This window comes from Musa acuminata, chromosome BXJ3-8 (assembly GCF_036884655.1).
Source record: "Musa acuminata AAA Group cultivar baxijiao chromosome BXJ3-8, Cavendish_Baxijiao_AAA, whole genome shotgun sequence".
NCBI classification, from domain to species: Eukaryota; Viridiplantae; Streptophyta; class Magnoliopsida; order Zingiberales; family Musaceae; genus Musa; species Musa acuminata.
The window spans coordinates 12,318,116-12,389,440 of NC_088356.1; the positions used below are offsets into that span (position 1 = coordinate 12,318,116).

The 71,325-nt window shown below is 36.4% G+C and overlaps 7 protein-coding genes across 11 annotated transcripts in view; 5 read left to right on the top strand and 2 right to left on the bottom strand.

The window, feature by feature from the left end:
- The window catches only part of LOC135645025 (uncharacterized), a 3,505-nt gene extending 1,194 nt beyond the window's left edge, over positions 1 to 2,311 (top strand). Inside the window, exons 5-6 of one of the 2 annotated variants that reach the window (XM_065163055.1) lie at positions 1,414 to 1,581; positions 1,733 to 2,311. In XM_065163055.1, coding sequence (XP_065019127.1) covers positions 1,414 to 1,581; positions 1,733 to 1,831 — 267 coding nt within the window. In that variant the 3' untranslated portion in view covers positions 1,832 to 2,311. Of the gene's footprint in view, positions 1 to 1,413 lie in introns of both variants that reach the window. The other variant, XM_065163054.1, reaches the window with a different exon arrangement.
- An 11,668-nt stretch (positions 2,312 to 13,979) lies between these two features.
- Positions 13,980 to 23,877, bottom strand: LOC135644455 (GTP-binding protein YPTM2-like). 2 transcript variants are annotated; one of them, XM_065162024.1, is made up of 8 exons: positions 23,607 to 23,877; positions 16,051 to 16,123; positions 15,374 to 15,421; positions 15,241 to 15,288; positions 14,733 to 14,804; positions 14,493 to 14,648; positions 14,259 to 14,362; positions 13,980 to 14,174 (listed from the first exon to the last, which is right to left on the bottom strand). In XM_065162024.1, exons 1-8 carry the CDS (start codon positions 23,618 to 23,620, stop codon positions 14,078 to 14,080), a joined length of 612 nt encoding a protein of 203 aa, XP_065018096.1. In that variant the 5' UTR covers positions 23,621 to 23,877; the 3' UTR covers positions 13,980 to 14,077. The 2 variants fall into 2 exon arrangements, with proteins under 2 accessions (XP_065018096.1, XP_065018095.1); XM_065162023.1 differs by having other exon boundaries at positions 14,493 to 14,804.
- A 2,288-nt stretch (positions 23,878 to 26,165) lies between these two features.
- Positions 26,166 to 28,924, top strand: LOC103994608 (large ribosomal subunit protein bL19c). Its single transcript, XM_009415000.2, has 4 exons — positions 26,166 to 26,582; positions 26,706 to 26,792; positions 26,874 to 27,007; positions 28,535 to 28,924. Exons 1-4 carry the CDS (start codon positions 26,232 to 26,234, stop codon positions 28,641 to 28,643), a joined length of 681 nt encoding a protein of 226 aa, XP_009413275.2. The 5' UTR covers positions 26,166 to 26,231; the 3' UTR covers positions 28,644 to 28,924.
- Positions 28,925 to 29,659: 735 nt separating this feature from the next.
- Positions 29,660 to 31,804, bottom strand: LOC103994607 (nucleoside diphosphate kinase 1). Its single transcript, XM_009414998.3, has 5 exons — positions 31,704 to 31,804; positions 31,487 to 31,613; positions 31,348 to 31,396; positions 31,009 to 31,240; positions 29,660 to 29,963 (listed from the first exon to the last, which is right to left on the bottom strand). Exons 2-5 carry the CDS (start codon positions 31,535 to 31,537, stop codon positions 29,849 to 29,851), a joined length of 447 nt encoding a protein of 148 aa, XP_009413273.1. The 5' UTR covers positions 31,538 to 31,613; positions 31,704 to 31,804; the 3' UTR covers positions 29,660 to 29,848.
- Positions 31,805 to 37,614: 5,810 nt separating this feature from the next.
- Positions 37,615 to 45,048, top strand: LOC103994606 (GATA transcription factor 27). 3 transcript variants are annotated; one of them, XM_009414997.3, is made up of 9 exons: positions 37,615 to 38,210; positions 40,263 to 40,628; positions 42,735 to 43,043; positions 43,128 to 43,152; positions 43,268 to 43,340; positions 43,449 to 43,552; positions 43,642 to 43,828; positions 43,947 to 44,067; positions 44,359 to 45,048. In XM_009414997.3, exons 1-9 carry the CDS (start codon positions 38,171 to 38,173, stop codon positions 44,733 to 44,735), a joined length of 1,602 nt encoding a protein of 533 aa, XP_009413272.1. In that variant the 5' UTR covers positions 37,615 to 38,170; the 3' UTR covers positions 44,736 to 45,048. The 3 variants fall into 3 exon arrangements, with proteins under 3 accessions (XP_009413272.1, XP_009413269.1, XP_009413271.1); XM_009414994.3 differs by having other exon boundaries at positions 42,735 to 43,152; XM_009414996.3 differs by having other exon boundaries at positions 40,263 to 40,577; positions 42,735 to 43,152.
- A 15,525-nt stretch (positions 45,049 to 60,573) lies between these two features.
- On the top strand, positions 60,574 to 67,475 carry LOC103994605 (protein ORANGE, chloroplastic). Its single transcript, XM_009414993.3, has 8 exons — positions 60,574 to 60,900; positions 61,348 to 61,462; positions 62,369 to 62,485; positions 62,574 to 62,660; positions 63,923 to 63,999; positions 65,785 to 65,912; positions 66,609 to 66,745; positions 66,998 to 67,475. The coding sequence occupies exons 1-8, from the start codon at positions 60,680 to 60,682 to the stop codon at positions 67,073 to 67,075; spliced, it is 960 nt and encodes a 319-aa protein (XP_009413268.1). The 5' UTR covers positions 60,574 to 60,679; the 3' UTR covers positions 67,076 to 67,475.
- A 502-nt stretch (positions 67,476 to 67,977) lies between these two features.
- Positions 67,978 to 71,325, top strand: part of LOC135644412 (RNA-binding KH domain-containing protein PEPPER-like) — a 5,265-nt gene continuing 1,917 nt past the window's right edge. The window contains exons 1-3 of the mRNA XM_065161956.1: positions 67,978 to 68,500; positions 70,255 to 70,498; positions 71,224 to 71,325. The exon at positions 71,224 to 71,325 is cut by the window's right edge and continues 47 nt beyond it. Coding sequence (XP_065018028.1) covers positions 68,093 to 68,500; positions 70,255 to 70,498; positions 71,224 to 71,325 — 754 coding nt within the window. The 5' untranslated portion in view covers positions 67,978 to 68,092. The remainder of the gene's footprint in view (positions 68,501 to 70,254; positions 70,499 to 71,223) is intronic.

Consider the following 71,325-nt stretch of genomic DNA (forward strand, 5'->3'; position numbering starts at 1 on the left):
CAAGCTACATTCCCTCTTTTTGTGTTTTGTAAAGCTTGTGTACGATGACTTAGTTCTTTGCTCTTTTGGATTTTGTTGGCTCATAAGTTTATTCATTCTCTATTACTTGCCAACTACTCTGGAAATGGAGTTGTTTTGTTTCCTAATTGGGTGTTGAATAATGCATGAAAAAATAATGTGAAAAAAATTTACAGTGGCCTGGAACAAATAGTGTGCTTGGTTGAATTAATGTGTGCTCAGATAAGGGTTTGTCCAACCGATAACAGGCAAGCCTTTTAGCATTCCTATGTTTATGAAGATTAACTGACTCGGATGTTCTTTGGTATAAATCTGCTTATAGAGACGAATGCATGCTCTTGGAACAATTTGTGGCTGTGCTATGTATGCATTTCTTTGGACATGCTCAGAGGAAAGTTATACATGCTATGGTTAGACTATTTGAGATAATTGAAATCAATAGTGCAAGGAACGATAGGGACCTAAGAAAACTCACTAGAAACAATGAAAAAAGATCTAATTTGCCTTGCACAGAGAATTTTGGCTATAAGAGAATTGTTGTAGTTATTATATCATTCCTCATTCTGGTCTATAATAGAAATTTTATGCCGAACCTGAGTCTTGTGCTCATGCATCAACAGGCAAGAGTTGAGATCACTTCCAGAATAACAGTCAGGCTAATTATATTGTTTCCTACTATGTTGTGGCATCTTAGTATTGATAGAGTTGTTCAAAACCATCTAGGAGCTATTTAATGGACAAAACGGATTCCATTCACTATAGAGCAAATTAAGTCCTTATATTCAGGACTGACTGCGGATGCTAGTAACTGTACACATTCAAAATTGGAATTGGCTGCATGAGTTTGAACTAGTAGTAGTCAGGGGTTGATTTCCTTTAAATGAACCATGGTTTAAAATCTTGGTTTGCTACTGGTTTCATAGCTTGTCAGACTTGTGTAGTGTTGACGTATGATAGGTGGTACCAACCTGTACCTCTTGATATCAGTTGAATAAATTTAAAAATTATTACGAATACTGTATCTTGTGGTCCGATAAGATCTATCGTTGGACTGATATATCAGTACATATCGGTTCAATTGTTATTTGAAACAGGAAATTGGGCATCCCTTATAGTCTTATATCTTCTATTACTACAAAGTATTCCATTCCATAAACTAATGAATTATATAAAAATGCAATTTTCTAATCATCTTTGGCAATGTGTATATTTTGTCATATGTGCATTAATCATCAGAACTTTTTTTTTTTTAATTTGTCCTCTAGGTCTGCTATTTATTTGATCTTTCTGAAAATTCTGTTGATGTAGAATATGCTTATAAGCATCCAATTTAACTGGAATAGAAGATTTTTTATGTTGCCTCCTGTTTCCTTTATTTTGGGGTGGTGTAAATAGGCGGTGATATTAGCTGCTGATTGCAACCCACGGTGGTTGACAAAGCATATCCCAAGTTTGGCATCTTCCACACAGGTTCCTATGATCCTTGTGAAGGATAATAAAAGAGGTTCTTTGAGACTGGGTGAACTGGTGAAGTTGAAGACAGCAATGGCTATTGGAATAAAGGTCAACGTCCTTTTTCCCCATACCTTGACTTGTTTAAGACTTATGCTGAATGCCTTATTTTCCCTTCTCTTTCACCATCTTACGTTTTTCCTATCTTTTATTGTGGATTGCACTTTACATACTATGGTTATTGCTTTCTTGTCTTGTCTAGGCCAAAGGAAGCAGAATTAATGAAACTGTTGATGAAGTTCTCGGTGGTGCTACTTCAGCAGAAGATACTCTTGAAATGGCTCAGCAAATTCGCACTTGAGTTTTATGGAAATCTTGCAATTTGTTTGCACGAGGAAGCTTCAATTTATTGGTGTAAAGCTTGGTTAAAGAGCCTGATGCGGCAGAGATCTAGGATGTCATTAACCACAGTGTTGTTCATTTGCAAGGATCTGGTTCATCTGATTTAGCTTCGGAGAATTAACTTTTTCTGAGGTAAAAGACGCTAGACCGCAGATTTTTGGTGCTGATGCACAAGTCATCGAACAACAGTAAATACATCAACAGCTTAAGTACATTTCTGTAGTTTCGTGTCTTTCAACTCTCATCATATACGAGGCTAGTGAAGTTTTAGAGTTCTCCAATTTATTAATTCTTTCCGCCAGCAAAGTTTGTCGCATTTGATAAAGTATTTCTCATGTGGAAGGAAGATATGGATTTGTAGTTAAGGAGGCAATATTGATTTTGGCAAGACCAGGTGGAATTTGTTTAAGCTGGTCTTCTCTAGCTTTGCCTTTTCCTAGTATATGGTTCTCGGATGTGCTGTGCTGTGCCGTGCCGACTTGTATAAATGTTGGTTTAAATTCAAGCAGTGGTTTCTTGCCCAATAGCATCAGGCATTACCCGATCAATTTGTATGGTTGATAAGTTCTGGGCTTGAGTCCGTATAAATATGTATTGTATTCCGATTAATATAATAGAAGATTATAATCATTATGCAATCTTCAGCCGTGGATCGTTTAGTCCCGTGGATACCACGTGCTTTAACAAAGCCGGTGCCAGATATTTCGTGTCCGCTATACATTGGCCAAATGCTACCCACACAGATCCCACGTGCTTTAACAAATTCGGTTTAAGATGTTTCGTGTCCGCTATAAATTGGCTAAACGTGGATGCCACGTGTTTTGAGAGACCCCGGTGTCAGACGCTACGCTTCGTGTCGCGCTTTAAATAGGCCAAATGATGTTCCTTTCGCGAACGCCATTTCGCTACGTCTCCCGCCCGCTCTAATCCCTCTCTCCCCGCTCAAGAACTAGGGTTGTTCTTCGCTTCCGATCCTTTCTTGGATCGATTCGTAATGGTGAGCGTCTATCTCCACCACGACGGTGACAAATTCGACCCCGCTTATTAGAAGAAACCAGGCGCCGGCCGCTCGTTTCAAGAAGGCCCTAGCGGCTACTATGTCCGCTGCCGTTCTTCCGGCCAAGTTCGACTCGAAGCCTCCTTCCACAGCCGAAGCAGGTTCGAGATGTTAATTCCATCCTTCCTTCCAGCTATTTGTGGGATCGACGTAGTTGTTGACATAGTTCTTGACGTAGTTCTTGTTACCGGGTCCTGAAACCTCTCCCAAGAATTAGGGATCTGCTCTCTTCCGATCCTTTCGTCGGTCGATTCGAAACGGCCAGCTTCAAACCCTTCCATCCCTTCACGACAATGATGGTGAACGTCCTGTCTCCCTCCTCGCCGCCCATCAGAAGAAATTGGACAGCGCTTTGCCGGCCGAAGCACGTTGGAGATTCTAAACCTACATTGGTTTCTTTTCTCTCTCTCTTTGCAGCCGGATCGTGGTTGATCCGAGTGCCTCTTGTATATGGTTCTTGGAATGATCGATTGGTCAGTGAAGGGTGATGGCTGGAGATGGGCGTGTAAGCATAGATACGTAATTATGCTATGTCAATAATGCGAAAATAACCTATATGTCAGAATTGAAATCAATGCATAGATCTAATTATACGATGCGTACCTTTTGATGTCATATGTTCAGAGATCAATGGGATCCACGGGATCTCTGAACATATGACATCAAAAGGTACGCATCGTATAATTAGATCTATGCATCGATTTCAATTCTGACATATAGGTTATTTTCGCATTATTGACATAGCATAATTACAGATCTTTATGCTTACAATTGGTATCAGAGCCCGATTTTTGAAATCATGCATTAGATCTGTAAATTAATTTATGATGCATAATTACCTTTATCTTCCAAAAACTGCTAAGCAGTAATGGTCACCGTCGACCTCGCTACAAATCTGCGGTTACGCCGAGTAGCGTGCGTATCACAGAACCCGTCCCATATGCGGACATCACAGAACCCGTCCCATATGCGGACATCATAGAACCCGTCCCATATGTCGACATCACAGAACCTGTCCCATATGCGGGCATTACAGAATCCGTCCCGTACGCGGGCATTACAGAACCCGTCCACGCGACGGCATTACAGAACCCATCCACGCGACGGCATCACAGAACCCGTCCACGCGACCGTGGACGGCATCACAGAACCCGTCCATGCGACGGTCGGCCGCACGCAGGCAGACAGCCCAGGTGGCGGCCATGCGTGAGGAGGCCGTGCACAGGCGGCGGCCGCGTGCTGGTAGCAGCCACCCGCGGGCAGGAATCGCCGCAGCGGCAGCGGCCGCGCGTGAGCAGTAACAGCCCCGCGGCGGTAGCGCCGTGGCGGCAATGGCCGCGCACAGGCTAGAACTGCCGTTGGCAGCCGCGTACAGGCGGCCGGGCCGCAAGCAGCAGCGGCAACGCCGCTCGCGCAGGCGGCGACGGCGATGGCAGATTAGGGTTTTGGCATATTTATGTTTTTTGCCCTCGAGGCTAGGGTTATGAAAAATTACAGTTTTACTCTTTTCAAATATCGTAATTACAGTTTATGTTCTGTCAATATATTTACGGTTTTACCCTCGGGTCTAATTTCTGCCAAATTACAGTTCTGCCATTCATATATTTTCGATTTATATTCTATCAAATATTTTCGGTTTTTATCATTATGAAATTGAGAAATTTAGGTTATATTCTCAATTATAAAATTGATAAATATCATTTATTATAATTATGATTAATTTTAATCATGATTATATTTTTGATTATTTGATCTGATTTAATTTTGATTAAAAAAAATATAAATTATGGTTTATTTTATGGTTTTCTCATATGAATTATTCATTATATATGTGGTAAATAAAATTAAAATCCAATTATTATTTTTAGAATTTTCATTTATTTATTCACATGTATATGTTTGAAATTATCATATGAGTTTTATTAAATGTTCAATAATTATTATGGTTATTTATTATTGAACTGCTTAGCATTAATATTCAATAATTATTATTGTTATTTATTATTGAATTGCTTTGTATTAATGTTCAATTAATGTTCAATAATTGTTATGGTTATTTATTATTGAACTGCTTTACATAAATGTTCAATAATTATTATGGTTATTTATTATTGAACTGCTTAGCATTAATATTTAATAGTTATTATTGTCATTTATTATTGAATTGCTTTGCATTAATGTTCAATAATTGTTATGGTTATTTATTATTGAACTGCTTTACATAAATGTTCAATAATTATTATTGTTATTTTATTATTAAATTGCTTAGCAAAATTAAAGAAATATTGATGAATATTATTTGTAATTTATTTCCCTAAGTTTTATCTGACTAGTAGCTGCCAAAGTGGCCTGGCATGATAAACTTTTGTGATATGAATTACAATAAAAGTTTTATCATTTTATAGGACATTTTTATTTTATATTATTGCATTAGTCTTGTAGCCACCAAAGTGACCTAGACTAATGACTTATAAAATAATATTAAGGAATTAGTCTTAAATGACATTAAGGAAATAATATTCATAATGGCACATATAATTAGGAGATTTAGATAATCCCAAAGGAGAATCTAATTCAAATAATTATGTGATGGGGTAGGATGATACTATTTTAGATATCCTTGCAGTTTAGGGTTGTATACCCAAAGGTAACAATACCTATTCTTCAAGGATGGTATCAGTCCTCCATAAATATTCTTGAGTGAACACTAGATATGTCAATATTTCACCCAAAGGTGTAATATAGATGATATCAATAGTTCATCAATTTTTGACAAACTCAAAGCATTAATGTTGTTATATATTTTTTTGCAGTGGTACTTCCACATATACATTCATATGCTTCTAGTGTCCCTGTACTTTCTGGATCAAATTATTCAGAATGGTTAGAGCATGTGCAATTCACACTGGGTGTATTAGATATTGATCTAGCATTACTTGTTGAAAAGCCTACAGACTTGACTGATGAAAGTACTGCAGAACAAGTTAATGAAATGAAGACTTGGGAAAGATCTGATAGGCTTAGTTTAATGTTCATAAGAATGACAATTGCAAATAACATAAAGACTTCATTATCGATTGCAACTAGCGCAAAGGAATATTTAAAGGTTATTGAAGACATATTTAAATCTGCTGATAAGTCATTGGTTAGCACATTGATGAAAGAACTGACTATGGCTCAGTATGATGGTACTCGAGGAATTCAGGATCATATCCTCAATATGGCTGACAAAGCTGCAAAACTTAAAACATTATGGATGAATGTTGATGAATCTTTCCTCGTGCAATTTATTCTCAATTCTCTTCCTTCTTAGTTTGGCCCATTCAAGATTTACTACAATACAAATAAAGATAAGTGGGACTTGAATGAGTTGACTAGCATGTGTGTTCAGAAGAATTGAGATTAAGGCAGGAAAATTCATATAATGTCATGACGACTACTCAAGGAGGTGGTAATAAGAAAAGAAAGTTGAAGCATATCCATCAAAGAGATTTGTAAGTCTGGAAATGTTAAACAGACTAATGAAAAGAAAGCCTTTACTGTAAAGTGCTTCTTTTGTGGCAAGAAAGGACATGTGAAGAAGGATTGCATTAAACGCAAGACTTGGTTCGAAAAGAAAGGTATTAACTCGACCTTTGTATGTTTCGAATCAAACATTACAGAAGTTCCTTCTAACACTTGGTGGATAGATTCTGGTGCTTCAACTCATGTTACAAATAACATGCAGGGATTTCTTTCAATTCGGAAACCAAATTAACATGAAAGATTCATCATTATGGGAAATCGTCTTAAAGCGAAAGTGATATCAATGGGAACTTATCGTCTACGTTTAGAGACGGGTCACTTGATGGATCTTGTTGACACATGTTATGTCCCTACAATTTCTAGAAATTTGATTTCTCTTTCTAGAATTGATGAGTTAGGATATTGTATTTCTTTTGGTAGTGGCAAACTCAGCATATTTTACGATTCAATAAAAGTTGGTTCTGGAATTCTTTGTGATGGTTTGTACAGAATTAATTTGGATCTTGAGTTTGCAAAGACACTAATGACCCTGCAATCAAGTGTTGGATTGAAACGTAGTTTCAATAATGAAAGATCTTCTATATTGTGGTATAGACGATTGGGGCATATCTCCAAGGAAAGAATTGAAAGATTAGTGAAGGATAATATTTTGGAACATTTAGACTTCACTGATTTTGATATTTGTATAGATTGCATAAAGGGAAAGCAAACTAAACAAATAAAGAAAAATGCCACAAGAAGTAAAGAACTCCTTGAGATCATTCATACTGATATCTGCGGACCACTCCATATTCCTTGTTTTAGTGGAGAAAAATATTTCATCACATTTATAGATGATCTGTCCAGATATGGCAAAGTTTTTCTAATACATGAAAAGTCTCAAGCCGTTGATACTCTTGAAGTATACATAAATGAGATTGAGAGACAATTAGATAGAAAAGTTAAAATTGTCAGATCTGACAGAGGTGGTGAATTTTATGGCAGATATGATGGATCTAGTCAGAATATTGGTCCTTTTGCTAGATTCCTAGAACAACGGGGTATTTGTGCTCAATATGCATTACCAGGTGTGCCATAGCAGAATGGTGTTGCTGAAAGGCGAAATCGTACTCTGATGGATATGGTTAGGAGCATGATGAGTTATTCCTCTGTACCTGAGTCGATATGGGGTGAAGCTCTTAGGATAGCTATGTACATCTTGAACAGGGTTCCTAGTAAGTCAGTTTCATCGACTCCATTTGAGTTACGGACTGGTAGGAAGCCCAGTCTGAGACATTTACATATTTGGGGATGTCCTGCAGAGATAAGAGTATTCAATCCACATGAAAAGAAATTGGAGTCAAGAACTATTTCAGGATATTTTATTGGTTATCCAGAAAAATCCAAGGGATACAGATTTTATTGCCCTAATCATAGTATGAGAATAGTAGAATCTGGTAATGCAAAATTCCTAGAAAATGGCGAAATCAGTGGGAGTGAAAAATCTCGAAGGGTTAATTTTGATATTGAGGAGATTCAGGTTAATTCTCCCATATCATCTCCTGTCCGAGAGATTATTATTCCTCAAATCAATGAGTATTGATGAGGGTGAACAACAAAATAACATCCAAGAACTCTCACATGATGTTGATGTCGCCGCTGATAATCTTGTAGAACAATCACAATTGGCAGATTTGAGAAGATCTCAAAGGAAAAAGAAACATGTCATTTCTGATGATTATGTTGTATATCTACAAGAATCAGATTATGATATAGGAATAAAAAGAGACCCCTTATCGTTTTCACAAGCCATAGAAAGTAACGATTCTGAAAAATGATATGATGCAATGAAAGAAGAGTTAAAATCAATGGTACAGAACGATGTCTGGGATCTCGTTGAATTGCCCAATGATTGTAAAAGAGTCGGTTGTAAATGGGTCTTTAAGACAAAATATGACTCAACGGGCAATATCGAACGATATAAAGCCAGACTTATGGCCAAAGGTTTTACTCAGAAGGAAGGCATCGACTATAATGAGACTTTTTCTCCTGTTTCTAAAAAGGACTCATTGAGAATCGTTATGGCATTAGTAGCTCATTATAATCTTGAGTTGCATCAGATGGATGTGAAAACAACATTTCTGAACGGAGATCTAGATGAGGAAATCTATATGGAATAACCCGAAGGATTCATAGAAAAGGGAAAAGAAAGTTGGGCTTGTAAACTTAAGAAATCCATTTATGGCCTTAAACAAGCTTCCAGACAATGGTATATAAAGTTTCATAATACCATTACTTCCTTCGGATTTAAGGAAAATACTGTTGATCAGTGTATATACCTGAAGGTAAGTGGGAGCAAGTTTATTATATTGGTCTTATATGTGGATGATATTTTACTTGCCAGTAGTGATCTTGGTTTATTGCACGAAACTAAGATATTTCTCAACAAGAACTTTAAGATGGTTGATATGAATGAGGCATCCTATGTTATTGGCATTGAGATATTCAGAGATAGATCTCAAGGATTATTAGGATTGTCTCAGAAAGGATATATTGATCGTATCTTGGAGAGATTTAATATACAGCTTTGCTCAACCAATGATGTACCTATTACTAAAGGTGAAAAATTCAGTCAAAACCAGTGCCCAAGAAATGACTTAGAAAAGAATCAAATGAAGAATATTCCTTATGGATGCGCAGTTGGAAGTCTATTATATGCTCAAACCTGTACAAGACCAGATATTAGCTTTGCAGTTACAATGCTGGGAAGATATCAAAGCAACCCAGGAATGGAACATTGGAAAGCTGCAAAGAAAGTAATGAGATATCTACAAGGGACAAAAGATTATATGCTCACATACAGGAGATATGATCAGCTTGAAGTAACTGGATATTCAGATGCTGATTTTGCAAATTGCCTCGACAGTAGGAAGTCCACTTCAGGATTTGTATTTATGTTAGCTGGTGGGGCAATTTCTTGGAAAAGTGCAAAGCAATCGCTTATTGCATCATCAACAATGGAAGCTGAATTTGTGGCATGCTTTGAGGCCACAAATCAAGCTTTATGGCTGCGAAATTTTATCTCAGGACTTGGTGTGGTCGACTCAATTGCCAAGCCGCTGAAGATATTTTGTGATAACACCGCAGCAGTTTTCTTCTATAAGAATGGCAAGTACTCTAGTGGTTCCAAGCATATTGAGATAAAGTACTTGGTGGTTAGAGAAAGAGTCCAGAAACAGCAAGTGTCAATTGAGAACTTGAGCACCACTATGATGATTGCTGATCCATTAACAAAAGCATTACAGTGCAAAATATTCAAAGAACATGTTCTTAGAATGGGGCTTGTGAGCAAGTCATAAAGGATATGGTGATGCATGTTTATGTGGATGCTATTATTGACATTTTACTTAATTAAAGTTATCTGTTTCTGCTATCCTGTTTACATTTATGTTTATGCATATTATGGTTGAATGTAATAACAGGATTGTCTTGACAAGACAAATTACAGGGGTCATTATGGACTATATTAGGAAAGACTAACAATGTTGTGGTACATAGAAGGGAGTATGACATTGATGAAATACAACCGCTATGACTCGCATTGATAGTTGGACTTAATATAGTATTATTGTGTTTATTGGACTTATTGGCTTATTTTAAAACATGGCCATGTATAAAATGCTTTTCAAAATTTCTTGGAATCCAATTAGGTAAAATTGTTTTTAAACAAATTTTGTTTTGTTTGTTTTGATTTTGTATCTCTTTTATATCTTATCAATTAATGGGTCAAGTGAGAGAATGTTAGAATATGTGACCCTTTTATAATTGAATAAGATATATAATAGAATAACTAATTGGGTTCCGTTCAGATATTTTAGCCAATAGACTAAGTCCACTACGGAACGATTCCTCGGAGATATCCTTGATGGGAGGAAATCTCCTGAGATCTCATCGTAGACCCTCTGCTCTCGCCTATAAAAGGACAGGATCTCTAGGGGTTGAGTGTGTGTTAGAGCATCATAACGTTGACACGTATAGACGCACCTCTCCGTTGAGGGATTCAGTTATTCTCCTCGACTCTCTCCCCAAAACCCTCTCCCCAAAATCCATCAATCTGTGTGGGTCCTGTGAAAGGATAGGAAGAGAGGAGAAAGGGTCTACTCTCCTTGCACTCCTTCAGATTACGTGCGATTGGATTAAAGACGATCGGATTAAAAACGGTGCTAGCAGCTATTTTGGATTAAAGACGGTGCTTAGCAGATCAACGGGATCTCTGAACATATGACATCAAAATGTACGCATCGTATAATTAGATTTATGCATTGATTTCAATCCTGGCATATAGGTTATTTCCGCATTATTGACATAGCATAATTATAGATCTTTATGCTTACAATTGGTATCAGAGCCCGGTTTTTGAAATCATGCATTAGCACCGTCTTTAATCCAAAATAGCTGCTAGCACCGTCTTTAATCCGACCGTCTTTAATCCAATCGCACGCAATCTGAAGGAGTGCAAGGAGAGTAGACCCTTTCTCCTCTCTTCCTATCCTTTCATAGGACCCACACAGATTGATGGATTTTGGGGAGACGGTTTTGGGGAGAGAGTCGAGGAGAATAACTGAATCCCTCAACGGAGAGGTGCGTCTATACGTGTCAACGTTATGACGCTCTAACACACACTCAACCCTTAGAGATCCTGTCCTTTTATAGGCGAGAGCAAAGGGTCTACGATGAGATCTCAGAAGATTTCCTCCCATCAAGGATATCTCCGAGGAATCGTTCCGTAGTGGACTTAGTCTATTGGCTAAAATATCTGAACGAAACCCAATTAGTTATTATATTATATATCTTATTCAATTATAAAAGGGCCACGTATTCTAACAGGACGCGGCAACATCACAAGAGGCCAAGACAGCGACCATAGATCTGGCCACAGGCGGTGCGCTTACTTTGGTTTCGCTTATACGGCTATGCTTGAAAATCGATTTGGGGCAGCATGAAGAGATGGGATGGCTGACCGAAAGAGGACGTGGATGTCGTGATGGACCCCCAATGATCACCGTCGTCGTCGACCCGGAAGAAGTCTTCGGGCTGGTTATGGCATGGCGTTGAAGAGGTGGGTCAGAGTGACTCGCCTCCCAGGAGACGGTTTAATCATAGCAGTTGAAATGGACGTAGGTAAATAATCTAAGATTATGAATTCGAGATGGATGGATTTGTTGCTCCTTTTGGATTGAGATTTACCCTGATCTGTAAGATGTGACTGAGCGCAATGGTTGTGTCCGTGGTAACTGGGGGACTCTTAGCCAAAGCAAGTAAGTTTTATGTCTATTTAATATGTCTATTTCAAGTATGCTTCCAACTAGCTCACGATTTATGTACTTTAAGACTATCTGATGCTCGAATCTGGAGGAGTTTAGAGCTGCAGGAGATGCTGTTGGAATGATGCACTGGATGGATCGGAGACTAGTGAGGTAATTTCATGCTCTTGACATCGACATCACATTTTATTGTTTATCTGTGCCTTGCTCTGCTTCATTATAGTCCTCTATAGTCCTCTATGTCCTGCTTCTTGTGTTGTTTAAAGTGTCAACTATTGGATTTTCATTGTTCCTGGTAGACTATTTGGAGTATTGCATCTTTTGGATTTCTGAGTGATTTTTACTGTTAGATTATGGCTACACTAAAATAAAGGTTGTGTTTACAAGAATGTGAGACAATCGCAATGTTCTAATGAATTTAATTATTTAGTAATTATGTATCCCAGGGAGGATATTCTATTTTTCGGACTGCTTTGTGCATTTTTTTCTGCCATTAATGTGTTGCTTCTTAGGGATTATTGCTTATGTTGGTTTGGACTCATCAAAGGATATTTATAGATGCATGGGTTGGATGAGGTCAGTCAATTGGAATTAGTGGGTGAGAAGAAGCATAGAAAGGCATATAAAAGTTAGATCAGAAGGAATAAATAAAATAATAAAAAACGTTTAGTTGACCATGATAGTATATAGAATTCAATCAACATTGATTATGAATGATACATTGGGATATATGTATCGGACGAAATAGATGGGATAAGGATTATCCGCAATAATCTTCGAAGGAAATAAGGACGCTTCCTTTGTTCTGTCATGAGATTTGAAATCCTCGTTTAAAATATTTTTTAATTTATCTTTGCATAATCCCACACTTCATCTACATGGTGTGCTAAAGAAGTATTATGGTCGAATATATCGTATACATCAAAAAACTATTTACCATATATTTATGTGATACGAATATTATTTTAATAAAATAAAAATATTAATTTTTAAAATATATCTCTTTTTTTTAGATTTATATATTATATTTTAGTTTAATATATTTTTTGCTCAAATAACCTCAGAAAAATGATTTTGGAAGTGCAGGTGACTCAAAGAGTAAGAAGAAGACTGAGGACACAAATGTGATGGAGGAAGAGGGAGAAGGAAACATGTCGACAGCGCACGACAAGCAATGGGCAGTTGGCTGTAGAATGAGGTGAAACAACACATGAAGGGCTAACATTCGAGTGAAGAGAAGGGCTCACGTTCGAGTGAAGAGGGCTCACGTTTGGTGTGCAGTGGGTGGTGACAAGTGGTAGCAAGAGGCAAAAAAACAACACACAAAGGACTCGCATTTAGGCGAAGAGAGTTTATGATTTTTAATTAAATTTTTTTAGTAGGTCAAAGCAGATCACGCGAAATGGGATAGTCTACCTAATGGTTAATGCACGGACCGATACATACCGTTTATATTGTTACAACACCTTTATATTGTTATGAGGAGAACAATATAAAGTTTTGTGTTATTATTTAAACGGTTCTGATTTAAGTAACAATTTAACAAAGCAGTTTTGTGTTATTAAAAATTGGGATTAACTCATTGTCTAACTCAAGTTTTGTTATATCTGGTTTAGTATGATGTAACAGTCTGATTTAAGTGACAATTTGAAAATGCGGCTGTGTTGTTGAAAGTTGCAATTATCTGGTTTAGTTGGATTGGGTTTTTTTTATATTTATATTATTCCTTTTTAAAATAATATTCTTAATATTTTGATAAATGATGGTAGTATGTGAATGTGACTTTAATAAGAACAAGTTGCTAATACAGATGTCCGAGAAAACACTTGACATATTAATAAATGAACAAGTCGCTAATCCTGTACAAAATCCTGGGGTCACTGCAACATCAACGTCCATATGCCTAGAAGGAACCTCGTGTTTTTCTTTTTTGTAACTAGAATGTCCCGAGTCTTTCAAAAATTTCCTAGTGAGTGCTAGGTATATTACCAACTTTCCTTTCATCCATATCCATGTCCCAATTTTTGGTTTATGACACAATACTGAAAGCTTATTAAAGATTTGTATGACCAGATGTCACCATCAGCTTGCATTTTATAAGCTTTTAGTATAGCATTACCATATATATATATATATATATATATATATATATATATATATATTGTAGGGCTGGCATATATCACATAGCATTACCAAATGTCCAATTTGTACAGGATTAGAACTAGGAAAGAATGGAACACGTATTGAAGCGTTTGAAATGACACAACACAGCATCAATCTGGATATCAACTAGTTTAATACAATGCCATTAGCTGAACACTCAAGAAGAACAGCAGGAGCTCTTTTGGTCAACAGGTTGTCCACGGATTTGCACTGTGGAAGGTCTGGCACTGTTCATGGCCGGCTGGCTGGCCATCCTGCATGAGAGACAATTCTGTGTCCGTATATATGCAAAAAGAAAACAAAAGGCAATGCCTGAATAAAAGAGAGAGTCGACATACCTGTTCTTGATGGCAGCAGTCATGGCCAAGAATGCCTGCTGCACGTTAGTAGCATTTTTTGCACTGGTTTCCAAGAATGGTATGCCAATCTCATCAGCAAAGGCCTGCAAAGTACGTAGAAATTAGTCAGAGATGGAATCTGTAAGTTCATATTCCCGATCAAACAAAGCCATAACCTCACATGTGGCGTGACTATTAGAAAAATGACAGTAAACTAGCCATAACCTCAGTTACCTTAGCTGTCTCAAATGATACAACTCTATTGGCAGTCAGATCACACTTGTTCCCAACTAGAAGCTTATTCACGTTGTCACTCGCATATCGATCAATCTCATTCAACCACTGCTTTACATTATTGAAGCTCTCCTGATCTGTCACATCATAGACCACCTGCAAGTCGAGGGAATGAACGACTAGTTGACATAATAGTTTGACACGCAACAAACAAAAAATAGATTTGATGATTGGACTTACGATGATACCATGAGCACCACGGTAATAGCTGCTTGTAATTGTTCTAAAACGTTCTTGCCCTGCGGTATCCCACTGCAATGACAACAAAATATCTCATATCAGAAGAAAAGGAAGTTACTACTCCACAATAAATAATCAATAATTATGGTATCCCACTGCAGTGACAACAAATATCTCATATCAGAAGAAAAGGAAGTTACTACTCCACAATAAATAATCAATAATTACGGAATTGATATAGAACTGTGTTGATGGTCATCAGAACCCAAATCAAAGTGAAAGTCCACTGCTAGAAGTTGTCACGACATAACAACTGGGAATTGGTATTGCAGACCTCCACAAATTACATCAACTAAAACAACTTGCCATTAATGACAGACTTCAGGTTGGTGGAGCAAAGACGTGAGTCACACATGATATGTTTGGTTTCAAGTGGCATAGCATATTGGATACACAATCTCATAATAACAGCTATGTACAAAAAAAGCAACATGGTAAAGGAACTCACTATTTGAAGCTTAATGGTCTTGCCATCATGTTCAACTGTGCGTATTTTCTACAAGGAAAAATATATGGCATTATTCAGATGCTCCAGTTAAAGCATTTATTGATTCGGTTCAAAAGAATAAGCTCTCCCTTACAAAATCAACTCCAATAGTGCTGATGTAACTTTCCAAGTACGAATCGTCCTACAAGGAAAAAAAGTGTTACACTAATGAAACCTGCAATAATGAAAGAACCTTTTACAATCAGGATTTGGTGGATTTGTGTACATAGCTCTTCAACATAACCACCTACTTCCACATTACATGGCTGAGTTTCGAGCAAGCATTAAGATGTATATGCTGTGTTTGATGCAAAAGCAACCAAAAGTTAACTATTGTTTAGCAGCTACTTGCAAAATTAAATAAACAGCCAACAGTCGTTGAGGTAACAATGAAAAGATAATTGGGAAATGGCAGCGTCGTCGCATATTATCAAGAAATTTGTAAGAAATGGGAGGATAAATCTACAATGTTTCTATCCAATCTAACATGAATCAGATGCATATAATATTCAAGCTCAATGATTCTCTCCTACAAAACCATAATCCCACATACAACTAGTGATTCCTTGGTTCCTGATTATTGATAAAAGGTAAAAGAACTAAAAGGGGGTTAGGATCTTAGGTCACATTGGTTCCAGAGGAGCATTAACATTGGTCATTGAATATGCTGTTTCATTAGCATCTATATGGAAATCATTCTTGTAACTGCATTCTTGACCAACAAGGCACTGGTTGCCAACCTAATCTCTATCAACATTTATTGACCCTTACCGCAAATCTTAGGAGGAGGCATGATTTTCCAACACCCGAATCTCCAATAAGCAAAAGTTTGAATAAATAGTCACTGCATAAAACATGTAATGATATTAGTTCCTCGTCAAAAGATAACCGAAAAGCAAAAAAAGCCACATTTGTGCTTCCGGATGATCGAAGCCCAATAAATATAATTTATCTAGTCTGTAAAAATCGATCTGCAATTAACGCGACAAAACACATCATCATTGAAACACCATTGTATCATCCTGTACAGAGCAAATGATGAAACTGAATATGTGCAGCACACATGGGTACCCAACAAAAACTGCTTACTTCACTTGTTTGATTATTTTCTTCATGCCCATCAATAAGAAACCAATGAATACCCTCCCATGATTTTAGTAGCACTTTCTTTATTTTGTGAGAATGTCGGGTTTAAGTTAATTGATTTTTCAACTAGAAAACACTTAATTTAAAAATATATATATGAAAAAACTAATTAGATATTTCTCAGTGTCAGACCAGAGAAATTTGAGAAGCACCATTATTTGTGAACATCAACAAAATATAGCTTTATGCATCAATCATTATTGATTGTTAAGCTAAATAGAGAATGCCAGAGAACAAAATGATCCCTTAAACAACATAAAAGCAAGGCGTATGACTGAAAAACCAAGTTGAAACAACACCTAACAACAGTAAGCTCATAGAAACAGGAAACAAAAATGAGGAAGTATCTTATGATGTTGATTCCATGTCATACAAATATACAACCATAAGCAACTATATCAGACATCAGATACAAGTAACCATTGGCAACTTCCAATATTTATGTTGAAAAAAGGACCAATCTCGAATTATCTATAGCATAACTAAATAAATTTTCTATGTTCAACATCACTATCAAGAAATTTCAGAATTCTTATATGGTCTATGTCCGTCCACGTATAACATCATGTAATTCTTTCATGGTCTCTGACCATCTATCTTCAACATATCATGTTTCCATTTTAATTACCAACCAAGGGAATGGAATCAGCATATACAACCAGTAACAGTTCTATGTTTAGCATCATTTAACCATTATATCAATTAATACTTCTTATATGGCTTCCGACAATCGACAATAAACATATCATGTTTACAACAATTTCGTTTACCAACAAGCACCCAGTTCCCAGTAACAATTCTATGATGAACGTGTCTCAATTTAACATCATGTAACTGTCCAAATTACTTGATATTTCTTATATGGTTTTTGTGATCATCCACCATCAACATATCATTCCTAAAAGACCAACTCTTCAAATCAAACCACAGGGGTGGAGCCAAAAAAGGCAACAAGTAACAGTTCCATGATTAAATGGTGTGTTTATCCGTGACATCATGTAACTGTCAAATTATTTTAATACTTCTTATATGGCCCTTCAACAGATCATATTTAAAGAACCATTTCAACCAAATGGATGGAATCAGCACATGCAATCAGTAACGACAATTTACAGTTAGAATATGCATTTCAGGTGCATGATACACCGAGAGATACTTGTATTTGTGATATGAACTTCTTTGAGGGAATCCGCAGCCATTAACAAGGAGCTACTATCGAAATATAGATAACTTCTCTTGCTGTCATGAAATTTGATGTTCATATTAGTTTTCATATAATCCAAGGGACCAAAAAACCCCATAATGTTACGTTCTGCCTACCATAAAATAGCCATTTCACATAGATCTACCTTGCAACAATCATCAAATGGAGAACCAATCTACATGTAACCTAAGAAAACGTAATCAGGAATCCAAGGATGGATCCCTAGACTACGATCTAGATCCATCACAACAGCAAGATCTCAAACCACAGCAACAGATCTGACAAATACCACCAGTGACCATCAGTGACCTTGAAGTCCAGACCCATGATCAAGAACCATAATCACGCAATCCTTACTAGACAACCAAGAAATCCATGATCCAACAAGAACCATGAAACCAAACCATGCAAAATCAACCCACAAACCCTAGGTACTGGTTCCATGAAAAATAAAAGATCAAGATTACGATCCGAAATGAAAGAATCCGATTATCAAGATCGACGTAAAGATTAGCACCAAGAAAGGGAACTTACTAATTCAGATTCATGGTGGAGACCTTGAAGGGGGCGCTATGCCAATGACTGTGGTCATACCCGACGAGGTTCCGAGTGTAGATTTCTCGAAGAAATGAGAACGATATGCAATCAAAGGCGATGGATCCCCTCCTCTTTGAGGGTTTTCGAAACCCAAAAGAACAAAGGAAAAATATCAATATGCCAGAGGAAGAGAGCAAGAGGATGGAGAGAGTGGGGGTGAGACGTCAATAAATAAGGGGTGAACGCGGAGGCAATGCGCAACAACAACATAGAACCACAATGAATGACTGAGATAATTCATAGTTCATCAGATTCAATCGTGATGGAAAGATCAAGCGAGTTCGACGAAACCCTCTCGACTCTTTATTTCCTAATGGCCAAGAAAGTGATCTACTTCTATAATTATCCCCATAAATATCATGCAATTTGAATATATCCTAATATTTATGGTATATAAAAATAAAAATAACAAGATTTTACTTTTATAAAAATATTTCTGTATATATATAATTACTAAAACATTTCTATAAAAATAAAATTATCTTGTTATTTTTATTTTTATATAACCATATATATATATATATATATATATATATATATATATATATATATATATATATATATATATATATATACACACACACACACACACACCAAATCAGAGTTCGCCATGCCTAACTGTATTGGGTAGCATGGGTGATACATACTGGTTCGACAAGGGATCAACACGCGGATCGCCCCGTACCGAGCAATCCATAACAAGGGATTCTGTATCGCCCAAAACAAGGTCTATATCGATAAGAACGATCAAAATCCAGATTTCGATCGATACCGATCAATAGCTAGGTTTTATTGAATTCAAACGATCCGTTTGATCATTTAAACCAGATCTAAGGATTTTTTAACTTCATCCCCCTCATTCTCTCCTCTTTCACTCTCCCTAACTCATCTACCCTCTCAATCACTTTCTCACACATATTTCCCTCATTTTTTCATTTGCACTCTCTTGAACTCCACAAAGCAATGATTTATGGATTGGATCAAGCTTAAGAGGCTAATTAGAAAGGATTAACACTTAAGTCAAAGGAAGAACTCTTTAATCAAAGGAACATAGACAATCTCTGAATTGCATTCAATAACCCGCTTGGTCCAAAGACATCACAGCGACATGGACAACAATGCTTCAACCGACGACAACAACGATGCAAGGGAGTCGATGGTCCCTTCTACACAGTTGAGGGTGGTGCATAGACAAAGTAATAGTATTTTATACATCACCACCAAAATTCAGATCATGGAGCTCAACGTAATAGTTGGTCATTCTTCTTTGAGCAACTAAATGATGATCGATCTTATGATACAGAGCAACAGATCAATGGCAAAAGTAGAAGTTCTGACGTTCTCCATGCTCTGCACCAATACATGCCACAATCATACCTACCTCAGGAGCCCCCTCAGACACGTATGATTCACAACGATCAGACTACGACTATCACTACATTGATATACTAATGGAATATGGTGTATCAATATACTGTATCGTGAGATCAATTTCATGATTTGATCCAACAATCATATCAAATTGATATATAAATACATAAGATTGAGGACCCCGATCCATTGCCCATGGAATCTCGTCGTTCTTTTTAGAGATAGAACCAATCATATCCATCGATCGATTACTAGATTCATTTGAATCTTAAAGTTTAAGTTATTTAACAAATAATTTAATAATTCAAATCATTTTTTTATAGATAATTCAAAATCAATGAAAATACAATTCAAAACGTACCATAAAACTACTCCTTAAAGCCCAAGAAATATATGTGCCACTATTTTTTCCTAATTTAGATTATTTTTACTAAAATTATCCTAAATTTATATTTATTTCCAACTTAAAATGCCTAATCTAACTTTTTTCTATTTTAAAAAAAATTAAAACTATTTTCGACCATTCTTTTGTGTCGTCGATTTGCCACGCCATACCGACACACGATACGTCGATATAGAGCGGTATATACCATACTGCCAATCGATCAATACACTAATTTGGACCAATAAAGTGAACGATACATATATATATATATATATATATATATATATATATATATATATATATATATATATATATATATATATATATATATATATATTGTTATTTCATGTTAGATATATAAATGTCCTTTATTTTAGTTTTATAGAAATTTTACTTTTACAAAAATGTTTTAATAATTTTATTATTTTACTTTTATAAAAATAATTTAGTAATCATATATATACATATATACAATAACCAAATCATTTCTACAAAAGTATAATAATCAAATTAGCTTGTTATTTTTATTTTTATATACCATAAATATAAACATATATTCTGGTTAGCATGACATTTACGAGGAAAAGTACAAAAATAGACCACTTGCTTTGCCATCAAGAAACAAAGTGTCTAGAGAGTTTTGTTGAACTTTATATATATATATATATACATATATATATATATATATACATATATATATATATATATACATATATATATATATATACATATATATATATATATACATGAGTTTACTATTGTTAGGTATTGTTTCAACTTGATTTTTCAGTTATACGGCATGTTTTATGTTGTTTTTAAGGCACCGTTTTGTTCTTTCTACCCTTAGCATAAAAATCAATAATTATTGAGACCAAGGTTTGAAATATCATACCGTACCGGCGTTTCGACATTCGCTCGGTACGATACGATACAATATATCGCTCGATATATATATATATATATATAAATAAGGTGACGTCGTCGAAAAAGGCGACGCGACGTCGCCTTTATATATATATATATATATATATATATATATATATATATATATATATATATATATATATATATATATATATAAATAATTCGACGACGTCGCCTCTCTTTTCTCCCCAGACAAGACGACGTATATATACATATATATATATATATATATATATATATATATATACCGTCCGATAACGGGCGATCCATGTACCGATCAACTGACAGACCGGTACATATCGCCCGGTACGGGCGGTATTATTCGAAACTGCATACCTTGGTTGAGACACAAAGTTATATTTTGTTGATGTTCACAAAAATTGGTGCTTCTCTAATTTCTCTAGTCACGAAATATCTAAATAGTTTTTTCATATTTTTATTTTTTTAAATAAAATTTTTCCTAATTGAAAAATTAACTAACCTAAACACAACATCCTCACAAAATAAAGAAAATGCTACTAAAACAAATCATGGGAGGGTGTCTATTGGTTTCTTAATCGATAGGCATGAAGAAAATAATTAAATAAATGAAACAAGTAATTTTTGTTGGGTCCCTATGCGTGCTGCACATATTCAGTTCCATCATTTGCTATGTATAGGACGTTACAACTCTTAGTGTTTCAATAATGATGTGTTTTGTCGAGTTAATTACAAATTGATTTTTACAAACTAGATAAATTATATTTATTGGGCTTAGATCATCTACAAGCACAAATATAGTTTTTCTAGCTTTTCGATTATATTTTGACAAGAAACTAATGTCATTACATGGTTTATGCAATGATTATTTATTCAAACTTTTGTTTATTGGAGATTCAAGTGTTGGAAAATCATGCCTCCTCTAAAAATTTACGATAAGGGCCAACAAATGTTGATAGAGATTAGGTTGGCAACCAGTTCCTTGTTACTTGTAAGTCATGAATCCAGTAATGAAAATTATTTCCATTTAGATGCTAATGAAATAACATATCAATGTCCAATTTTAATGCTCTTCTAGAATCAATGTGAACTAAGATCCTAACCCCCTTTAGTTCTTTTTCCTTCAATCAACAATAAAGAACCAAGAAATCATTGTATGTAAGATTTTGATTTCATAGGAGAAATCCATCGCGCTTGAATATTATAAGCATCTGATTGATGTTAGATTTGATAGAAACATTATAAATTTATCCTCCCATTTCATGCAAATTTCTTGATAATATGCCATGACACTACCATTTCTCAATTACAAAGCTATAATCTTTTCATTGCTACCTCAACAACTGCTGGCTGATTATTTAATTTTGTAAGTACCTGCTAAACAATAGTTGACTTTTGGTTGCTTTTGCATCAAACACAGCATATACATTTTAATGCTTGCTTGAAACTCAACCATGTAATGTGGAAGTAGGTGGTTACGTATTTATATTGAAGAGCTATGTACACAAAGCCACCAAATCCTGATTGTAAAAGGTTCTTTCATTATTGCAGGTTTCATTAGTGTAACACCTATTTTCTTTTCCGTGTAGGATGATTCATACTTGGAAAGTTACAACAGCACTACTGGAGTTGATTTTGCAAGGGAGAACTTATTCTTTTGTACAGAATCAATAAATGCTTTAACTGGAGTCCAAATTACTTGATATTTCTTATATGGTTTTTGTGACCATCCATACCAACAGGCCCCCAGTTCCCACTAACAATTCTATGATAAACGTGTCTTGATTTAACACCATGTAACTGTCCAAATTACTTGATATTTCTTATATAGTTTTTGTGACCATCCACCGTCAGCATATCATTCCTAAAAGACCAACGCTTCAAATCAAACCACGGGGGTGGAGTAAAAAAAAGGCAACAAGTAACAGTTCCATGATTGACGGGTGTGTTTATCCGTAACATCTTGTAACTGTCAAATTATTTTAGTACTTCTTATATGGTCCTTCAACAGATCATATTTAAAGAACCATTTCAACCAAATGGATGGAATCAGCACATGCAACCAGTAATGAGAATTTACAGTTAGAAATGCATTTCAGGTGCATGATGCCCCGAGGGATACTCGTATTTGTGAATATGAACTTCTTTAAGGAGGGAATCAGCACAGGCAACCATTAAGAAGAAGCTACTATCGGAATATAGATAACTTCCTCTTGCTGTCATGAAATTTGATGTTCATATTACACAAAGGTTTCGTATAATCCAAGGGACCAGAAAACCCCATAACCTTAAGTTATGCCTACCGTGAAATAGCCATTTCACATAGATCTACCTTGCAACAATCATCAAATGGGCAACCAATCTACATACAACCTAAGAAAACGTAGTCACGAACGCGAGGATGGATCCCTAGACTACGATCTAGATCCATCACAACAGCAAGATCTCAAACCACAGCAAAAGATCTGGCAAATACCACCGGTGAACATCGGCGATCTTGCAGTCCAGACCCGTGATCAAGAACCATAATCACGCAATCCTTACTAGACAACCAAGAAATCAATGATCCAACAGGAACCACGAAACCGGACCACGCAAAATCAACCCACAAACCCTAGGTGCCGGTTCCATGAAGGATAGGAGAACAAGATTGCGATCCAAACTGAAGGAATCCGATTATCAAGATCAACGTAAAAATTAGCACCAAGAAAGGGAACTTACTACTCCGGATTCATGGCGGAGACCTTGAAGGGGCGCTACGCCGGCGGCTGCGGTCTTCCTCGGCGGGGTTCCGAGTGTAGATTTCTCTGAGAAACGGGAAGGATCTGTGAACGGAAGCGACGGATCCCCTCCTCAAACCCAAACGAACAAAGGAAAAAGATGGGAACGCCCGAGGAAGAGATCGAGAGAACGGAGGAGAGCGCTTTCCGGAAAAACAAAGAGGAGAGGGAGGTGTTTGGGACATGAGTAGACAAGGGGCGGACGCGGAGGGAGTGCACGATACCGACACGGAACCGCTATGAGCGGCTGGGATCATTTCCAGTTCATCAGATTCGTCGCTTATGATGGATAGTCGAGTTCGACGAAACCTCTCGATTCTTTATTTCTTAATGGCCAAGTAAGTGATTTAACTGAATATATTCGTATTTATAGTATTAAAAATAAAATTATTTTATTATTTTATTTTATTATTATTATTATTATTATTATTATTATATATATATATATATATATATATATATATATATATATGACACATAATGCTCAAGGAATATGAGTATACATGGAATTTGCGTCATCAATAATGGTCGAAAAATAATTACTGGTTGAAATCTCGAGACATTATGATTCACACAAAATGCACGTGAAAGATAGATAATACAATAGTATTAAGAACGAATTCACTCTGCTCATGCTATGAACCCATCATATCCATGCTTGTCCTGATTTAAAAGAAAAAAATTATGATTGATATCCTCGTTAGTAGGATTATATAATCTGTACAAAAATTAAGAGATTTTTCAATTGGATCTCGAGATAATTATGTGTGATCGTGAGTAATAAAAAAAGTAATCTCATACGTGTTAAAAATAATTTTTTTAATAAAATATTCTATGAAATATTCTATAAGATGATAGCCCTCAATCATCTCTAACAATCTCCACTTGGTTTTTTCTCAACGTGAATAATATAGAGCAAACAATATGCAATTACCTACTTCTGACACTTGTTCATGTAGGTAATATGATAGGGGACAACCTCTATCTTGTTTTTTCAATTTGGAGCAAACAATATTCTCTTTATCATTTGTCTGCCCCCCCCCCCAGGCTACAGGAAGAGTCATAATGATCCCCTCTTCTACATCTAGACATAAAAAGTTACAATGTGCTCCTTCAAATTGGTATGACCGTCGAATGTCTCAAAGAACGGGAGATGGAAGCTTATTGGAATCGATTTCTCTTGGATTTTTTAGATGAAAGATGATTGACCCGAGGTGGGGTTAAGTAGTGTTTTACCTTTTAACTATTGGAGCTTTCGTCGTATCTCCTCCAAATATCAGTTCATCTGTCTTAATTGGATTCATATGGAGACCTTCATCAAATCTATTGATTGAGCCTCAAAAGTTGACTGGGCAAATTGAGGGTGGTGTGGTCTATTGAATTTCACATTTGAGAATCGAAGTACTCCCTCGACTAATAGTCCAATATGTCTCAAATGCTCTTAAGATGTTGACATCGTGTCGGTTAGAAAATCTCAATGGGTGCTAATAATAGTAGAGTTGAGGACTGTGATTGAGTTCTTGGCATCGCTTGTCTCATGCTTGTTAGCATCTACACTTATTGAGTGAAGTTTAAGAATACCTCAACGGGGATAAGTAGATGCCTCGAGGCCATTCCTAGGGATAAGAGACTTGGGTTGTTAAATAAACATTAGTATTCCATTCGTGTTTGCATCAAGATGGATGCATCTATATGTGAAAAATGTGGTTGCTACCCCGCTTAGGTGAAAGTATTATGGGTTGAGAGCAAAAGCCTCTTCAATGAACGCTTCATTGAGCGTTCATTGAGAGAATCGGTGAGTAAGCATTCATGCGACTTCGAGTCCTCCTTTTATCATTAAAAATGTTACAAAAAAATATTATTGACATCAGAGTCATGGTATAGACCTATGAGCGTACGGTTGTCTAATGTGCTTTTCAGGTGAAAACGTTGGACTCCTAAGATGTCACTTGATGAGGTCGGAAGAGGTTTTTTAATATTGTCCCTCTAACACCCAAGTTAATAACCCACGATAGGTACGTATAATCGTAAGTGATGAAAAATGATCTACTACGATCGTACTAAAAATGAGCTTTTGTACTTATCATAAATATACAAGATAACTCTTAATTACTTCTAATAATCTCCGCTTGATATTTTCTCCACACGAGCGAGCAATAGAAGAAAGATAGTCTATAATTGGACCCTTATTCTCGTTTTTTTAGTCTAAACATAACATGGAGACCGCATATTATTCTCGCTGTCTCTTCCTTCCTGCAAGGATCCAACTTGTATGTTTGAAATCATATTGCGTAGCCAAAGGAATCATAATCAATGATGAAGAAATGGGCAGTGATCCTCATCGCGTAAATTTTGGTGTATTCGGCACTCCTCGATCCTTACGCAGCGTTGGCGTGACAAATAGGCCCTATAGCTCGGCCCATTTTGCTCAAAATAAGCCCAATAAGCAACTTTGCTCGCTTTCGTCACCTCATCTCATCTCACAAGTTCTCTTGTCACGGCCTCTTGATAAGGCTTCATCCCGCTACCCCTCTGACATCAGTTTGATCTATCCGCTAGCTCGACCATGGGCACCGCCGCGCTCCTCCACCCTCTGCTCTCTCTTCCCACACCCTCTCCTCGCATCCCCAAGCCACGCGTTTGCCTGTCCTCTTCATTCCTCCCATTCGCCTCCATCTCTAGGGCTCCTCCGCTGGCGTTTGGTTCTGCAACGATTCGTCGGTGCAAGGAATCCAGGGCGGCTGTACCCAAAGCGAGCTCGGAAGAAGAGGGAGCGGTGGGAGATCTTGAGGCTGGCCCAGAGGAAGAGGGAGCCCCGGGAAACGAGACGGCGGAGGAGAACTCCGAGGATTCTGAGGCGGAAGCCGAGGAGAAGCCTCCCAGGAGACCGATAATTAAGCTCGGGGATGTAATGGGGGTAAAGTTCCAGTCTTTTTCCCCTCTCGTTTTTTCTTCTTCTTTTTGTGATCGATCAAATGGCTGTTCTGCTTTGGCTAAGAGCTCGTTGATTGGTGTGTTCCGATGGGTCTTGAGTTGGCAGATTCTGAACAAGAGGGCAATTGAGGCCTCGGAGAAGGAAAGGCCCGTGCCGGACATCAGGACCGGCGATATCGTAGAGATTAAACTGGTAAAGCTTAGCTCTTGTACGTTAACTTCTACTATCATTTCAAGCTTGTTGTTGGCTTCAGTCATGCGGCAACATTGACAGGAAGTCCCGGAGAATAGGCGTCGGGCGTCCATTTATAAGGGTATAGTTATTTCGAAGCAAAATGCAGGTATTCACACCACAATCCGTATCAGGAGAATTATAGCTGGCGTCGGGGTCGAGATTGTTTTCCCAGTGTAAGTTGTTTCCCCTTGAATTCCATTTTGTCATTGGTTCCAAACATGTTAGCTTTGTATGCGCCCATTGCTGGAAGAATGGGGAAGATGCATTTTCTTACTCATGACAGTGAAGCTATAATGTAATTAAACTTGTTATCAGAGAGTAACCATGAGGTTCTATCTTTAGAAAGATTATTAAATGCTTAGAATTGTTTAAATTAACCTGTTAATAGATTCCTTTATTTTTCTTTTGAGATTGATACAAAGGTCATAACCGAAGAGCAAAGATGCATGTCTGTTGTTATGTATGTTCTGTTGTATTTAGTTTCTGAGGAACCTGTCTGTCTTTGGTGGTAAAACTAGTGTTCTGTATTTTTAGATTGTCGGTTTCACTGGATGACTCGACTCTATGGGATCAAGTTACTTAAGCCTGCTGAACCTAACCTATAATATCGTTTTTTGTTCCCCCATGAAATGCAGTAGCTATTAACTCGTGCAGTGATAGCAACTTTTACCCGGAACATGACACACTGTATTTTGGGAAATGGGTTTCATCATTTTTCATAATGTCTGATAAATAGGATGACCGCTTAATGGAACGATACTAATACATTAGAAAACTTCAGTTTTAGGGTTGCGGAAGACAACAAATTCCATGTTTCTCATGATATTATATTGAGAATGTGGTGGTAAAGACTCGTTGGAAAAAAGGAACATAGTTAAGACTCCTGACGCAAGAATATTATGGTTTGTTCATACCTGAAAAAAAAATTGCTGGGACTGATGAAGATGTACTTCTCTAGTAGATCCATAGAATCAATGAAGCGGTTTTTGAAATGGCTCTATGTTAACACTGCTCTATGTTGTATTCTTCAACCTGATCACGATGGGATTCTAGAAATTTCTGCCTAATGTTTATTTGTTGAATGCCACCTTGATTACTTAGAACGGTACATTCAAATTTTATTTTTCCTTGGTTCTTCATTCTTTCAGTTAGGACAATCTGGTTTGTGCATCAACTCTATTATCCCTTTGATGTTTCTTGTTGTGGTCAGCTATGTTTTTGTCGATATACGAGAATCTGACTGGTTTTTCAGATCTTCTCATCCTTTTATGGGACAACCACACAATTACAATAGGAACTTTCCATCAGTCTGACAGGAAGTCTTGCTTCAAGAGGACCGGAAGAGTTCCTTTTTTCTTCCTACTAGATGATAACTTTTTATGATATTTTAAATCATCTTTTTCGGTTTTGTTCTATTTTCATAGTTGTTGACTTGGTGAAGTCGATGAATGTGTCACATTCTTTCTTCCCCATGTGTCCATGAGTGACTGCAAATCCAGCGAGAACAATCATTGGGAAGCTTTAAACATAAATCCTGCAACAAATTTTTGAGAAACTTGCTGACTAGGTCTTTGCCAGCCTTTGATTTTCCTCTTGCACAGTTGATTGTATTTGTTATGCTATGTACTATGTAGTTGTAGTATATCCAGCATTGTGACAAATGCAAAAGAAACAGTGACTAATCCTTGTTTCTGTTTCAGGTACTCACCTAACATCAAGGAGATCAAAGTTGTGAGCCACAGGAAGGTACGAAGGGCAAGGCTGTACTACTTGAGGGACAAGCTTCCCCGTCTTTCAACCTTCAAGTAAATGGCCATAACACTGTGTTGCGTTCCAGCTGCAGACTATATTACCCATACCCTTTGGATGAGGCAGTGTAACTATCTGCCATTGTAAAAGGTTACAGAATCCTAAATTTCCCAGCTCTTCTTCAATTCCTTTGGAACTTGATTTTTGTCATGTCCTCCGATGCTGCATTCTAGGCTTTTAATGTTCAGCACCAAAGAATGGAGAATCTGATCGTACTGATACACTTGTATTTCCAATTTGTTTGTCTCTTGTTTATCATTACTATTATGTTGGTTGTGAAATCCTGTTTCTGATCTCTTTTGACAATAGAAATTATGACAATATTACATCAAAAGCTATTGGACGATTTTCTGGAAAAAGTTACTTTTGTTTTCTTTTTTAGGTACCGTCTCTTTTGGTTTTCCACTTCATTGCTTGCATAGTGTGATGATTTTGCTGCTTCTTTTTCTCGTCCGTCCTTCGTGGTGCAACTGCGATCTTTATCTTTAATCGCAAGAAACATATTTTGTTATAGATCTTTGTGTGATGCGTTTTAATTCCATGAATGGCGACAATTTCGACTGCCGCTGCATCAAGAGAATGAATGAGGACCAAAAGTGTTGCAATTGAAGGGAACAGCTAAAAGCAAGAAAAGGGCAACAAAGGTTGATTAGTGTGTAACAAAACTAGTTGTCATGTGAAAGGAGAACACGATAAGTCTCTTTTCACAATCAGTGCGCATGCAGAATTTAAACCGGGTTAGATCTATTATGACAAACATGTCCCGTAAGCAAGTGGCAAAGCCTGACATGTCTCAAAAATACCCAGAAAAATCTTCTTCTCATTATGCTTAAGCTAATATGTAAGACTCTCATCACGGGGAGGATCGGTACAAGCAATCTCAGGGGGTACAAGTATGCTTCGAGTACAGAAACACACGGATTGCAAAGGAGAACAGACAGATCTGACTAATTTCACCAACACAAAGAAACATATAGTGATAAAGCTGCAGAAAAGAAAATTCTAGTCTACGATCGAGAGCACCAAAGTAATAATTATGCCAGGCAGGTGTAGCAGTGAAAAGGCAGACAGCAAATAGCTCTAACGAGCAAAAAAAGAGTTGGAAGTGGGAATCCACAACCATATTATGACAATCTCAAGTTGACTCACCAACTTGGTTAACTAAGGAAAAGTCAAAACTTAAACTCAGAAGCAATACATCATCTCTACTCGTAAATCCAAGGATGGAGGTTGCTCTGCCACTGAGCAATGCCTTCAGGAAACCACAAAGCGATCTCCTTCCTTGCACTCTCAATCGAATCACTCCCGTGAATGACATTCCTGAATAAAAGCAAAATGTTAGGTGACTTTTACATGTTAAATTTACAAGTCATGAAAACTATTGCCATTTGCTTCTTGACAGCATTACATCGAATAAAAAAAGTAGTGCAACATATCCTCTTTTGGAAAAGAAGAAACATATGATAAGAGAAGCATCAAAACAGCTTCTCAAAGCATAGTGACTTTTTTTCTTTTACAAAATATACCTTTAACTAATGTACTTCTATCCAGCAACCGAGAGTGAGAGTCTAATTATATAACTTTCTTTCTAAATCACAAGAGGAAACAGGTAGCAACCAACACGGCATCACCGATATGAAGATAACAAGCACTGGAATCTTACCGTGCATGTCATACACAAGGAGCTTAAGCACATTTAAAATACAAGTTTGAACATATATATTGAAGGCCTACACAATTTCGTTTGTTGGATTCAATAGATGCCTTTCATATATGTCTTTTCACGTTAATGAATTCATCATTTCCCTATTTTGCAAATCTTGGCTGCCTTTCTATCCTCTATGATCTTGAGGGCTTGACCCCTTTAAACTTGTAGAATTCTGACCTCCAAAGGCATCAATCACAACACAGAGCCACCACTTTTAACATATCTAGTTAATCTTGCCCTTTCACTTGGCTCCAATCGAGAAGCAGAGACATGGCATTTTCACTTAGCACTAAAGAGATGGGAAACTACGACATGTAAACCATGTCATTTAGGTCACTTGAGTATGTAAAGCCAAAATTAACTAGCCACAGTCAAGCCAAACATCCTACTCTAAGAAATTTCTTCCGGAGGAAGCCAATCATACATGGTCAACAAAAGAATAGAATGATTGCAAATTTTTATTTGATCACTTATTAGGGAGAGAAATAGGCAGCATCCTAGAATGCACTTGATGCTGCTAAAGCTGAGGCATCTTCTCCTTGTTTCATAACATTAGACTTATGGCTTTGATACTGGATCTTGATAGACAAAGGAAATTAACCCAATTAAAGCTATTTATGCTTCAGATGACAAAGACAAAAAGGACAGATAGATCACCTGCCCATCACAATCGCATAATCCCCACGGATGGTTCCGGGGGAGGAATCCGACGGGTTGGTGGCACCAATGATCTTGCGGCCAGTGACAACCACATTCTTCCCCTCCCACACCATGGCAACCACGGGACCGGAGATGATGTACTCCACCAGCCCAGGAAAGAAGGGCTTCGCGGAGAGGTCAGCATAGTGCGTCTGGGCGAAGGAGCGATCCACGTTCATCATCTTCAATCCTGATTGATCCATAGCACCAAACCACACCCCAAAAATAAAATAATAATAATCTATCTTTTCTACTCCAAGGTACCGCCTAATAACACAGGAGAGCCAAAGTCCGCACCTTTCAAGTAGAAACCCTTCTTCTCGAACCGGCTAATGATTTCCCCAACCTGATGTAGGAACCGAAGTACAAGTCATTACGTACCGATCTACGATTGGATTACACTAAGAGAGAGAGAGAGAGAGAGAGAGAGATCTACAAGGCCTCGTTGCACGCCGTCGGGCTTGATCATGATGAAGGTCTGCTCCATCTCTGAGCCGCGTTGGTTTCCTTCCTCGCTCCTCGACGCAGCAAACAAGGACCCTAATCGTTTAAGCCAGAAACACCTATTGTATAGAGAGCGAGCAACGAGAGATTAAAGGACGAACTAAATAATGAATAACGCAACCCACAGATGTGGCATGAAGCATTTGCACCTTTACAAGAAAACTCTAGAAGCACATCGGTTCAACCAATGACTCGAGAGAGAAACGACCCGCACACCGCGGAATAGAATCACACCATTATCGATGTTGGTTTAATATCGTGGGAATGGAATCCGCCGTTAAAATATTAATGTAGAAAGGGAATATTCCGCGGGATGTTCCTCGCCTTCCGTTGCAATGCGTACACCTCAGCGGTCACGCGTCGGGGTTCAAATTGGTGCGTCCATTACAAATTGGTGGCACCTTTTTCTTTCGACCCAAAAAAAGATATCTTTGCGTCTCGCACATCTTCGAAGTGGGTCCCAAAGGCCAACCGCATGACGTAAGCACGGTCGGTGGGTCGGGTTGGGTTTCTTAATTTTCTTTTTATTATATTATTGTTCTATGAAATAGAGAAGTTTTTGGTTTGTGGTCCGATCAAGAGCTTGGAGGAGGAATCATGGAGTTGGTAATCTCAGCTGCTTTGTGTCACGGGAACAACCATTATTTCACGACGAGTACTTTGTAGAGAATTAGACGAATAATCGATAGCAAATTATGCAGGGTTTGTCAGGAAGGACGATATGTAAGGTAGCAGCATCAAAGAGCAAGAGAGAGGGAATGGTGGATGCAAGGGAAGAGATGATGAACTCCTCTCCAACAACGACAACAGACTTCTGCTAAAAAATCAGGAGGCTTTGTCCGCAAATTGATCATCCAATATTCACCTTAAATGATGAGAAAATAGTCGACTCATCTCACTGGAATCATCAAGCTCGAGAACTTCTTTTATGCTGCATTAGTTCCCTGGAATATTTAAGTTGTTCTACATCATGGTTATGCTACATTCTAAAGCAGGCATCAAGAATAGCTGAATTCTAAGCCTGAAGACTTTGTCCAACTTCATAGTCTCTGCATTTGTTACTCCTCGATGTAATTGCATGAATCATGACTTCTTGCTCCTCCGTCGTCTTCTTTATCGAGAATTGCTCAGAGGCACAATTGGGTTCCAGACTTACAAGTTCAAAAGGCCAAGTTCTATTTACCTTTAGCCTTTTGTGCGGCTAAACTTGATATAGATTTACCTCGAGAAACGTATAAACTGTGGTAATCATATAACCTCTAAAACTTCACCTCTTTGATTAAAACTTGTAATAAAACTATAAAACTTTGAGTTCTTTGTTACTATAATCACTGAAGATTTTTTCTATTAATATAAATTAAATTTATCATAAATAATATATTATTTTATTTAAATTATTAACTTTATTATTTATATAGTATGATTAATAAAACGATTAAAATTATTTTTCTTAATATATTAATTTTTTAACCAGTTAATTAAATTATTATTGATTTATTTTCTAATAAATGATATAATTTTTAGAAAGTAAATAATTTAAATTTTATTTTTTATGTATGAACCATAAGAAATAAATTAATGTAAAAATAAAATAAAATTTAAATTTAAAATAAATATTAAATTATCTTTTATCTTTCAAGAAGAGCTCGTCTTGTATAAAGAGGCTTCCCTTAATAGGATCCCGAGAAATAGGATCATCTACTTTTATTCATATTTTAAAATATTTGATATCAAAATTATTATAATTTGTATGGTGTATAATAATATTTTAATTTTAAAGTTTTATGATTAATAAATAGTAATTATTGGATTTTGATGTTAGAAAGATTAGTTAATTTAATATTAATAAATAGTTCTAATTTATTTAATTAGGCATATTTATGTTTCAAGTAATTATATATATATATATATGTATGATTTAATTAGTTTTAAATTTAGAATCAGTAATTTAAATTATTTAATTTATAAAAAAAGATCAAGGTTAATTATTATTTTATAATTTTTTTAAAATATTTTTAAAAATATTAATATTTAATTTAATAAGATGAGTCAAATTATGTCTATCTTGAGATAAGTTGATTGGCTAGACTAGCTCAGTGGCCAATACAACCTTACCAATGTGGTCAGATATAACCTAACCCATATATGCGACTAAGCATAATCCAACCTATGTGTCAAGCACAACCTAATTCAATAATAAGACTTAGTCCAACTTGTAAGTGAGGCTTAGTTTATCCCTCGAAGCTGGGCTCGCCCAGTTATGCAATTGACGTTAGACATGTCATTCATCACCTCTCTATCCAAACTATTATACCTTAGTCCAACCTATTATTTGAGACAAACATATGCAATGCATATGACCCATCCAAAATTCAGATAGGTACTATACGATATAATCTAATTTGATTTAGCATGCGCTAGTACTATATGATATAATCTAATTTTCTTTCCCTTGGTTTGAGCTCGATATTTGACTAAATCAAACAAATTTGATCGATTCGTCCATAATGATTAAAAATCAATTTAATTAGTTCAAGCTCACATGACCTAATTGAAACTAGTCAAATCTAAATTACACTAATCTAAGATGATTCCAAATCGATTCTATAGGGATTTGAGGTTGGTTCCGTTATGTTATAATTGAATTTACCTTGGTTCAAGTCAATTAGATTATTTCTATTAAGATTCTGATTTATTAAAGACTATTAAGAGATTTTATGATTCATATCTTTATAATTTTATAAATTTAAAAGTTTTATATAATTATGTCATTTGAAAATGATTAATGATTTTTTACTTTTTTTATATTAAGTTGATGATATGGATATGATTATTATCATATTATATGTGTCTAAGATTAAATTGGAAATACAACATGTAAAAAGAGTTAGGTGACCTTTTATCATATATTAAACATGATCTAATAGGTCATGTTTAAATATTATCATATATTAAACATGATCCTTTATAATATTTTATCATACTACTTCTTGAATGCATGCATGAATGAATGGAAGAAAGTAAATGAATGATCATGATTGTTTATGTATATCTATTGAGAACAAGTAGGACAATTCTCTTCAAGGATTAATAGATTATCATATATGATGGTTAAGTAGTTTTTTTATTCGTTATTAGGAGGAACATGATGACAGATACCACTCCATCCATTATTAGGAGCGTAAAATGAGTTATCTTTATTCGCTTTTGGGATGTATCGCATATAACTAATTTATGACTTTATTTACAACATAAAAATTATTATTATTTTTTTATACATGAGTTTCATAGTAAATTAATATATTATTATTTTATATTAAATTATTGATATATATATATATATATATTTTATTAGCATTGAAATTTAATTTTATGGATTTTCAAACATTCCCACCCTAAAAAAAAAACTTATGAATTTTTATCCTATATTTATTCTCAGGATAACCTAATAGATCTACTATCCTGTGGAAAAGATTTTTTTCATTACTTGTGATTCTATCGAAAAGATATAATTTTTAATTAAAAATATTTAATTATATAAAAATAAAAATTCAAATTTAAAATTAAAAGTATATAAATTATAAATAATAAGATGATAATTTATTATTTTTTTATAAATCTGAGATGATAATTAAAAAGTCAATCGGGGCCCATTTGGTTGGAGCTGTCTCATATCTAACATTCTTCCCATCTAAGTGTTTTTGAATCAGGTATGTTTATCTGAGGGGAATCAGATGAGATAAAGTTGTCAGTATCTTTAATGTTCAGAAATATAGAATCATAAGATAAAAGTTATTTCGAAGTTTGCTTTATAGAATTTGTAGGTTGATTATGTTCTTTAATCATTAAGGTTTCTTCTCTCCTACTCTAAACCCACCTATTCTAATATTAAGTTAAGCCACACCCCATTTCATGCGATATAAATAAATAATCACAAGAACTTTTCTTTGATTTGTTAGGTGGGGAGGTAACTTCCAACTCCATTCATTTATATCTCGACTGAATCTAAAATGACTTGAACCTTACTCGACATCATTTACTCATCTAAACCTAACTCATTCCAAACAAGTTTTCGAGCAGGCAGACAGGTTCAGAACGAGGACTGTCGTCTACTCGAGGTTGGCCTTTAAACGGACTCCCCATTGTCTTGTCTTCATGCTTTGAGATATTCGATGAGCAAATTGGACCAGCAGAACTTGGCACAGAGAAACAGATAAATAGAATGCGACTCAACTCACCCCTTGATGAAAAGTCTGGCTGTCAAAATCTTTCTTTAGGAGCACGAGTGGTGATGGGTTGAATCAGCTTAAACACTATCTTAATTGGCAGAGGAGAATAATAGTATTATTAGTTATGAGCCTGTGATGCTGCTCCTGCGGTACAATTAGGAAGAAAACGAAGCTTAAGCCTGTATATGTATATTTCCATTGATCTACGAATGTATGGCTTTAAAGTCAACAGATATATCTTGTCACCATCTTGAGCTCATTTGGGAAGTAAGATAAGATAAGCTCAACCAGCAAAAGTGTTGGCATCAGAAAAAGTGGTGAGTGGAAGTTGAAGTGATGGCCAAGTAAATATCAGGAGAAAACCCTAAAATTGTTACTGAATTCCTAATATACCTCACGTACATGCCTGCCTTATAAATTTGTCCATAATCTATTATAAATATTTATAATATATTATATGGAGCAATGTCTAGCATATGATCTTATAATATAATATTTCTTAAAAACTAATTTATATCTATTAAATATTAAACATAAAATAAAAATAATATTTTTGATAATAAAAGAAATAAAATAACATGCATGTAGAGTGATATCGCCAATAGCCACTATAGTAATTTTTACTTCATTGCTCGGGTTCATATCGTCTTTTGTCAATCTCCTATGTTTTGTCAGAAACTATAACAAATTATAGATATAATAAATATCATCGATATTTAATATCAATATGTTATCATAAGAATCTAACAAATGGAAACTGAATGTACTGAAAAGTTTCTCCAAGCTACTGTTTTACTTTTTTTACAAAACAAATGGATGTTAGAGGATTTGACACGAAATAATAATAATTCTAATATAGGTTTTTATTATTATATTATATTATCGAGGTATTTCTCCCCCCCCTTTTTTTTTTTGTTCCCTTCTCCCATATCGATCGTCTTGTTTAATTTTTTGATCAAATAACCAAATATATCGTATGTCAATGTTTTGATATCATATCGATCTTGCTAGTGAAACACGTTGACATGACATGCATTAGTAGCGGCAATAATAAGAAAACTAATAGAGGATCATATTTACTATAACCAATTATTCCAAGTTCAATTGCTGGTGTTACGTTTGGGGATTCGATGCTACTATTTCCCAAATAATCGTGACATAATAATTTAAAATATTTTATATTTACCTGTGTTTATTATGGATGTTTTCGTAGATCGAGGGATGCCCACTGTTCCAATCGCCCAGATGAACTGCATGTGGTGCACATTTACTTTGCTGGAGCACCGAAAAGATCATGGCATCAGATGCAGTTAATCTTTTGACAATGTGAGCGATTCCTTCCAGCAAATGTATACATTTTATCCTCCTAGATTTTGATCCCTGCATAATCAATCTTGATCTTTATATATATATATATATATATATATATATATATATATATATATATATATATATATATATTATTGTGATGCATCGATCCGAGATGTGTCCAATTTGTCTGAACCCAATCTGAATCTAAAGGTCCGATCGGATCGAATTGCTGACCGGAAACACGGCCATCGATTGCTTCTGTTAAAGATGGCTTGGGATTCTCTCTTTCCACATCCATCCATTCATGTTGTTAGCAAAAGATGCTTTCGATGCCATCAAGAGAGAAAAGAGATGGAAAAAACATTTTTACGCACTAAAGCATCTCAATGCCCAACAGGTTTGTACCTGCTAAAAAATATTTGTTTTAGATACTATATGTGATATATTTTTAGGAATGGAAACATGTTTAATAAGCACCCACACACACACACACCACCCCAAACCCAAAGGCGGAGGAGGATAGAGGGGGAGGTCACAGTGGACAAATAAAAGAGCAAGGCAAGAAAAAGAAGGCCTCCTTCCTCCCCACCTGTTCACCTCCTCTCCTTTTTCCCTCACCATTAATTTGGTTGCCCAATGGACTCCTCCTTCCGATTGGATTGTACAGATTCCAACCTACACACCCATCCCACCTTGTAAAATTTCCCCTTTTCCTCTCCATCCTTCCATTTACTCTCCACCTCTGTCCTCCTTCTTTCCTCCCTTTCCCCTCCTCCCCCCCCCCCCCCCACCTCTCTCTCTCTTTCTTTGGTCTTCTGGACTGAATAGAAGAATTCTGGAACTTTATGCTGGTGGTGGCTATTGAAAAGGGGGGTTGTACTTTGGTTTTACTATGTCCGGAGTCTTTTGAGGACTCTCAGTGATATTGGTTTGGGGACTGCAAGAAGATGCCATGGAACTCTCTTTAATTTAGCATAAATTCTCACATAAAGAACAGTTTTTTCCCCCTCCTCTCTTTCTTTTTCCTGTGTTGATTTTTATTGGGATCTAAAGGGAAGGGGAAACAAGGGTTACGAATGGGAAAGCAAGGACCTTGCCACCATTGTGGAGTTACAAGTGAGCTCTTGTTCATGTTCATGAGCTATTGTGGATCTTTGCCTTGCCTCTCTGATTTCTTTCGTCCTTCTCTCTTTCGTTATTTTGGTTTATTCTTTTTTCATGGTTTAATTTCTTAGAATTAACAATTTGTTCCAGGACAGAAGTCTAATTACGCTTTCATGATTGTTATCTTCTGGTTATTGTTCTCATTAATTTGCTTGCCTTCGGATCCCAGGCCGGAAAAATATTAAAGGCATTCTGTGATGCAGACGCTTCTTGTTATCGTTCTGAATCAATGGGTTATTGGCGTGTTTTTTTCTCTTCTGTTGTTCCGTTTGCATGTTCTTCTTGGTCCGTGCTTTGCTTAGTTAGGTGGTGGAAAGATTGACTTCGTCGTATGTGACATTACCAGAATCTACTTATAGTCCGTGCTTCATTCTATTTCATTTTGCCTTCATATTTATGATCTGAAAACCTCAGATAAGACCTGCTTATCTTTGTAGTTTCTGTTGTCTCGCTATCACTTGCAAAATATTTGTCCCGGATTAAAGGAGTTGAAGCAGTGACTGTGAGACATTTTAGAGAAATTCCAGTGATCTGCAACAAGAATAAAAAATTTGCAGAGGCCTTGATTTTCCTTCTGCCTGTCTCGGTAGTCAGTAAAAAGAGAAATCGACATCCACTTGTTTGGAGTGATTTTCTTTGGAGATCCACCTGTCCCTAGATTGGGAATCCATGGAAAATTTGAACTTAGAACGAAAGTATGTTTGTGTTATGTTTGATCTGATGAAATTGGTTTCCTTTTCTGTTGATCATGTAGGCTTCACAATGAAGTGTTTAATCGCTGACTATTATTGGGAGATTCAATATCATGCTATTGGGGCCTGCTGCTTTCTTATAGGACTCATTCCTCATGTACATTCTAATTTCGGATGTATCCTAAAACGAAATTTGAATTACATATTTCCATTAATTCTCAACTTTGAGAGAATGTAATTTTAAGGAGAAAAACTAGCAAGGATCTTTTGGGAGAGCTGGTGTATTTCTAGGTTTACATTTACATTCCACACTCATCTCCGATGATTTTGTCTCATGTAGTTTTTACCTCTTGGAACGCCAGTTTTCTTGACCTCAAAGCTTTTTTACTTGGACTAATTCTTATTCCATTGTTAGAATGTTCTTTGATGCTCCCAGCCATACTATATTTTCACTGCTCACTTATAAAAGTTTCATTCGTGACTTACAAGCATTTGCTTATTTCCAGTAGCAAATCATATTCATTGTTCCATTCTCTTGTTATCTTTACCTTTCTCTAGAGCACCCAGCATCAGGAGTTGTTTTTAGAATTTCAGGTCGATAGTGATGTGTCAATTGGTATTATCTATGTGGTTTTTGTTATGCTTCTTCTTTAATAAGTCTTGGTTTTGTGTCAGATAATCAAGTCGTGCCATGTTGGTCCATATGGAATATGGATTATAAGAGACATTCCATATAAGTTATAAAAGATACTCATTGGTTAACAAAAATATCTGTTCTTAATTATTGTTTAAGCATTATCCAAAAAAGAGACAATAGAAAATGGGAATCTGGAGACAATCCAAAGGAGATGGGCTTAGATGGTACCTATAGATTAGGCTGAGGAGGTCATCATTTAAAAAGGGTTTATCACATTGGTTATGGTTTTATTGTATCATTGTGTTCTAATTCTGATCAAACTGCTTAGGTATATAGTACATTATGCTGCTTGCACAAGAGTTTGGCTTTTGAAAGGACAGGATGCAACATGATTCAAAAGTTCCTACTTTTGTTACTCTTGAAGTTTCCTATGTCCTTTTGTGGACATGAAAGACTTGGTTTTTGTTCATTTAGTAACACAATGATTTTACACACTTTCATTCATAAGCTTATTACATTTTTCTTCCTTGTTTTCTCTTTTGCTCATTTAAAAGGCTATAATTGTTTCAGTTAAGGAATTACGTTTGTGTGCCACTATTCTATTTGACATATATAAACTACAAGACCTGTGTTTTCTATGCAATCATACGGTATCTGAAGCTAAATGTTGAATAGGTACCCCTCTCTGGCGGAATGGACCACCTGAAAAGCCAGTTTTATGCAATGCATGTGGTTCCAGGTGGAGAACCAAGGGTTCATTGACAAACTATGTACCACTGCATGCTCGTGAAGTTTTTGATTCGGATGAGTTAAAAGTTCCAAAAATCAAAAGTGTCCCCATCAAACCGAAAAATGAGAAGTTGCAAAAGATACAACAAGGCAATCATAAATTGGAAAGTGAATGTGAAATGCAGTATTGTGACCAGAACTTCCACAAGATTGTAGAGGGAGATATAAGCAATCGATCCAGCTCTGGGTCAGCCATTTCAGGTTCAGACAGCTGTTTACATTTTGGCACCAATGATGCAAGTGACCTAACAGGTTATTATTGTTTTTGTTTATCAGACACCTTAGACTTGTTTGAGGAGATCTCAGAAACACCTTATTATTTGAATGCCAGATTACATTGGTAGAGAATTTTGGAAAGAGTGATGTTGTTCTATTGACCTTGAGATATTCAAAGTCAGAATTTTAGACATCACTTTTACTAATATTTTATTTACAATCACATATAATACCTTTTTTTATAGCTAAACTTGAGGTTCATCAGAGGTGTCAACTATATGTAGATGAGTTTTAGTTGATATGACATTTATTGTTCTGAATGTACCATCCATATAGTGACAAAACAGTGTGTGTGTGCATGTGTGTGTGTGTGTGTATATATGTATTTATGTATTGACTAATCAGTCACCTAATTCATGTCATCTCTGATGCATTGCATTCCATGACAAAGAGTTGTCTTTTTTTTTCTTTGTATCATATTTTGACATCATAAATCCCTTTCAGATGGTTGTGTGGCTAAGAAAATATTTTTTATCTTGAGAATTAAAGTGTTTTTACAATATTAATTATTTCTACTCTGATTTTTTTTTCCTTTAAAAATCTCAAGAAGTGATCTAATTACATTATGATAGTCCTTTTTTGATCATCAAGTTGTCCATTTAATTCCTTGGAAATGAGTCACCTCTTATATTAGCTGCAGATTAGCTGCTTAACCAAATTAGAACAATCAATTAGCATTGAATGAAAATAAACTGGTCAGAACCAGTGGGCACTTTTAACTTTGGAGTCAGTTACTGATTCAGTATGTCGATTTATAAAGTGCATCCTTCTCCCTTCTGCATTTATAATGCTAGGTTTAAGTTATTAAGCATATTTGATATTTTAAGGAAATAGACTCACATATTCAAGTGGTACACGAAGATGAACTTGGATGCCCCAAGTTCAACTACACTGGGTTATGAATTTTTGAAATGTTTTATCTTTCTTCTAATGCTATTATGTGTTGAGGATATTATGCCTGTATACTTTTGACATTCGAGTGACTAATTGCAACTTGCTGATAAACATGAAAATATTGTTCATTTGTAGATCTGAGTGATCATAATATGGTGGTTCAGCCATTTTACAGCTAATAAATGATAAAATTTTGGATCAGCTATGATTTAACCCAGTTTTCGTTTACCGATGAATATATAACGCAGCAGACATGGTTGATCTACTGTGGGCAGGGATCTCAAGTATATTAATTGGTGAGGTCAACAATTTAAATCTCAGACCACTACCAACTTTGGCAACCAGTTGGACCAGTAAAATTCTACTCTACCGTGACAGTTATACCAATTTATCAAGTCTGGTTGAGAAAAAAAAAAAAAAAAAAAAATATCGACTGGTGCCAACCTATATGGTCCAATACAGGTCCTTGGTTGGACTAGTAAGTATCGATTTGAACCTCCCCATAGGCCTGTAGAACCGAAAGTTGATTCCTTAGATGAGGGCCTGAGGCTGACATTTTCTTGTCTTTACTTCTTTCACCTCTTGATATGGTTAGATCACATCCGTCTTTATGTTATGTAGTGAGTCAACTTTCATTCAAGATGACTGAGGTGGTCAAGTCCAACACCTTGTGGTGGCATTGGCTGTCCTTCAATAAAAGACCATCTAGAAATAAGTCAAAGAAACATTAGGACGAAGTGAATGATTGGGTAATATTGCTGTTCAAACCTTCTAGTGAAATTTGTCAAAGTTTCTTTTTGTAAATTTTGCTGAGTTTCTTATAATAGCTAGCTTCCCTGCACATTCCTTCTTGAAGTGAACGTACTTGGTTTGGAAGCTAAAGTTCAAGTTTTGACTATCATAAGTTCACAGTATGCATCTTATTCCAAGCTTGATTTTTTATACTAGTTTTGTCTGTGTTACTGTAATTGCTCCCATCATTTTTATATAATGTGTGGTGAGATATATGTGGACACTGAATTGCTTTAGTCACATGAGAATTTGGGAACATTCAAATTGATTGACAACAACAAAGGATCAAATTTAACTTTCAGTTTCCACCGTTGCAAGCCTCTTACTTGTTGATGCTATATTAGGCACTCACTCACCATGCATTGTCATTCAGTAATTTTTCTGTTTGTTTTTCAGGTTCAGTGCAGTCAAACGTATGTGATTCAATAGCACCATCTAAGAAGATATTTATGACTCGTCCTAAACTTTCTGTAGAAAAGCTCACAAAGGACCTATATTCCATTTTGCATGAAGAACAAGCTTCTAATCTGTCCAGATCCTCAGAAGATGATCTACTTTATGAAAGTGGAACTGCACTTGGATCTTTTGAGATCGGGTATGGAGGTGTACTCATTAAACATCCAAATTCAGAATCAGTAGACGAGGAATCAGAAGCTAGCTCATTTCCAGTAGATAAATCATACATTATGAATGAAGGTTATTCAGGTTTGTCATACTTTCCTGTAAATATTGAAAGCAAAGGCACAAGTCTTCTAAATTCTGGTACTGACACAATGAAATCTACAACAGAAATGGCCCAAGACAGTGCCAAAAGGTACTTTCTTGCTTGCAGAACAACAAGACAATGATATATGCTTATCTCTGAACAATGCATTTTAGGCTTGAATTAACTGGATTTTGAAATTTCATGCTTTGTCTGTCTTTGCCAGGGTTAAAATTTCGACTGAAAAGTTAAATATCCTGCAAGATAGAGTTTCTTCCCTAAGTTCTGCAGACTTGAATGTAAGAATGTGGTTCTTTATGTCTTTTAATGGGGTGCCTCATAGTATGTTATGTCTCTTGTGACATTCTACACTGCTGAGATCTGATTGGACCATTTTACCTTTGTAGGTTATCATTAACTTTGAGAGTTTCATGAAATATCTGACACATGACGAACAGCAATTGTTGATGAAATATCTACCATCTATAGACAATGTCAAACCTCCTGAAAGGTCTGTTGAATTCATGCTTATGGCTTTATTATTTTAGCGAGGTAAAGTTGCTCTTCAGTTTTCATACCATCTTGTTATTGACGTGGCAGCCTCAAAAGCATGTTTACCAGTCCCCAGTTCTTGGAGACATTATCTTACTTCCAGCAACTGCTTCAAGAAGGAACTTTTGATCTCTCCATGTCCGTAGCAGATGCTGAACAGCGTAGGACTTTAAATAGGCTTGTGTCACTAAATTGTACAAAGTTTCAGTGGTTAGACCAGTGTCAGAAAGTAAAGGTAAAACGAATTATCCATACGAGTACAAAGCTGCTGAGAATTTAGTATGACTCAAATATTTGAGTCTTAAAGACTGACATGGTTTGTTCTGACTGATATTTCACCTTAATTGCTGTAGGATGCACCCTCTAAGAAGATAAAAGGAGGAAATGGAATATCAAGCAGACAAAGACTTCCTGGTCTTTCCATTTCAGCATCCCTAAAAAGGCATCATGACAGGCAAAATCAGAGTTATTCAGGTTTGGTTCTTTGATGTTTTTGCTGAAAAGAAAAACCATGTTGGAATGGTGAACATCATTTTGCTTATGCATTTTAGTCTCATACCTGGAGTATCTTCTGTTTGTACTTGGAAATTTTCACTTACATGATTAACACTCTTAAAAAAGCTTTAGTTTATCAAACCGCTGGACAAATTACAGTTCTTTGCTAAGACTAGTTCGAGGCATATATGTGTAAAAAAAGGGTCATGGTGAACTAAACAATGAACTTGTCTCTCTCAGTATAATTGATGGTTGTCCTCTCAATTTCAGGGATGAAAAGCACCATGAGAAGCCCTAAAAGAGTGTGCAGATCAGGGTGCACAAATCCTCCTTCAAGATGTTTTACTCGGCCAAATTCTAGTTTAATTACCAGAGAAGCTGGTGACATGGGGGACTTTGTCGACCATGAAGGTGCATGCTTCAGCCCGAGAAGAATTTTTGCATCCCCTCCCGATAGGAGCTCCATGCAGTTCATTGCTGACAGTTCTGAAGGTGATGTGCTTCTGGATGTGCCTTCTGGTGTATCATTTCCTGAAGCAGAACTCTTGTACGATCCATGGGAACAGAAAACAAGCCAAATTGGTTCGCCAACAATGAGTGGAGTGGAAGCTTCTGTTCTCCCATCTTCGAGTTTCGCCAATAAATAGTCTTGAAAAGGCACTGATAACAGAGTAATGTGTAGCCAACTTGCTTACTTCCCTTTGGATATAACTGAAGGACCGGTGCCTGAATGATGAGTGTAACAGTCTTGCTCTTTCCCCCTTTGGGTATAACTGAAGTCTATGTTTTGGAGTATGCTGAGAACTGGCAATTGATTGACTTTTGTGCTGGCTTGGCCTTGTTTCTTTCTTGTATAGCTTGGCAAGATGGTTGTAACATAACTCGAGAGTAAAGGAGGAACATGTACAAACAGTAAAGGGGTGGAGTTGCAGAATTTATATGTATTGCCATTAAAATTCAGGAGTGCACTGTGCTTTGCGGCTGTTGGATGCACACAAAGTCAGTAGCGTTGGCTTGTGCGATCTACTCTTGCAATGTTTCTTGAAGCCGTTGAGATTGGTTGGTGTATGTACACAGGTGGTGTCGTTCTTTGTTGTTTACAAGATAACGTTTTCTCTTGTGCCTATGTAGTAGCGCGTCTTCTAGTACGGGCCGAGTTTTTTTTTTTTTTTTTGACTCAGGCACCTTCAGAATCATTCATCGTGACCCTCCATCGTAGCGAGTCCTCTAGCATAGGTTGAGTTTTCTTGACTCGTGCCTCGAGCGTCATTCGCCTTGATTCTCCGTCGTAGTGGGTCCTCTAGCGCAGGTTAAGTTTTGTTGACTCATATGCCTCGGGTGCCATTTGCCCTGACCCTTCGCTATAGCTGGTCTTCTAGCACGGCTCTAGTTTTTTTGATTTATGCGCCTTGGGTGTAATTTGGTTTGAGCCTCTATTGACTTGCGCGACTCAGCCACTATTAGCCCTAATCATTCACTTTGTCTCTTTTCTCCAGAGGAGTCCTCATCGGTCGAGGCGCGACTCAGCCACTATTAGCCCTAATCATTCACTTTGTCTCTTTTCTCCAGAGGAGTCCTCATCGGTCGAGGTGTTGAATCTTAGATTTTGATGATGAAATCAATTAGTAAATTATTTGATCTAATCTATATGATGAGAAAAGTGTGTAGGATTAACTACGATAGCGATCAACGCATAAAACAAAATGAAGTGTCGAAGTCAAGATTGAAAATTCGTTGGGAGTTCGAGAGTTTGTCGGAAGTCTAAAGGTTCGTCGGAAGTGTCGTCGGAATTGGCCCATAAGTAAAGGAGCTTGCCAAAGAAGCTCGTCGGAACTCACCAAGAAGATTATCGTGAAGTCCAAGAGCTTGCCGGGACTCCGTTGGAAGATTGTCGAGAGATCGTCGGAAGTCCGCTGGAAGATCGCTGGAAGAAACCTAGACTTACTGGACTTGTTTTGTTCAGTATATACCTTAAAAATCAAAGTTAGTATATAATTAGGGTTAGGATTGAGAGATAATCCTATTAACTCAGTTTGGGGCCAACTAGGCCTAAAACATGGCTAAGTTGGGCCAGATAGAAAGCCCACTCGGCCACTTGGAGCCTTGTCAAGCAGTGGCACCGCCTAGGGTGGGTAGTGGAACCGCTTGAGGCTCAGCCTCCCAAGAGGTCTGGGTGGTGATATCACTAGTAGTTAATGCTGCCAAGCAATGGTACCGCCAGAGCCCAGTCTCGAGGCTTTGTCATGCGGTAGTACTGCTAGATTGGATGGTGGTACCATCCAATAATGACGGTGGTACCGCCAGTACCCAAAAACCGGGAATATAACATTTTTTGGCTTTAATTTTGAAGCCAATTGAGAACTATAAATACCTCTTACTTCTCAGTTGGTAAAGCAGAGTGAGCCACATGTGAAAGTTCTATAAAGGGGTGATTGATCTTTGCCCTTCAAGAAAGATCAATAGTGGAAATCAGTGACCTCGTTGGAGGAGGTGTCGGTAGTGGATATAGGTTGGACGACCGAACCACTATAAAATTGACATGTTCTCTTCTTGGTGCGTACTTTATTTTTGCTATATTCTACTTTACTTTATTCCAAACTGTCCAATCCCCTCATCTCTACTCACTTACAAACTTAATCGAGTCAAACGTCTTTTCAAAATGGTTTTCATCGAACTAAGAGTTTCATCGCATGAAGTTTTTCAAAATTATTTAAATTTATTATTTTATCTACTACACTAATTCACTCCTCCCTCTTAGTGTCGTTCTTGATCATAATAATTGGTATTAGAGCGAGATCACTCTCATTTTGGTTTGAAACCTAAGAGAGATGGAGTTTGCCGGCAACCACGATGGTAACTCAATCACACGTCCACTTATATTCAATGGAACGGATTACATTTATTGGAAAACTAGAATGAGGATTTTTTCTAATTTCTATGGATTTTGAGTTATGGAACATTATGAAAAACGGCTTTCAAAAGTCTTATCTTCCAATGAACGATTGAAATGAGTTGGAGAAGAAGACTTTCTTTTTAAATGCCAAGGCTATGAATGCCTTGTTTTACGTTTTAGATAAAAATGAGTTCAATCGAGTGTTTATTTGTGAAACGACTTTCAATATTTGATACACACTCGAAATCACTCACGAATGCACTAGTAGAGTAAAGGATTCCAAAATAAATCTTTTAGTCTATACTTAATAAATTGTTCCGAATGAAACCAAGTGAGACCATTGGAGACATGTACACCCGGTTTTCAGATATCGTCAACGGTCTAAAGGCATTTGGTAAAAGTTTTTCTAACTTTGAACTCGTTAATAAAATATTGAGATACATTCCAAAAAGTTGGGACCCTAAAGTAACGATCATTCAAGAGGCCAAAGAATTGAATAATTTTCCTCTCGAAGAATTTATCATGTAGTTAATAACTTATGAGATGACTTGCAATGCTCATGAAGAGCTTGAGAATAACCTTCCAAAAAATAGGAAGGATATGATACTAAGAACTCATGAAGACCACTTAAAAGGAAGTTCAAGTGATGAGAATTATGATAATGATTTAGCACTATTGACAAGAAAGTTCAAAAAATTTATAAAAAGAAATAAATCTAAAAATGATACTAAAAATAAAATTAAACCAAAAAAAGAATAAGTTATATACTACGAATGCAAGAAGCTGGGACATTTCAAAAGCGAATATCCCCAAGTGAAGAAGAAACAACCAAAGAAGAAGAAGGCGCTCAAAGCAATGTGGGATGATTCGAGCAATTCCAAAGACGAAGAATAAAGTAACAAGGAAATCATCAACTACGCAATAATGACTATCAAAGATGAGGTAAGTGGTTCATTAGATGCAAATTTATCTTTCAATGAGCTTTTAAGTATTTTTCATGATTTATTCGATGAATGTAGAATAATGAGCAAAAAGTATAATTCTTTAAAAAATGAGCATGCCCTTTTAAATAATAAATTTGAAAAACTTAAGCATGATAATCCTTCGTTGCCTCTACACATTAAGTGTGAACACTAGAAGGAAAACTTGCATGTATATGAGCATGCACTTGAGAAGAAAAACTTATTACTCAAAGAAACTCTAGAAAAGTTTAAGATTGGTAGCAAGTCCTTGAATATGATCCTTACCACTAAGGGTCATGTTCATAGAAGAGGTAGAATCGGATTTGTGAGTAGCACTTACCAAAATCCAACCACTTTTGTTAAAGACCCTACCTTGCATGTATCACCCCGCATCAAATGTAACTTTTGTTGCAAACTCGGACATATTGTTTATAAATATCCATTTAAGAGATATAGTTCACATAAGTTAATTTGGGTCCCTAAAGGAACCTTAAATGACCCAATACAAAATGGTAAGTTAGGTAGATCTATTTATGAGGAACCCAAGGTTAAATGGGTACCTAAAAGAAAACCTAATTTCTTATAGATATGTTTACAATCACAAGCTAGGAGCAAAAATGATATTTTGATAGTGGATGCTTAAGGCTTATCACTGAAGATCCAAAATACTTTATAAAGCTCTTTAGTCAAAATAATAAAGAAAATATCATTAGAATTAGAACTATCGGTAACAAAATAATTTTAAATAAAGATACTTTATATTCAACGAAATCATGCTTAATGATTTAATGATATAATTTAAAATCCTATGTTTTGAAATTATGTGCTACACATTTGATCTTGAATATTTTTTTTTTCATTTTTTAAACAATAATACATGTTTTATTTTGCATAAAAGATAAAGGCATGCTCGTATAAAATAAATCACATAAATTGAAACACAAAAAAAGGAGAATGCATTATTCTTGAAAATGTCTATATTCCTAAAATCTTATCAAATTTTCAGTGAATCTATTTATGTCACTTTGAATCTCTTGAGTGACTTCGATGATTTAATGATTTGAATTTAAATAAGTTTTATCCTAATCATGATCTTGACATTTCGATATTTGATACTTGAGTTTTTGATAAACCCTTCAATTAAAAATGGTTTATGTAGTGTCTTTCAGTATTAAATAATGATGCATGATTTTTTTATGAAATACTAGAGCATACTTAGCTATCCTTAATCTTATAGGAAATTATCTACGTTGCTTCCATTAGGTTTTTCAAAAGGAGGGGGTGATGATAACTTTGGATTTGTTGAGATGATATGTCGCTATTTACAACTTTAGATGTACCCTACATGAAATAATCTTCTTATTTTTTAAAGATATTCTTCGATACAAATCTTGATTCTTTCACCTTATTTCTTTTTAAGCTCTTCACAAAACTCTTCTCCCACGGCCCTCCATCAACCAAGGAAATGAGTTATACGAATAAACCATGATATATCATTTCTTGATGTTTGTGACATGAATTGTATTATAAAATTTCTTATATTTATAATTTGTATGGTTAAATAATTAATGCACATGGATCGAAAAGTGTTAGCTTGCTCATCTTAAAAGTGCAGTGAAGCTTGCATTTTTAATAATAAAAAAAGTGATGACTTGAACGCTAAATTTAGGATTAGTAAACATTAGCTTGAATATATTTGGATATTGACTTGAATGATTATCACATGTAGAATGCTAAAAATGGCTGCTAGGTTGTCAATGGTAAAAAGTTATAGCTTGAAGATAGAAGGGAGTGCACTAGCAATAGCACTGCTGGATTGGCGATGGCATCGCTAGAGCACACTGTCTCTAGGCGGTAGCACCACCCAGCTAGCGGTACCACTGCCTGCAACTCTCCCCTATAAAATCTCTTTTAGGGCCGATGGTAGAACTGCCCCCAACTGTCTCTACACCCCTCTAAACCTCTCCATACCCCCTATTCCTCTTACTATCCCTCTAGAAACTCAAGAAAACCCTTATCCTTTGCAAATCTAAAGATCAATCTCAACTCTTCAAGAGATCACTATAAGGGTAATCCTCAAAACCTTTCTCTCAATTCATTAATAAATCTTGCTTCTTATAGTTTTCTCATTGATAATGTTAGAGTTGGCCTCAAAAAATTTACCAAAGGGTAATTTGACAACCCAATAAAGACAATAAAGCATAAAAAATAAAAGAGACAAGAACACTAGATTTACGTGGTTCAATCAATTGACCTACAGATGAAGGAGGAGCAAATCACTACTATAAAAGGGACAATTACAAATACCTTAGGAAGATGTTCCTAGGCTATAAAACACTTGAAACTACTAAACAAGAAAAACCTAAAGCAAACAATTAGGTTTTCTTATGGTGTATCTGACTTTAAAAGCTCAGACCCTTATTTATAGTTGTAATAGGAGATAACAAGCTTGATTTTCTCGATATGGGACTATGTAGGACTTACCAAACTAACAAATCTCCACCTTGGCATGTCTCAACATTGACAATTAACAAAACTTGCTCCACCTTCTTCACAAAAGCCCCAACGGGCAATCACCAACAATGAACACCAACCAAGTCCAAGCACTGCTTGAACTTGTAAATTGGAAGAGGCTTCTTAAGCATATTAGTTGGATTGTCCTTCGTATAAATTTTCTGAACAATGACCTTTCCCTTAGCAATGATATCCCGAATAAAATGAAACTTCACATCGATGTGTTTCGTCCTCTCATGATACATTTGGTATCTAGTCAATTGAATAGCACTTTGACTATCATAGTAAATTGTAGTAACACCTTGATGCAGACATAATTCTCTGAGCAAACCTCTTAACCATAAAACTTCTTTGATCGCCTCTGTCACTGCCATATATTCTACCTCTGTAGTAGATAAAGCCACGACAGGTTGTAAGAAAGCTTTCCAACTAACTGCACAACTGCCAACGCAAAAAACATAGCCTGTCAAAGATCTTCATTTATCAAGATCCGCCGCATAATCAGAGTTGACGAAACCAACCAAACTGTCACAATTTTTTCCAAACCCCAAATAAGCATCTGAAGTCCCTTGCAAGTATCTGAGAATCCACTTCACAGCTTGCCAATGTGTTTTACCCGGGTGAGACATATATCTGCTAACCACACTGACTGCTTGTGAAATATCTGGACGAGTACAAGCTATTGCATACATAATACTACCGATGGCACTAGAATATGAAACTTGCACCATATATTCTTTCTCTTTAACTGACTGTGGTGACTGAGCAGCAGATAGCCGAAAATGGCTAGCAAGAGGAGTATTTACTGGCTTAGCATTTTTCATGCCAAACCTCTCTAAGACTTTCTCGATGTAATTTTTCTAGGTCAGAAATAATTTTTCAACTCCTCGTTCTCTTTTGATCTCCATGTCAAGAATTTTCTTAGCTGCTCCCAAATCTTTTATTTAAAATTCACTACTCAGCTGCATTTTTAAAGTATGAATTTTTAACAAATTCTTAGCTGCAATAAGCATGTCATCAATATAGAGCAATAAATACATAAAAGAGCCATCAGTTAACTTCCGGAAGTAGACACAACTATCATACATGCTCCTCGTGTAACCATGACCCAACATAAAAGAATCAAACCTCTTATTCCACTGTCTTGGAGACTGCTTCAATCCGTACAAGGATTTCTTTAATAAGCAAACATGATCTTCCTTACCGTCAACTTCAAATCCATGAGGTTGCTGCAAGTAAATTTGTTCTTCAAGTTCACCATGTAAGAAAGCTGTCTTGACATCAAGTTGCTCCAATTCTAAATCATACATAGCAATTAAAGCAAGCAAAACATGAATAGAGCTATATTTAACAACAAGTGAAAATATGTCATTAAAAATAACACCATGTACCTGACTATAGCCCTTTGCAACCAATCGTGCTTTGTACCTTGCATCTTTAACCCCTGGAATACCTTCATTCCTTTTGAAGACCCATTTGAATCCAACAATTTTCTTATCCGAAGGCAGCTTCACAAGATCCCAAGTTCTATTCTGATGGAGAGATTCAATTTCTTCATTCATCGCAATTAACCACTTAGCGGAATTATCACAAGAAACTGCATCTGAGTAGGTAGTAGGCTCACTAACTTCACTTGTTTCTTCTGCAACAGACAAAGCATATACAACCAAATTTGCATATCTTTGTGGTGGTCGAATATCTCTCCGTGGTCTATCCTTGGTTATAGAATATTGCTCTTCCTCTGGATCTTCTGCGTCAGTAGACTCGGGACTATCTACTAGCATTCTTTGAGTAGAAGAGTTCAACTGAAAATAATCAGAACTATCAATCTCAAGCTCTACCTGCTTCTACGCACTATTATTTGTATAACTAGTAGATTCCTTTTTGGAAGATAACATAGAGAATTCATCAAAAGTAACATATCTACTGATTACAAATTTTGAGGTTTTGGGATCAGAACACCATAATATGTATCCTTTCACCCCAGAAGCATATCCAAGGAAAATGCACCTTTTAGCTTGAGGCTCTAATTTTCCTTCATTTACATACATGTATGTTGGACACCCAAAAATTTTTAAATAAGAGTAATCAACAAGAGTACTTGACCAAACTTCCTTCGGAGTTTTAAAATTAAGTGTTGCGCGTTTGACAACATAACAGGCCATATTAATCGCCTCTGCCCAAAAGTCCTTTATCAACCATGCATTTAAGATCATACACCTTGCTCTCTCCAAGAGTATTCTGTTCATATGTTTGGCCACACCATTTTGCTAAGGCATCATCCTAACAGTGCGATGCCGTACAATTCCTTCATTTTTTACAGAATTCATCAAAGTCACCTTCATAAAATTTCATGCCATTATCTATTCGAATGTTCGAGCCGCTTAATTTGTTTACCTATTTGCTTCTCAATCAAAGCATTCTATTGTTTAAAGGTTAGAAAAAATATCATTTTTATGCTTTAGTAAATAAACCTAAACTTTTCTGGAATAATCGTCAATGAAAGTCAACATATACCTAGCACCACCCTTAGACTGAACACGAGCTAGACCCCAAATGTCTGAATGTATATAGTCAAGAGTACCTTTCGTTTTGTGAACTACCAGAGAATTGAAGCTGACTCTTTTCTGCTTTCCAAAAATACAGTGTTCACAGAAACACTATCCACAAAGAAGACCCCTTTTGCTCAATATGCTCAAACTTTTTTCGCTCATATGACCCAAACGCATATTCCATAATTTGGTGATGTTAGAATCAGACAATGATGATGATGACGACACTGTAACCAAGCCTATGATAGTAGTTCCCTACAAAATATACAAGCTACCAGACCTACAAGCTTTCATAACAACAAGGGCACTTCTAGAAACTTTCATAACTCCACATTCAGCTATGTATTTACACCCAAGAGCTTCTAGGGTGCCTAAAGAGATGAGATTCTTTTTTAAATCAGGAACATGTCTAACATTAGTGAGCGTTCTCATAATACCATCATACATTTTAATTCGGATTGTGCCTCTACCAACAACATCACACGCGACATTATTGCCCATCAAAATAATTTAATCATTACAAGATTCATATGTGGAAAACAATTCTCTATTGGGACACATATGATAAGAACAATCCGAATCTAAAATCTATTTAGTTTTAGACCTCGTCCTATCATCAGTAGCAAAGAAAATATTTTCAGCATTCTCATCACCTACTATACTAGTTTCAACGGACTCAGTAGTTTTTTCAACAATTTTTCCCTTTTGCTTTAATTTATTTTTTAATTTAAAGCAATCAGCCTTAATGTGCCCCATTTTATGACAATATCTGCACTCCAAATTTTTATGTCTAGATTTAGATCTACTACTGTCAAATTTCCTTTTATCTGTTCTACCCCTAATAATCAGACCCTCAGCCTAATTCCCTCTACTTTCCCTAGTGATATCCCTGTCTATCTGCTCCTTAGATTTTAGTGTAGATTTAATTTTCTGATACGAAATTATTTCTTTTCCATAAATCATAGTATCACGGAAATACCTAAAGGATTAGGGAAGAGAACACAAAAGAAACAGAGCCTTATCCTCGTCATCAATTTTCGCATCTATATTCTCCAAATTCATAAGGAATCAAATTTATGAGAGTATAAATGTATCTTCAGTCATCCGTAGCATATACAAACTCTGTTTCAAGTAGAGACGATTCTCCATTGTCCTCTTCATATACAAAGCTTTAAGCTTATCCCACATGCTCTTAGCCGTAGTCTCCATAGCTACCTCCCGTAAAACCTCGTTAGAGAGATTTAAAATAATGCTTGATCGTGCCTTCTTATCTATAACCGTAAGATCTTCCTTTGATACATCATCTGGAATGTTCTTAACTTCCTGTAGTGCCAAATCAATTCCATCTTGAACCAAAATGACCTCCATCTTGAGCTGCCACATGTCGAAGTTGATATTTCTGTCGAATTTCTTGACAATGATCTTTGTTATTGTCATTGTTGCCAAAAGATCTCGAAACCAAGCTCTGATACCAGTTTGTTAGAGCTGGCCCCAAGAAATTTACTAAAGAGTAATTTGGCAATCCAATAAAGATAATAAAATAAAAAAATAAAAGAGACAAGAACACTAGATTTACGTGGTTCGATCAATTGACTTACATCCACGGATGAAGGAAAAAGGGACAATTACAAATACCTTAGGAAGATGTTCTTAGGTCATAAAATACCTGAAACTATTAAACAAAAAAAGCCTAAGGCAAACAATTAGGTTTTCTTGTGGTGCATCTGACTTCAAAGCTCAGGCCCTTATTTATAGTTGCAATATGAGATAACAAGCTTGATTTTTCTGATGTGAGACTATGTGAGACTTGCCAAACTAACAGATAAGAGTAGATGAAACCTATGATTCCATACTATTTGATTCCCCTCAATATGCCATTAAATTTCCAACCTTTGAGTCTAGAAGTGTTCATAAGGGAAAATATGTAGATATAGAAGAATTGAGTAATTTAGAACCAATTTAATGGTTTGCCAACTTAGATGTCCTTCCAATCCTCCAAATAAGTGAACCCATTTATCCTAGACTTGTTCATTTGTTTTACAACAACTTGCATATGGATGAAAACGATAGGGTGTTCACTTATCTCTTAGGACATCACATACCCATCACGGATAGTGTAATTTGCAACCTTATAGGAATTCCTGAAAAAAGAAAAGGTTGTTACTTTAGAGGACAATGAAACATTGAATTAGTTGAGGTTACATATTCTAATGTATTAGGCACTATTTTTGGTAACCCACATTTGTCCATCGTTCCAAAAAGTTGTGAGCATTTGCCGGATGTAGAAAAGATAAAAAAAAGTATATCTAGAACATGTCAATTCTTAGGTTATGCACTTATTGCATTATATACAACCGAAGCTGAGTATATAGCAGTTAGTGCATATTGTGCATAGATTATATGGATGAAAAATACATTAGAATATTATAGCATTCACCTTAAGAATATTTCCATAAAATGTGATAACACAAGTGCAATATGGTTAACAAAAAATCCTATTCAATACTCTAAAACTAAACATATTGATATTATATATCATTTTATAAGAGATCATGTTAATAACCATAATATATCTTTAAAGTTTATTGATACGAAATATCAATTAGCCAATATCTTTATAAAACCTTTAAATGAAGAATAATTTGATTTCATTAGAAGAGAGTTAGGGATGTTAAACTATCCGAATGCATGAGTTTGTTGTATATCTTTTCCGAATTTTCTCGATTTTTCATAATTAAAGCTTTCATGAATTTATTCCATTTTCCTTGGTATCAAATTTACTTCATACCTTTGCTCCATCACTTAATGATTTTGGATATACTTAGTCCCTTCACTCATGGATTTTTGGATTAATGACTTGATCTTTTATCAATTCCTATGAATCTTTCTTCCTTCTATTTACAAGAAAATGTATTTAATTTATGAAGTTTTATTCACAGATTTTTGATCCTTTATGATAAAACCTCTCTCTTTGCTATAGCAAAAGCTTGATTTAATGAAACTTAACTTTCATGAATTTGGTTGTTGATTTCTTATGGAGAATGAATTTCTCTCTTACTCTTCTTTCTCTTCTTCTTATTTTTATGTTAAAGGAAGGAAGAAACCAAAAAGCTTTTGCATATATAAAGCAAAAATGCTAGTTTCAAAAATCAAAAGTAGTTATCATGTAAAGTTTTTGTAACTTCTCGTTACTTTTGCTAGCTTGGATAAATTGGTGTAGAACTTACTTGAATAATGATTTTTAAAACACTTACACTATTAAATGGTTCTCCTTTTTTTGTTGATGACAAAGGAAGAGAAATGTGGCAAATTGATGACAACATGGCATTATGAATATTTGACATATTATGTAAAATGTATCATTTCGTAATACTTGAATGTATTACGAATGCTTGAAATATGATTGGTATTGTCAAATACATCGTAAATACTTAAAAAATATCAAAATGTATCACATATATATCGTATATATCATAGATACTTGAAATGTATCATGAATGCTTGAAACACATCATTATGTGGCATGGATACTTGAAAATATTTCATTATTAAAATTATGCTTGATTTCGTATCAAAATGATAAATGTTTATCATTATGATGAGGTATCAAATTTATCATGGTTAATTTTCTACTTCCAATTTGTATTATGTCTCGGATTGATGAATTATCATTTTTTATCAAACTTGAAATTTGAATCGGGTTAAATTTCATATTTGAAACTTGTATCATACTTGAAAATGATCATTCGATATTAGAATTAAAAATGGATGTCATGACATTATTTTTATTGTGATAAATACATGGTATTATATTTTTAGATGATAAAGCATGATTAGTATCATGATGTGCATGTCAATAAGTTTAAATACATATAACTTATCGGTTTGATGCTTGAATTCAAAGAGCTTGAATTCAAGAGTGTCTTTTTCTCAAGTATGACATATAGATAGGGGGAGTTAAGGTTAACTCCTTCATCAATTGATTGTCATCATCAAAAAGGGAAAGATTGTTGAATATCAGATTTTGATTATGAAATCAATTGGTAAATTATTTGATCCAATCTATATGTTAAGAAAAGTTTGTAGGATTAACTACGATAGTGATCAATACATAAAGCAAAACGAAGTGCCAGAGTCAAGATTGAGAATTCGTTGGGAGTTCGAGAGTTTGTCAGAAGTCTAGAGGTTCGTCGAAAGTGCCGTTGGAATTGGTCGAGAAATTAAGGAGCTTGCCAAAGAAGCTCATTGGAACTCATCACGAAGATTATCGTGAAGTCTAAGAGCTTACCGGGAGTCCGTTGGAAGATTGTCGAGAGATCGTCGGAAGTCCGCCGAAAGATTGCCTAAAGCTCGCTGGAAGAAACCTAAACTTACCAGACTTATTTTGTTTAATGTATGTCTTAAAAATCAAAGTTAACACATAATTAGGGTTTAGATTGGTAGATAATCCCACTAACTCAGTTAAGGGCCAATTGGGCCCAAAACATAGTTGAGTTGGGCCGTATGGAAGGCCCACTCAACCACTTGGAGCCTTGCTAAGCGGTGAACCCCTTGAGGCTCCTCCTCCTAGGAGATCTGGGTGGTGGTACTGTTGGCAGTTAATGCTGCCAAGTGGTGGTACCGCTAGAGCCTAGTCTCCGAGGCTTTGTCATGCGGTAGTACTACCAGACTAGACGATGGTACTGCCCAATGTCAGTCTATAAGTGATGGTACCGCCCAACAATGGTAGTGGTACTGCTAGTACCTAAAAAATCAAGGATGTGATATTTTTTGGCTCCAATTCTGAAGCCAATTGAGGGCTATAAATACCCCTTACTTCTCGGCTGGTAAAGCATAGAGAAATAATAAGAATTGAACCGAAACTATAGTGAAATAGCTTACAAAAGTTGAGAGTTCACCTCCATTGTTTTTAAGTATAGAAGTTTATAAAAGGAGAGTGAGCCACTTGTGAAAGTTCTATAAATGGGTGATTGATCTTTGCCCTTTAAGAAAGATCAATAGTGGAAACCAGTGATCTCATTGGAGGAGGTGTCAGTAGTGGATGTAGGTCAAACAACCGAACCACTATAAAATTACCGTGTTCTCTTCTTGGTGTGTACTTTACTTTTGCTGCATTATACTCTACTTCATTCCAAACTATCCAATCCCCTCCTATCTACTCACTTACAAACTTATTCGAGTCAAACATCTTTTCAAAACGGTTTTTGTTGAACTAAGAGTTTCATCGCACGAAGTTTTTCGAAATTATAAATTTATCATTTTTATCCGCTACACTAATTCACCCCTTTCTCTTAGTGTCATTCTTGATCCTAACATGAGGATATTTTAGCAAGCCCTTTTCTTTTATCTATAAAGCAACTTCAGTCTTGGTCGAGTTCAGGGGGTCAATTCAGACCTCGGGAGAGGCAGGTTAGGTTATTTATTTTTCCTCTATCGTGGTGACATTGGGGTGGGGGCGGATTATGGTTGCTTTGACCTCGATCTCTTGTGAGACTCTCCACACTTGCCTAAGACCATTGTATCAATGGCAATGGACTAATTGACCCTTTAAAGTATCTCGAGGACCATCCTTGGTGTCCTCTCTACTAATGACCAAAAGAGGCGGGTGGGCTTTAGTCCCATCATAAAGGACTGGATCATGAGTGATGGGTGAGCATTATCCATGCCTTGGATCTTGTTCGTGAATCGGGTGATGAAGTACGAAAATGTCTCCTTCTTGCCTTGTTTAAGCTCGAGAATCATTACTATCGATGGCCTCGAGTGCATATTCCTAAGGAAGTCGAGCTCGAACTCTTTTATAATTTGAGCAAAGGAGCTAATGGAGAGCGACCTTAAATGAGTGCACCACTCTTTTGTCGAGCCTCTTAAAGTGGTTAGGAAGGCGCAACACATTGGGGCATCCATAGTACAATGATATTTGAGCTTGAAAGATGCAATATACTCCACTAGGTTAGTAGTACCATTAAAGGCCTCCAATGATGGGAGGTAAAATTTTGTCGGGATTGAATCCTCTTAGATTTCCTAGATAAATAGTGATTGACCCTAGGTGGGGTTAACTTGCTCACTCTTGGATTATTGAAAGTCTCGATGCATCTCTTTTAAGCATCGATCCATTTGCTATAGTTGGATCCTAAGAGAGTTGTCAGTTGAATCGATAGAGTGAGTCTCAGATTCAAGTGGAGTAGAGCGGTGGTGGGTGATTTACTGAACTTCAGAATTGAGGAGCGGGGCGGTTGCTCGGTCGGTGATTCGGTGGGCCTCGGATGCCCTTAAGAGGCTAGCAACTTATCGGGTGGGGAGACCTTAACGGATGTCGATGCTAGTAGTTGTCGAGTTGCCGACCATGACATCACTTGTTGGGCTAGACAAGGTAGAAGAAGGGCAACAACCTGCATCATGTTGGTTAGTGCTTGCACTTGCTGGGTAAGGCTTAAGAATGCCTGAATAGAGATGAGTAGATGGCCCGGTGGCACTCCCAGGGGTAAGAGTCTCGGGTCATTGAACGGACACCAGTACCGTATCAATATTTGTGCCGAAATGGATGCATCCATGTGGGGAAATGGTGGCTACTGCTTCGTCTAAGCAAAAGTGTTGTAAGTCGAGGGAAAAGCCTCATCACCTGGGCATTTATTGATAGGTTCAGCTTGTGGATGCTCCTGCGTTATTAGGCCATCCTTTCAACACCAAAATATTAAGAGAAAATATCGTTGATATCCTTGTCAGTCCAATATCGCTCGGATCCATATGTGTAGATTATCTGAAATGAAAAGTGTCTCCTCAAATCAGAAGAGGCTTCTTGAGTCGATTCCTCCTATGTTTAAGTTAGTCCCGAGATCAATTTATGTGGGTTTATATTCTCGATTTTAATACCCCATACTAGAGTTGATCTAACATGAGAGAGAGAATATTTTTATAAAGATTTCATAGTGGATGCAGTTTATAATCGTCCGAGCTTACCCTTGGACTCTCATGAACATTTTCATAAATATTCTGTAGAAGAAATATCTTATAATCATCTCGAATTGCTCTTTGGACTCCTGATCGCACGAGCAAACGAGTGGTACGTTGGTCTTTTTCTTCTAAGATGGAAAGTGCCTCCTCAAATCAGAAGAGCTTCTTGAGTTAATTCCTCCTATGCTTAAGTTAGTCCCGAGATCATCAATTTTTATGGGTTTATGTTCTCGATTTTAACACCCCATACTAGAGTTGATCTAACATAAGAGAAAGATAAAATATTTTTGTGCAGATTTCATAGTGGATGCCGTTTATAATCGTCCGAGCTTACCCTTGGACTCTCATGAATATTTTCACGAATAGTCTGGAGAAGCGATATCTTATAATCATCTCGAATTGCTCTTTGGACTCTTGATCGCACGAGCAAACGAGTGGTAGGTTGGGCTTTTTCTTCCACGGATCTTAGTGCATGATGACCGATTATGTAATATATATATATATATAAATAAAGTAAGGCACTTAAATTACTGATTACGTGGGTGGCCATCGCGTTATTGTGATATATATTATATAGTTCCCGACCACCACGAATTACGTGGGTGGCCACTTGGTCGCTTCCTCTCCTCACAACACACCAAAAAAGAATGAGAAGATTGCCGCCTCTTTAACAAGAATTAGACACCAAAGAAAGAGGAAAGGCAAAAGAGGGCAAAGAGATGCTCTGTTCCGGTGGAATAGTGAGACCCCCCTCGAAGCCGCTCGTCCCTCGCCATCCGAGCTGGAGATTCGCTCCGACGAGTAAGATCCAGAGGCAGCAGCCGCCGGCGATCTTGAGGTGGACGCCGAAGGCCTCGGGAGACGCCGATGCTGCTGTCCCTTCTTCCTCCTCGGTCGACACGGCCGGCCCCGGTGATTTGGCCGAGAAAAACCCCGCAGGGTATTCTTCTCAAGTCTTTGTTTTCTACGTTAAGACCGAGCTGACTTTGATGTTTGCGATTGCGTCGACATCATCGTTCGCTGAGTTCTTGGTTTAATTTTATTCGAGACTGTAGTTTTTCTTCATAACATAACCAGTTTGGCGATGTCACCCTCCTGTGACTATTAGGAGACATGAAAAAAGCCGTTTGATTTTTCTAGACAAGGTAATCAGGTCATGTTTGCTGAATGATTTGAAGTCAATGCTCCTTCTTAAAAACAGCCTAGTGTACCAGTGTTGTCGTCTTTATGAATTCCTTTTGGATTCCGTCATATGTGTATGAAATAATCCTCGTATGTTGCCATGTAATAAAGCATGCTTTGATGTGGATAATCTCCAAACTATTGCAGTTCATGTACATTCTTTCTCCTTATGTTGATTTATTATGCCATTTTTCTACAAATGCAGCTTTTGTATAATCGAAGGACCTGAAACGGTTCAGGATTTTGCAAAAATGGAATTGCAAGAAATCCAAGACAACATCAAAAGTCGTCGAAATAAGATCTTTTTGCACATGGAGGAGGTGAGTTTTTCTTGATCTACTAAGCACATATGAAATTAGATGAATGGTATCATATTTGTTAGCTTATATTAGACTTCAGTGAAATTATATCAGAAATGGTTTCGTGAGTGCCCCTTTGTAAAATATATCAGACTTTGCTGATTTATAGTAAATTATATCAGAAATGGTTTCATGAGTGTCTCCTGATTGGCTCATAGATTAATCAAGGATTTAGTATCACGTGCAAATAAAAATATAGCACAATATTTACTAGATCAAATATTAAAGTCACTTGGATTGAATTTAAGTGATCCATTTAAAAAAATAATATTGAGAAATCAGAAGGATTATCCATCAAAGGGAGGTTATATGGCCTTATCTATACCTTCTTGTTCTTGCATCCGAATGATCTCTTCCTTGTTCAGCACAGAAGAAGCCCAGAAGTTCATCAAAGAGGCAATATGCATTTTAGCTCTGTCATACTTAGTCAACTCGGTTTTAAGATCAACCAAATGGGGAAAAAAATATAATACCTATTGGGAAAAATACAGATTGTCTTGTCCTTATGTACCTTTGAAACTGTACTGTCAGGAATACTTGCTGCTTATGCAAAAGAAGATACAGATGAACCCTGAAGTACTTGACGGCAGTTTGCCCCGATGATGTGAGGAAATTAAAAGATTTATAGCACAGACATAGATCCTATGCTATCCACCTGATACTTTGTGGTGGTGTAACATATACTCATTCTGTAAACAATCATTTTTGTGCATGACTTCATAGATAAGATCAGTAGATTAACATATGCTGCAAGTCTCCAGGAGTGAGTGCCTAACCTAATCCAGTAAGTTGTGTAGTATATTGCAAATTATAGTTCGCTTGTCCTGACAATTTGCTTCTTCAACAATTCCTTTTGACCTTTTGCAGGTTCGCAGGCTAAGGATACAACAGAGAATAAAAAATGCTGAACTAGGAATTTTTAACGAGAAACAAGAAAATGAACTTCCTGACTTCCCTTCATTCATACCCTTTCTGCCTCCCTTGGTAATTGTTTATGAAGCATTGGGTTTATTTAATATCTACTTTAGTCTCTGTAAATATGCAAGTCTTTTACGAACTGTATTGGAATCAGACACCAGCAAATCTGAAGGTGTACTATGCTACATGCTTCACTGTCATTGGGGGGATCATCATCTTTGGTGGCCTTCTTGCACCAACTGTAAGTCTCCTCAAAATTACTTGTTGTTACTATTGATTTTCAAGCTTGGCAAAATAAATAGAAAGAAACATGAATATGCCATGATAATGATAGTGTCTGCTATCAGTTTATCTACTCATCGCTGATTACATGATAATGAAGTGTGCAAAACTGTAAAGAAATACCATTACATGATTATATTTTAGTCAATTTTCATCAAAAATTGAGTGATGAGACACATAAAAACATTCACTTGTCAGACAAACTTGGAATTACTAACTATCAAAGGGATTTAAATTATCAAATTTTTGTAGACCTCAGCTCTTAGTGCATTTGACAGTTGCCATTTGTTAGTTCACTTGTCCACATAAACAACATGTATCCGAGAAAAAGATTTGTTGCAGTCATGATAATTGCTTATCTAGATTAACCTGATTTCGGTTTGCGTGGTGCGAGGAAAAGGCGATGTACCTCTCGATTAGATATAGTTTCTTCACTTGTAACTTCACGTGCATCTATGAAGCCAAGTCTAATATGCATAGTTTACATATATGTTGTGTGTTAACATGCATATCCATATCCCATAAAAATACATGTTAAGATTCATGCAAATATGGGTACCTTACCTCTGTAATTAAAATATCTAACCAACTTATCTTTAATGTTTCATCCATTCTACCAGGTTTTGTGCCACAATATCTTACTTTGGTGCAAGTTTCTCACTTTCCATAAATGCTCCTGCTTCCTGGAACGATTTGAGATGCACTGTATTTTTGCAGGAAACCTTCATGGTTAAGCTGTTCTTAGTGACAAACAAAACCATATACAGATCAAATATGGGCTTTCTGATTTATAAGTGAATTAACATATTAAAAAGGAATATCTTATGAACTAACTAATAATTTACGAACTAAATTTCAGTATTAGGGTTGTTTTTGACTGCTTGCGATTGTGTGTTCTTAATTGAGGAGAGCTGAAGCATCTCTAGATTATACATCACAACTAATTGTCTAGAATTGAGATAATTCAGGAGAGTTCTCTGCTTCTTAGCTTTAATATGGGTTTGTTGTCTGTCTTGAAGCATATGAGCAGAAATCACAACTGTGTCTTGTGCAAGTAGAAGTGATATATGCCATATTTTCATCTGTAAATACACTTGTTCTGGTGGACATGCATCAGCACTTCTTGAAACATGAACTTTCTCCTGTTTCCATTTAATATTTGATTCTATTATGGGTATACATTGACCTGGTAACTTTTATTTCCCTTCTCTCTCTTTCCAGCTGGAGCTCAAGTTGGGACTAGGGGGAACATCTTATGCAGATTTTATACGTAGTATGCATTTGCCAATGCAACTAAGGTACTGTCTTGGCTGTGATGCACTTAGGATAAAAGATGAACTATACTGGTTTGCTCACTGTCATTTGGCACAGGAGTTTCTTTGAGAGTTCGACCATCAAGTTTATAACTGTGACATGTTTTTAACCTGTTGAAGCAGCTTGTTAATTATAATTTCTAAGTCCAAAGGTGATCTGTTCTACCATTTTTACTATAAGAATGATTTCTTTATGTTTTTTATCGACCTATAAGTTGTTGATCTAATAGGTAGCACTTGCTACACTTTTTGACTTCGTAGTTCATTAAGTTCCTCAATAATTATGACTATATCTGTTCTGGACAAATATGGTTATATAATTTAATATCCATTTGATATTCATATCCACTGATTAAAAGTGGATATGAATATGAATATTTCCAATATTTAATCCTTACCCAACCATTATTTGTCACTACTTTAGGGGCTTTGAATAATTCAAACCTATCGTATTTCTTTAGTAGGTGGGCTACTTGGGCAAGGTTGGTAAAACTCCAAATATTGGGATGAGCAGTATTTCTGAGACTGTGTTGTGGATACTTTGATGCGGGAGTGATTGGAACCATCGTTGTATAGTACAGTTGTCTTGTGCTATCCTTAGGAAAATGTCTCAAAGTCAAAATTTGAAACTTAAAAAATGATGGCACTCAAGAAAATAGATAACATTTGAAATGGTATATTATTTTTATAATATATAACAGGCTACCCAGTTATCAGTTCAGCATTCAGATTGTTACCATCATTAGATTGAACCATACCCCCAAAACATATTATACGAGCCTATGAGTTAGATTTCCAGATAATTGTCATTGCAATTTGTTATAATGCCTTTCATTCTTGAAGGATGCTGATCTCTCTTAAATGCAACTGAAACTTTGGGATACGAAGTGTTGATAGTTTTTTTAAAAAATAATGTATTTATTGCATATGTTGCTTGTTATTTTCCTCTTTTGTAAAATTGAAAGTGCCATTTTGTTTTGGTGAATTCGAGAGCCTGACACGTTCTCTTAGTTTAGTTTGTTCGGGCAATAAATAGAATACCAACTATCACCTCTTCATGTATGCAAAGCATAAATTTTTTCTTTATTACTCCTGGTTTTTTCTTGTGAAGAACATTCCTTAATCAGCATTTTTAACTTTTTTGAGCGAATGATGTTAAAGGCATTATTATAGTATGCTTTTGCATTATTTGCCAATTTTTTGGGTTGTATATTCATAACAGGCTACCCAGTTATCAGTTCAGCATTCAGATTGTTACCATCATTAGATTGAACCATACCCCCAAAACATATTATACGAGCCTATGAGTTAGATTTCCAGATAATTGTCATTGCAATTTGTTATAATGCCTTTCATTCTTGAAGGATGCTGATCTCTCTTAAATGCAACTGAAACTTTGGGATACGAAGTGTTGATAGTTTTTTTAAAAAATAATGTATTTATTGCATATGTTGCTTGTTATTTTCCTCTTTTGTAAAATTGAAAGTGCCATTTTGTTTTGGTGAATTCGAGAGCCTGACACGTTCTCTTAGTTTAGTTTGTTCGGGCAATAAATAGAATACCAACTATCACCTCTTCATGTATGCAAAGCATAAATTTTTTCTTTATTACTCCTGGTTTTTTCTTGTGAAGAACATTCCTTAATCAGCATTTTTAACTTTTTTGAGCGAATGATGTTAAAGGCATTATTATAGTATGCTTTTGCATTATTTGCCAATTTTTTGGGTTGTATATTCATTTCTCACTGGATATTTGCATAATGATTTGCAGTCAGGTCGATCCAATAGTAGCATCCTTCTCAGGTGGAGCGGTAGGAGTTATATCAGCTTTAATGATTGTTGAGATCAACAATGTCCAACAACAGGAGCAAAAGCGTTGCAGATACTGTTTAGGCACTGGTAATCTTCAAGATCCTAAGCTTTCACTTGAAATTTATTAATTTATATCATTTTAATTACATCAAAATTTGTGATCTATTATTTATTGTTATTGTACACTCATATCATCTCTTATTCTTCTGCTGTGATGTTGAAGGGGTTTAGGTTTTAGGGTTATAGACAAGATGGACTGGTGGTGTGGGAAATGGTAACCTCAACCGAGGAGAAAAGGGGAGAACAGAGAAATTGATAGTTTTGTGTAGAATCAAGAATCCAGAAGCTTGCTTCTTTTGCTTATTATGGAATTCTTCCTTTGAGGTCGATAGCCATATATTAAATGCCTTGATTGCTGGATGAAATATGCTTCGAGTAGTGACAATGCTAGTTGAATAGTAATTATATCTTATGACATTATGGTATGCGTGCTAGCCAAAATGAAGAAAATTCTTTGATTCAGAATAAGTCGATTTGTATGTCGATGAGAACTCATTCATGTTACGTAGAAACCATTGCACTTATATTGATCGATTGAGTACTAAACCAAACAGTCTTTTTTCCTGCTTAACAGCTTATGAAATACTCTAATGGAAGGATTGTTAGCCTTGATAACAATCTTTGATTTAGAGTTCAAATGGAATTTACTATCCAAGGCAGGCGAACAGGTTGCCCGTGTTTCCCATGTATTCTATCTGATAAATTTATTCATATCACATGCAGGTTATCTCGCATGTGCTCGCTGTTCAAGCACAGGAGCTCTTGTTTTAATTCAGCCTGTCGCCACAGTCAATGATGGTGATCAGCCTTTATCGCCGCCTCGAACAGAGAGGTGCTCGAATTGTTCAGGTTCAGGGAAGGTGAGATATAATGATGCAAATTGGCAGTTTTATGGATCCTGTTTGTTGTCTTATATGTTTTGTGAACTAACAATAATCCACCACTCTGCAACTACTTACTGAGACTAAAATTTTTATTGCTATTACCAGAAAATTCAATTTTTTCCCCATTCTATGCCTGTTTTTCTACAGCTCCCAGGTCAATAGATGGCTGGCCTTGTTGCTTGTCTTTGCCAATGTCACAAGAACTCATGCTAGGTGGCTTGTTTGCAGGTTATGTGTCCGACGTGTCTCTGCACAGGGATGGCTATGGCCAGTGAGCATGACCCACGGATCGATCCATTCGATTAGATCATGCAGGTCTCTTGTCAGTTCGGATTTCTGTGCATGGTTTCAGTTAGCAGTTTCTAAATTCACCAGCGGATTGGTTGGGCCGGCTGTATGTTTCTTCTTTGAAGCATTCCTCCTACATGACACTCGCAGTCCATATGTAATGTATATACAGGCAAAAAAGAGAAGCTTCGTTGAGAAAGAATGGGGAAGCTAACCGAGGTCCCTCCCTGAATGCTGAATTCCGTGATTATATTACGTTGCAGATGGGTAAAACATTAGAGTCTTGTTTAAAGTGCGTAAGATGATGACCAATGATATACAGAATAATGCTGATGATGCCTGACGTGTCTTGCAGTTGGACTGCGTGAAAAGACGTGCTTGTCATATAATAATAATTGGTTCTAAAGGACATTATATATATGTCTATACATATGTATATATATGTTTTTACTCGCAGGTCAAAGTGAGATTGTGATTTATCATGTGAAAAATCAACATATGAATGGAAATAAAATATGATCGAAATGTCTGGCCTCAGATGGGTGAGCTTGGTCAGAGCTCAAGTTCGCAAAGTATTTGGAGAGCATGTGTCTGCCTTAATGCCTTCACTGTGAGCTCAAGTTGCATGTTAAATTAATCGTCAAAGAATAATGCGTTACATTGTTATGCTCGTCGTTCATTACAATATTCTCTCATATGCCGTAATAATTATTATATATATATATAATAAGTGGTAGGAAATGTGCTTACCAATTTGTGGCCATATGGATCCAAACCAATCTCATGTACTTTTGGTCCCGGCAAGAAAAACCCAACACCGTAGGCGTGGAGCCCAATCCGGCCCATTTCCGTCGTCTCACGTTCACGTGCGAGGCATGCACGTGCAAAGACCATTTGATGGTATTGAAGTTGGACACAGTGGACAGAGTGGTCATTGACCGATTTATCGAGCAACGCAACCTAAACCCCGTCGCCCCCTTCCATTTACCACAGCTTCCAAAACCCTTCTTTCTCAGATCCATCTTACTGCCAGGTATGGCGGCGGAGCCCGAAAACAGTGCCGGAAACGAAACCTCCGCCGAAGCCGAGACCAAGGCGGAGGTGCCATCCTCCCCCGCCGCGGAGGCCGAGACCGAGGAGAACGACGCCGCCGCCGAGGAGGATGAGGAGGAGGAAGAGGAGGATGAGGAGGAGGCCGAGGAGGAGGAGGCGGCGGAGGACGAGTCTCCTCCCGCCGAGGCTGCCCCGACGGCGCAGGGTGGCGGCGTGGAAGTCAAGAAGTGGCCCGGGTGGCCCGGAGACAACGTGTTCCGCCTCGTAGTGCCCGTTCTGAAGGTGGGGAGCATCATCGGCCGCAAGGGGGAGCTCATCAAGAAGCTCTGCGAGGAGACCAAGGCTCGCGTTCGGATCCTTGAAGGGCCCATCGGCGTCAGTGATCGCATTGTTAGTCTTTCGCCCCTTGTTTTAGGGTTTCTTTTAACGATGTTTTCTTCCTGTCGATCTATAACTTTTTTATGTCTAGCATCTGATTGGCTTCTTAGTTTGCGAAAGAATGGTTCTTTCTTTGATGACTGAAAGATTTGAAGTTGATAGTTGGAATTACGAACCCAAAGTTCCTAAATTTGTGTTAATCTCACGAAATAACAGGACGAAAGGAAAATAGTGGCTTTTATTTGCCAACTTTTGTGAAGGTGACTGTTTTAGAAGGCTTCATTGGGTAACCGCAGGTTTGAAAATTGGGGCATTTCACCATAATGATTGTCTTATGAACTTTCAACTGAAGTCCCATGCGTGTGTTTATGTAGAAGGCTTCATTGGGTAACCGCAGGTTTGAAAATTGGGGCATTTCACCATAATGATTGTCTTATGAACTTTCAACTAAAGTCCCGTGTGTGTGTAGAAGGCTTCACTGGGTAACCCCAGGTTTGAAAACTGGGGCATTTCACCATAATGATTGTCTTATGAACTTTCAACTAAAGTCCCGTGTTTTTGTGTGTGTGTGTGTGTGTGTGTGTGTGTGTCTTATGAAATTGGGGAAATTGGGGCATTTCACCATAATGATGTGCTTACTTGGTTGATATTAGTATGTAACATTGGAGATCTTGGAAGTTGACACTGATGGAGATTAAGAATTTCCATGTTTGTTCCCGTGTTTGTGTGTGTGTGTGTGTGTGTGTCTTATGAAATTGGGGAAATTGGGGCATTTCACCATAATGATGTGCTTACTTGGTTGATATTAGTATGTAACATTGGAGATCTTGGAAGTTGACACTGATGGAGATTAAGAATTTCCATGTTTGTTCCTTCTTCCCTCTCTCTCCTCTAACAACACATATGTATCTATGTCTACAAAACAAATGTAGACATAGAGTGGAGGCAAAAATTTCAGTGTTCATGATAAGAGAGGAAATAGAGTGGAGACAAAATTTTCAGAAAATCATAATTTGATGTGGTTAAGAACTTTTGAGGCTGCTGCTTCTCTCTTTTTCTACATATGTAATACATATATATGTATGTCCATACTAAAGTTAGATATGTATACAATGTATATAATACACCAAAACAACAACAAAGCTGTAAGTTCTAACTATTTAGGGTCGGCTACATGGATTTTTTCGCTATTGAGAATGAAATACACAAAAGAAAGAGCTGTCGTAAGAACGGAAATAAAATTCATGATAGCATTTAGTGGAGTGCTTATATAAGGCGGGTTTTGTATAGCACATCAACTTAAGTTGCTGCATTGGGGCATGCACATGCAAGGTGTCCAAGGCCTAGACGGTCTTACCAGAAAGCAGCAAACTTCTTACCTTTATGTTTTTCTGTTGCACCTTTGTATGGTTGAAGAATCATAGAGATCCTTGCTTTGTGATGCAAGGGTATGTTTAAAGAACTTTTAGGATATTATTCTTAGATCCTACAATTTGTGTGCAATGTGTTGTATGTGCCCTGGGCAATCATCTACTTGAAGATTGTTCACATTTCATAAATCCTTTTAACTAATGGAGATATTAAACCTGTGAAATATTGAAAAGGTTCTCAACATGTTTTAGTTCATTAAGTTTGTTGGTTCAATATGTAGATTTATCTGTATTGTTATCTAGGCCATTTTATCTTGTATCTACCATGCATGGGCTTTTTTTTTGTTGTTTGGTTGTTTTGAAATTGAGATACTTGTTTTACTTTTTCATGTTCAGGTTCTGATATCTGGTAAAGAAGAACCAGAAGCTGAGATATCCCCAGCTATGGATGCTGTGCTAAGAATCTTCAAACGTGTTAATGGTATTTCAGATATCAGCTCAAACTCAGGATCTGTTCCTGGTACATGTTCAGTCCGATTGTTGGTGGCCTCATCACAAGCTGTGAATTTGATCGGGAAGAAAGGTGAAGCAATAAGGTCTATTCAAGAGAGTAGTAATGCCACTGTGCGGGTTCTATCAGGTATGTGCTTCTATGTCCTTACATAATTGGTGACAAGAAACTGAAATTTGGATTATCTGTTCTTTTGGTTGATATTTTCCTGGTAAACTAATTTTGCTTAATCATATCTGGTTTCTATTTCTGCTTAATATGATTACTAGGATCTTTATGCCAACTTAAGAGCACATGATAAATCTGAAACTCTTTTCTTTTGCTCTCAAAGAATGAGATGTGTTGTGTTGCATTGTGTTGACGAACTTGAATGATATCTCACTTGTACGCTTGTGGGGTAAATAGCTGACTTTTGGACAGTGACGAAAATTTGACCATCCATATGGACAATATCTTAATGAATGATACAACCATTGAGAAGTATATGAGTTTCTGATCTGAAACTATAATAGTTCCTGGTCTTGTAGTTGCTATACCCAAATAGCAGTTTACTAGGCCTACATGCTGTGAAGCTGCCTTTCTATGTGGAGCCAGGTAGATACCTGAGTTCACTCAAAAAGGCTTGACAATGTCTAGATGGAAAGTCGATAAATAAAAGTATAACAAGCTGTCGAATAGGCTTAAAGTTTTGAATGGATCAACCATATGCAAAAAATGTGCCACTCAACTGATATGTAACAACTATTTTTCTATTCACATGACATTTTGGGATATATTAATTTACCAAAGATAACTATTTTTATTAGTATGCAATATATCTAAAACACATGGCATCTGATTCTTTTATTGCATAGGAGAGTTGCCATTTTATGCTGCTCCAGATGAAAGAATTGTAGAAATACAGGGTGAATCATTGAAGGTCCTCAAAGCCCTTGAAGCAGTTACTGGGCATCTCA

Excerpts from the sequence above, each read along its gene's own strand:
- LOC135644455 (XM_065162023.1), bottom strand. Across the intron at positions 14,805-15,240 it reads AGACCATTAAGCTTCAAATA|TGGGATACCGCAGGGCAAGA; the intron begins GTGAGTTCCTTT and ends TTGTCATTGCAG. Across the intron at positions 14,363-14,492 it reads TATCATTTGAGACAGCTAAG|GCCTTTGCTGATGAGATTGG; the intron begins GTAACTGAGGTT and ends CGTACTTTGCAG.
- LOC103994608 (XM_009415000.2), top strand. The coding sequence starts at position 26,232 with ATGGGCACCGCCGCGCTCCTCCACCCTCTGCTCTCTCTTCCCACACCC. Across the intron at positions 26,583-26,705 it reads AGCTCGGGGATGTAATGGGG|ATTCTGAACAAGAGGGCAAT; the intron begins GTAAAGTTCCAG and ends TTGAGTTGGCAG. Across the intron at positions 27,008-28,534 it reads GTCGAGATTGTTTTCCCAGT|GTACTCACCTAACATCAAGG; the intron begins GTAAGTTGTTTC and ends TTTCTGTTTCAG.
- LOC103994607 (XM_009414998.3), bottom strand. The coding sequence starts at position 31,537 with ATGGAGCAGACCTTCATCATGATCAAGCCCGACGGCGTGCAACGAGGC. Across the intron at positions 31,241-31,347 it reads GAAGGGTTTCTACTTGAAAG|GATTGAAGATGATGAACGTG; the intron begins GTGCGGACTTTG and ends TGGATCAATCAG. Across the intron at positions 29,964-31,008 it reads TATGCGATTGTGATGGGCAG|GAATGTCATTCACGGGAGTG; the intron begins GTGATCTATCTG and ends GCTTTTATTCAG.
- LOC103994606 (XM_009414994.3), top strand. The coding sequence starts at position 38,171 with ATGGGAAAGCAAGGACCTTGCCACCATTGTGGAGTTACAA. Across the intron at positions 43,153-43,267 it reads GCCCAAGACAGTGCCAAAAG|GGTTAAAATTTCGACTGAAA; the intron begins GTACTTTCTTGC and ends TGTCTTTGCCAG. Across the intron at positions 44,068-44,358 it reads GCAAAATCAGAGTTATTCAG|GGATGAAAAGCACCATGAGA; the intron begins GTTTGGTTCTTT and ends TCTCAATTTCAG.
- LOC103994605 (XM_009414993.3), top strand. The coding sequence starts at position 60,680 with ATGCTCTGTTCCGGTGGAATAGTGAGACCCCCCTCGAAGCCGCTCGTC. Across the intron at positions 62,661-63,922 it reads GTGGCCTTCTTGCACCAACT|CTGGAGCTCAAGTTGGGACT; the intron begins GTAAGTCTCCTC and ends CTCTCTTTCCAG. Across the intron at positions 64,000-65,784 it reads CATTTGCCAATGCAACTAAG|TCAGGTCGATCCAATAGTAG; the intron begins GTACTGTCTTGG and ends AATGATTTGCAG.